The sequence below is a fragment of the Xenopus laevis genome, chromosome 4S, assembly GCF_017654675.1.
Source record: "Xenopus laevis strain J_2021 chromosome 4S, Xenopus_laevis_v10.1, whole genome shotgun sequence".
Taxonomy (NCBI): Eukaryota; Metazoa; Chordata; class Amphibia; order Anura; family Pipidae; genus Xenopus; species Xenopus laevis.
This window is the reverse complement of record NC_054378.1, coordinates 119,870,878-119,942,966: the sequence shown is the minus strand read 5'-3', so window position 1 is coordinate 119,942,966 and position 72,089 is coordinate 119,870,878. Positions and strand designations below refer to the sequence as shown.

Here is a 72,089-nt window from a genome sequence, read left to right as displayed (position 1 = left end):
AGAATGCTCGGGACGGGTCTTTCCGTAATTTGGATCTTCATACCTTAAGTCTACTAGAAAATAAACGTTAAATAAACCCAATAGACTGGTTTTGCTTCCAATAAGGATTGATTATATCTTAGTTTTGATCAAGTACAAACTACTGTTTTATTATTACACAGAAAAAGGAAATCATTTTTAACAATTTGAATTATTTGATTATACTGGAGTCTACGGGAGATGGCCTTTCTGTAATTCAGAGCTTTCTGGATAACAGATCCCAGATATTATATCCCAGTCGTTGCGAATTCTCTCTTTCTGAGCTGCACTGCTTCTCCCAGTTTGATACAAAATGCAAAGTCAAATAGTGTTACTGTTATAAGGTTTGTTTATTGTTCATTTATGAAACAGCTAAAACATCACACAACTATGAGTACATTCGAATTTGCAGCATTGATTGGTTACAACATGAGCGGCCTGCTTCTAAGAGCTTACAATTTAACATGACAGTGAAGGTACAATATTTATTCTTACATGTATCTGTGAATGCTACAATATGCTCTTACACTAGGCATTACCTGGCATATTTAGACATCTGACATTTATAAAATGATACAAATAAATACAAGTTCTGCTAAGGTATCTATATCAAGCGCAGTACTTTGGGTTCTTACGGCTTTCTAAATGGGACCCCAAAACCCCATTGGCTTGACAAAAAGGGGTTTAAATTGCAGTAAATGTCCCTGCATTAACCAAGAGCCACTGCACCAGGAATAATGCATTCCATTTTATACGAGAACGGTGAAAATTGCATAATTTTTTTTTTTATATACAACGGTGGTCCCTAGAAGAACAAAAATTGATGTTAGTATAAGACACATTGAAAGCAATATAAGAAAACGTTCAATTTTGCCCCAGCTCATAAAACTCAATGCTCTGAGCAGACGGAGACACAGCACCGAACACTCTCCCTCTAAAGCCCACAAATCCTACTGCCTTGAAGTTGCTGTAAAGTCGAAGTAATTTAAGATTATTGCGTGAGACCAAAGGGCAGATGAAGCTTTTTAGAACCTTCATTTCGACGCTTAAAGCTGCTCATTACAGGGGGTTAAATGAGTTTCTCCAAAGACAAGTACTTAAAGTAGTTTAAATCAATCTCTGGCACGTTCTGAGAGCCGATAACATTATTTAAACTATATTTAAGTAAAACTATAAAAGACTAAGTAGAAAAATAAAATAAAAAGCTGGGCTATGTGAGACCTTAAAAATATAATAAAGCACCTAGAACATCATTCTGTACAAATGAACCCAACAAATAAATTAGGAACTTCGACAAAACTGCATTTTGCAAGCAGCTTTGAGAATTTGTGCAAATGATATATATAAATTCAATCTAATACAGGTAAAGGACTTGTTATCCAGAATGCTCAGGACCTTTCTGTAATTTGGATCTTCGTACTTTAACTCTACTAAAACATCATGTAACCATTAAATAAACCCCATAGGCTGGTTTTGTTTCCAGTGAGGATTAATTATATCTTAGTTGGGATCAAGTACAAGGTACTGTTTTATTATTACAGAGATAAGGAAATCATTCCTAAAAAATAAAACAGAGTCTATGGGAGAAAGCCTTTCCGTAATTCGGAGATTTCTGGATAACAGGTTTCCGGATAACTTCTACCATACCTGTACAGTCTTCCCTAACAGACTAGATAGCAGTATAAAATACACACATTGCGGCCATAGATAAACCTTAATATAACCATTTAAGCAGAACAAATATAAGAACATATCATGTGGGTACTGAATGAATAACGTAGACCATTTTTATTGCATTGTTATATTTGGATAAAACATGCACTTTATTGAATAAAAGACTCCATTCTTTAGCATACACAATTTTAGAAGAGCCTTAAATATTTACAAAAACAGTTGGGAAAAAAACAAACTTGCTACCACAAAAAAAAAAATAGAGGAAATGGTCTAAAACTGATAATTTCACATAATGTTTACACATTCAAGGGGAAAAAAGGAGAAATGATCTGGAAGAACAAGAGAATTCACAAAAAAAAAATTTGTAAACAGGGGAAAAAAATAAACACAACAACAAATCCAGCTAAAGTTTAACAACTGGCCACTGATTTGCAAGCTTATACCTTTGTTAAAATCACCACTACAAGGACCCAAAACTTGCCCAGTGACTGGAGACTCACAATAAAGAGAGGGCAAGACTGCAATGGCAGGAGAATTATATAGTTTTTTTGTTTTTTTTTGGAGTGACAAACATCTCACGGTTGTATGAACTGCTACAATCCATGTTTAATAACTCCGTGAAACTGTGCTAGGAATTCTGCACCTTCTATTCCTCCCCAACAAAAGAGAAGCATTTGTAAAAGCCCATTTGTGCATAAGTGAGCTTGTGGGCTAGCTAGCCCCAGAGCCTGCACACAGCCTGTTCTTGACAAGCCTTTCTTTGATCTCCATGGCTCTCCATAATCTAGGCTGTCAAGGTTCACTCGTTGGAGGCTGTTTACATTACTTTCCCCCAAAAAAAAAGAGATTCTTCCCCCCCCCCTCGTTCTCTGACAATGACTAATCTAGAGCCTACAAAAAAGGAAGGAAAAGAAAGAACACTTCAACTGCCAGACATTAAACCTTCAATACTTTTATTTTCTGATTTACTTGGCAACCCACACATTTTACACAAGGACTGTTTTACTGAATGACTTGGATTTCTGCACCAAAGCAAGATTTAATATATATATATATTATAAATACAGTTAGAAAATTATAATTATACACACCTTGTCGAAGTCTGGAAGACTCAAGCGCAAAAACTAAACTTTTGATTATATTTTTCCTTCCATCTTTTAAAACCAGGATAAAGGCATTTATTCCCCAGCCTAGAAAGAAAAATATTCCATCACTCAGAATGTTATTGTTTGCGGGAGACTGAAAACTTCATTTAGTGGGACATGCATGTTCCAAAGGCAACATCATAAATGCCAGGTGTCTGTGGGCACCTTATCCAATGGTATTCAGACTTATTAAACTCTGCTCTGAAAGCACAAAGAAATAAACTAGAAGGCGTATTTGGACTCTTTGTGCTCTCTGATACAGTGTATCACTTATAATCGGACACAAAAGTATAATGTACTTTTTATTTACAAATATGAAATATTGAATATCAAATTTCATTGTCACAAAAATACTACTTCTATGCCAATATGATTAAAACACACATACTCAGATAGATAGAAAGATAAATAGATAGATAGATAGATAGATAGATAGATAGATAGATAGATAGATAGATAGATAGATAGATAGATAATAGATAGAGAGATAGATGATAGATAGAGAGATAGATGATAGATAGAGAGATAGATAATAGATAGAGAGATAGATAATAGATAGAGAGATAGATAATAGATGATAGATAATAGATGATAGATAGATAGATAGATAGATAGATAGATAGATAGATAGATAGATAGATAGATAGATAGATAGATAGATAGATAGATATGATAGATATGATAGATAGATAGATAGATAGATATGCAGAGTGTCATTTGAGAATTCATACAAAAGCTCGACATGTCAGATGGCTGAAAGCGTAACAATTTATCACTTAAAAATATTCCTACAGATGGTATTTGCAGAAAAAGCCTTGGAAATTGTTACAGCAGCAATTACAAGGGTAAAAAAAAAAAGCCTGTCAACTTTCGGGAGCATTTGGAAATAAAACTTTGCTCCAGATTTTACATTTTATTTGGGCAGCTTGAAGTGGCGACAGTAAGAAAAAAGAATTTTAGAAAACGTGTCTGATCTTGTCACGCCACGGAAAATTGTTTAATCTTAATTTACATGGCGTTATATGACAGCTAGTGCCTGGAAAGGCACACACAACTAAGTGGCGTATAAAATTTCCACCATAAGGAACGAGGGAGCCTGGAACCACAAATTCACATCCCACCCGTGCGGATTTAATTTAAGGGGAGACAGATTAAGGAAAGGAGGCGGGAAAAAAAGGGGAAGCGTTACAAACCTTTGATATACAGGATGAGCACAAACGGTACAAGATGAGGGTAAAAGTTTCCAGGCAGGGATGTGATGGTTACGGCTGCAAGGCAGGGAATCTCTGCACCGAGAAGAGTTAATTGGGAGTTCTGCATGGCATTAAAATAAAAAACATCTTGAATAGGTGCAGCTGTAAGGAAATATATTCCCTTTTTGTGCCTGATGGCAGAGATTAGTGCCGGAAGCTCTAGTAAATGTGCTCTCTTATTTGTTCCTGTAACTTTCTCCCACATGAAGCAGCACAGTGCAAGTCTCCCTAACAATCCCACACTCCCTATGGAAGGCAGCACAAAGGAGAAGATAGTAGCACGCTACTCTTTCAGGTATCCACATTAACTCCCAGTGTCAAGAACAGGTAAGGGACCCAGGACAGAATTCCAGCACACCGGTAACAGGGTTGCAGATGCCTGGCCTTGCAGGCGCCCCCGATAAGCGTCTAGGAATGGAAAGAGGGGTGGCTTGGTGCACAATGTTCCCTCACCAGACACACTGGGAATGACAGCTGGATGCAGAGTATTGCAGCGAGTATACTGAAGCAGAACAAGTGCCTACTACCCCCAGAAACTGCCACTTGCAAGGGTAGCTGGCAGCGGAGTAATCCAGAGCATGGGGTAGTTAAGAGGGTGATCGGTTTAGATTTTCCCAGTAACAGGACACAGTGGAAGGGCAGCTGGGTGTCTCGTAATCCAGTAACAGAGAATCAGACTGAGTGCTGCTTAAGTGGGGGACTAAGACGGCGGCACAGACAGCTGCAGGTACTTAGGAGTTTGGAGTAGCAGCACAATATACTACAACTAACACAGAGGCACCAGTCCCAGTCTCGCACAATATTCCATGATACATGTAAAGGGGCAGCTGGCAACAAGTTCATGGAAGAGTACGCCCTTTGCAAAGTATCCAAACAAGTTCTAAAAGTCGGGGTGGGTGCATGGCCCTGAACTTAAGAGGGCACAGCACAGAGACAGATTGGCTCTCAACATTCAGATTGTCTCTGAAACGACAGACATAAAGGTCCCTGTCCTGCTCACACAATACTCATGGAGTCATGGAATGCTGTGGATCATGGAATGCTGTGGGTCCGGCGCAAGACTTCTGCTCCATCACTAGGGGACTGCAGGACGGTGACAGCTGCTGACACTTGGGACCTGACAGTTGCAGAGCGGCACAACCCCCCCTCACTGGGGCAAGTAAGAGCCGTCAGTAGTCCAGTAAATCCAGACAGGACTCCCTATTACTTGCAGAACTCTCACACACTGACCCAAGACTCCCCAGTACTGACCTGTTACTTGCAAGATACTCCAGTCACAATACTCCAAGTAGTAGTGACATGTTACTCACAGGCTACTCCAGTAACAGGGGGCAAGTCTCACACTGACATGTTACTGCAACAAGGACACCCTGGGACATGTGACCCCCCAGCACCTCACTATCCCCAGGGCACAGCGCCCCCTGCCGGCACAGGAGACAAGAGAGAGAGGAGACAGGCGAGTCCTGTGAGGGGAAAGTGAGGGAGAGAGAAGAAGAGACAGAGAAATGGGACACGGACAGGAGGAGGCGAACACTCACCCGCTGGCGCCGCTCTCCTGTCTGTGTGTGTCTGTGTGTGTGTCTGTGTGTGTGTGACACTGTGTGTGTGAGAGAGTGTGTGTCACTGTGTGGGACTTTATTACAAGTATCCCGTGTCAGTGCAACACATGCGGATCCCAGCGAGTGCAGCCGCCACACAATAAATAACAATAGATTCCTCCGCGGCACCCCCCACAGCCCAGCTCCCTCAGGCACTCACACACCCCCTTGATATTTGTCCCCGGCTTTCGAGCAGGTTGTGCCAGCACTCCTCTGCCTTCTCTTTGTCTCTCTCCTTCCCACCTCCGCCTTTCTCCCCGCGGACTATTTTGTCTCTCCGTCTCCCACTTTGCAAGCGAGCGGCACACGCTGGTCCGGCGGAGGGAGATGTTGTTATTTTTTGCGGTGGTGAGTGCCTGACGTCACATCCACCTGCTGGGTAAACAACACACAGACAGGGAGAGAGAGACCCAAAGGGGAGAAGCAAGAGGCAGGGACAGGGCAGGGGCAGAATGAAGGGGAATGGCTGTAGGGAAGTGCAGGGAGGGCCTTTACTCTGGCCCACAGCATCACAGGGGCAGGAGTTCCAAGTACAAAGGAAATATTATGTAACAGTTATTATCTATGTACAGTTAGTTCTTCAGGGAGGTCAAACAACTCTGAGGTAGTTCAGCAATGGCCCTAATATCAGTAGGGAGTGATGTGGTGTAGTTAGGGTTGCCACCTGGCTGGTTTTGACCCGAACAGTTTGGTTTTTCAACTTTCTGTTCCTTCTTCAGCCTTGTTGAAACCCGAACGTTAATCTGGCCGAATGAAAACCAATTAAATAGCAAGATACTCGCCTTGACGTGGCTTGGTTATTATGAAGCACAGTTAATATCTTGTTATCAAAGAAACAGAAATAAGCAAATCAATCAAAAATAAGAAATAGTTTTTTCTAAAGGAGCACGGCTGTATTTCAGTGCTTTCTGGATAACTGATCTCTGTGAAATAGATCCCATACCTGTAGTTAAAGGTCTTACTCGTCGGGAAGAATTGATAGAGGTAGGGTTTCCAAGGGCTGTCCGTTCAAATCTTTCAGTCCCATTTAAAATATTGTGAAAACTGAACAGAAATCCATCCATTTGCATATAAGTGATGTAATAACCCTGACCGAGCATCATAACTCCACGACATCATTGTGTCTGCCTCTGATGTCATCATGCCCACCCCAAGATCACTGCTCCACCTACAATGCTTTCTGCCCCGCCCCCGTTGTTCAGGTTTAGCCACCGGCAAAGGTGGCAACCCTAGGTGTAGTGCCCTGGTCAGCAGTTCCAGGCTGTGGCTGTGTGCAGGTGCCTGTATATGTAATGCACAAGTGCCAGCTAATCAGGTCCGGACTGAGAATGAAAATAGGCCCTGGCATTTCAGGTACACAGAGGCCCAATCAGCTCACATAGAGGCCCAAACAGCCCCCATCAGCCCACTAAATAGTGACTTTCTATGGACCTTATAGCAGCCCCTCTGGCATTTGCCAGAACCCACAGATTGCCAGTCCGGGCCTGCAGCTAATAGTGGCACCTGGTGGGGCAGCAGCACATATAGATACACCACTGTTCCACAACAGCCGGGGGGCCTGCAGGTTGGGTTGCCACCTTTTCTGGAAAAAAATACCAGCCTTCCTATATATTTATCTTTTTTCCCTATTAATAACATTGGGATCAACCATCATTTTGTACCGGTCAGGCCTGTAAAACACTGACCAGGAGGCAACCCTACCTGCAGGCTGCCGTATCTAGTGGGCAGGCAGGTGGCACACCTCTGGGGGAAAGTCAATTAACTGCAGGTATTTTCTCTCAAGAGTTTCCCCAGCAGCTGATCAACTTCCAAGTGAGAATTACTGGGCAGGAAAAGGAGAAAGAACGTCAGTGGTTCTTATTCCTAAAGAGAAACAGCCATTTCTGGGCAAGAGGTTCTGCAGCATCTATCGCTGAGGGAAGGGTACCATGTTCATAAGGTCACAGCAACTGGCAGCTTTGCTTCTCAGTTTGCTTCTCTTATTTATAAGGACAACCATCACTGTCTGCTTTGTTTCCCAAGAAGTTCTGCAGCAGCGAACCCCCCCTTCTCTGATGTACATAACTGCTGTGGTTTAGCCGCAGAAGAGGTTCTGCAACAGTTCAGCACATGCTTTGATTTTAGTTTCTAGGTGGGGGTCATATGTATAAAATGGAACATTAAGGCTCGGGGATAGTGATGGGCAGGTTGATCTGAAACCCATGGGGACCTGCAGGTGTACTGCCACTTGGGCAGGTTCAGGTTGAAATTTAGGTGACCATTGCAAGTAAGGGTTGGTTGCAGGTCATATTGGGGAAGTAGCGTACAGAGTGAGAAGGTGCAGGTGCAGGTTGGGTGCTGGTCCAACAAAGGCAACATTTTGTGAGTTAGGGTCAGGTGTGAGTTGAGCTTTTCCAGACCCACCCATCACTACTAAAGGCACATGGGTTGGATAATCTGCTTTTACAAACTCAGGTGGAGAAAAGTGAATCAGGAAAAACTCAACCCACATCCGACCCGAACACACAAAATATTGCCATCGTAGGAGCCTTGCCCACCTGTACCTGTGTCTTCTCACTCTGTACACTACTTCTGTGTACTCCTCTGGTTCCAAGACAAGGAATCCTCAGGAGCAGAACAGGAGTGAGCTTTCCCAGTCTGACACACACACACCCAATCAGAACCCACACTGGTCATCAAAATTTGAACCCAAACTTCTGGTAAACTCGCATGTTTTATGTCAACCCACTCATCACTCAAGCGTTGCTCATGTATCTCCACTAACAGGCACAACATTGGCCTGTGTGCTGCTACACTGAGCAGATTTCAGTTTGAAAATACTTTTTGTGTTTTGCACCAAAATAAAACGCAGACAGAGTAAAGCGATCCCTTACTCCGTGTGTGTCTCTAGCCTAATTTGCTATTACTTCCCACGGGGGAAGAGTCATTTTTAGCTTTGCTTCCCAAGATGTTCTGCAGAAGATAGTCCCGTCCTGCAAATATATAATTGGTGTGGAAAACGTACGCAAGAGGTTCTGCAGCAGCCTGGTAGCATCACTGCACAGGTTGCGCTACTCTAAGCAGATTGTGATGCAAATACCTGCAGACGCTGGGCTCCATTCAGCCATTCTCTCTCTCTTTAATCCAACAGAATTTATTTCACTCCAAGAGTTGGGGTCGGCCCCGTTTTAATCCCATTAAATTGGCTATAAATGCAACTGTGTAAAGTAAGTCACTTGTCATTCTTGGCCTTGGACCTCACAGATGTCCCACCCGAAATTTGCCTGTAGTATCCAGATTAGGGGCAGAGGGGCACAGGCAGAGTTATAGTGGAAAAAGGGAAAAAATCCATCCCAGCCCCTCTAATGCATGTATGCATCTCCCACCCTTAGTCTCCATTAAATGCACCAATAAAAGAAGTTCGAGAGGTGAAAGTTCAGTCACAGGACAGCCCCCCCCCAGACCCAGTAAAGTGGATGAGAAGCAGCTGTAGCCAAAGGGATCGAGAGGATCCTCTTCAGACAGCCCTTTCCCTAATGCTCTACACTTTGTTTTGTAAATCAACAGATGGATTGGGCCGTTCCTGCCCTGACTGTATGACGTGAGCCCAACACGGGGACAGAACCACACACATATTTATTGTCTACAAGACCCATTCATGCCATACACATAGCTTTTTCTCAATTTCCGCCATTGCTAGACAGCAGCTTGTTTATATGAATTGTATTAGTACTTATCTGTTATCTACTGTGTATCCTGTGCTTGAATGGCTGCCCCCATGGGTACACAGCAGCTTGTTTATATAAACTATAGTAGTACTTATCTGTTATCTACTGTGTATCCTGTGCTTGAATAGCTGCCCCCATGGCTACACAGCAGCTTGTTTATATAAACTATAGTAGTACTTATCTGTTATCTACTGTGTATCCTGTGCTTGAATAGCTGCCCCCATGGCTACACAGCAGCTTGTTTATATAAACTATAGTAGTACTTATCTGTTATCTACTGTGTATCCTGTGCTTGAATAGCTGCCCCCATGGTTACACAGCAGCTTGTTTATATAGAAGTGGACATTGGTCTGGGCCCTGAGCTTCAAAACGCTTGGAGTTACCTTATTGTGCTTGTGTTTGAGCACCTAATTAGCTTCCCCAACCTTTTATGTATTTAAAATCCATTAACACATTTTGCACTGTACCTAGAAATTACCCAGTTGTAGGGCACCCGTTGTTCTTAATTCACTAATGAGTGTATGGTGCCTTTATCTATGTATTATCCCAGAGGCTCAATGATAATTTATATGGATATGTGGCTGCGTAACCATGGGGAAGTTTAAATGGGATACAATGGCTCTAGTATTTAAAGGACAAGGAGAGTGAGAGTCCTCTATAGGACTCTTATGGCTCTCTATAGGACTACACAACCTAGAATCTCTTATATAAAACAGGACATTAGTTGCCAAGAAAGACTTTATTGTGCTACTATCCCTTTAAGACCCCTACATTCAACCAAATTATAAGGCAGGGTGCAGCCCCCTAACTAGTGCTGTTAGTCTGTGACACAGTCCATGAGTCAGACTGGTAGATTGTTAAATGAAGCACAGTCATAAAGCATCAAAGGGAAACTAAACCAACAATTTGTGCAAAATAAAAATTGAGAATGGTGCGAAATAAGAACCAGTGCTGAGAATTGACCCTGGAACACATTTACTTTCATTGTTTAAGTTTTAGTTGCTCTTGAAATTCCTCCAAAATGAAAAAAAAGAAAAGCTTATTAGTGAAGATTCCCGGTCTGTGCTGCGACTTGAAAGCTTTAGGCAGCTGCGCAGCATCATCATCTGTAATTGTTTGTAATTCTGGGTGTAATTATCACTGACTCTACATAATTATAAGATGCTAGCCAGGCACAGCAAATAGATGCTACATGCACATATATATATATATATATATACATGAGAACAAGTGTTATTTCCAAACAATGGCGCCTGATTTATGTGCAGGATTGGGAGTACAGAAAGGCTTGACCTTACCCAGACACTTCCATGGGCTGAAGGAGAAGGGCTGGTTCTCTGCCCCAACCCAGTAATACTCTCAGGCATTCAGGACTGCCTTTAACTGTTAAACCCATGGATGGAGCTTGTAATTAATGAACCTACAGCATTCTAGCTGTAACTGATCTACATTTCCCAGCATGCCCCCCTATATATATTTATATATATACACCAGCAGTGGTCCCCAACCAGTGTCTCGTGAGCAACATGTGGCTCACCGACCCCTTGGCTGTTGCTCCCAATGGCCTTAAAGCAGGTGCTTATTTTTGAATTCCAGACTTGGAGGCAAATTTTGGCTGCATTAAAAACAGATGTACTGCCAAACAGAGCCTTGTGTAGTCTGCCAGTCCACATAGGGGCTACCAATAGCCAATCACCACCTTTATTTGACACCCAGGAACTATTTTCATGCTAGTGTTGCTCCCCAACTCTATATAAATTTGAATCTGGCTCACGGGTGAAAAAAGGTTGGGGATCCACTCTACAGGGTCCCAGTAAGCAGTTTTCATCAGCCCATGCATAGCCAGCCCTCAACTTTCCTCACACACTATCCCACAATTACAACCCAGTCCCTGATACTGTTGCCTTATTATACACATTACCCAACAGTTGGATCCCATTCACTGACATCCTTGTGCATTACTATACCCACTCCCCCACAGTTGCACGCTTTCCCTTTGCACCATCTTGCTTTACTATACAAACTAGGGATGCACTGAACCATGCTTTTCATGGTTCAGCCAAATCCCCAAATCCAGGGGCACGGATTTGGATGAATACCAAACGGAATCTGAACCCTTCTGCATGGCACATGGGTGGAAATACCCGATAGGGGGCGCAGTTCAGCGAGGCTCTTGGATACGGCCATATCCCAATAAAAATAGCTCGGATTCAGTCTTATCCGGAATTCGGTGGATCCCTTTATACATACTTTGCTTCCCTGACAATATCTTGCCTTACACACTATCTTACAATTACAATTCCTTATTCCGCAAACATCTTGCCTAATCACACACTATCCCATAGTTACAACCTCTTGTTTCTAAAATGATGAATATAAGCGGGTTATAGACCCAAAGATAAAGTAATTTTGGACCGTGTGTGGATCATCCCAACATTAGTCGTACCATGGCAATCGGTTGTTTAGTCGATAGGACAGATTAGAAGATTTCTGTTGGCTAATGCTAATATCTCTGCATGTATTGCCTATCTGACAATTTCAATGGGGACGACTGTCACTTCTATTTGTCAGACATCATTTTCGCACAATTGCTGTCATGGACAGAACATCGTCTTATTTATACTTTTACTACTTTATTTTAAATCTGAATGGTTAGTGGCAGGTCAGAAGATGGCGACTTCTGTTTGTCAGATACAAGGCTACTATCTTACATCTATGGCCAGTTTAACAGTGAAGTTACTTTCATTCTGCACATGATTGCTGTCTTTTGGGGGTGCCATACAAATTGGGGACCCCATGTTACCACCGCTTCTTTTAAACCCCTAGAGACAGCTCAGCCACCATCAATCATAATCTGCACCTTGTCAGTCCCTTGCTGTATGAATCAATATATGATGATAACTGGCAGTAAAAAGTATCCCACATAGATTTTTGGTTTAAAGTTATTGACCTACATTGGTGGGGGAGCAGCACCTCTAGTGGCCATTAACAGAACTGCTTTCTTTGAATTTCTTAGCTAAGACATAAATTAGAGCAGAGCCCTCGTATGAACAGACGTGTGAAAGAGACAGAGAAGGAATATTTCATAAGCAGCTGTTGTTTTCCTTTATAATTTCAGGGAAGTATGATGCCACATAATGTTGTATAGCTGGAATTTCTCTCTTTTTGCCAATATCCTTTTAAACAATGCAGTAGGGGCTGCCATATTGCTTAAGGTGGCCATACACGGGCCGATAAAAGCTGCCGACAGACCGAGTCGGCAGCTTATTGGCCCGTGTATGGGGCCCCCCGACAGGCCAAAAGTCGGCCAGATCTCGATCGGATGGGACTAAAAATCCCGTTGGATGGCGGCCGCATCTGTTCGTTGATGCGGTCCCGCGATCCGACCGCCCGTTCCCATTTATTAGGATCCGATCGTTGGGCCCTAGGGCCCACGATCGGATCAGCCCGATATTGCCCACCTTAAGGTCATGGAACAGGTTATACAGGTCATGGAACACTGAGGTAACTTCTAATATCCTCCTATTTTGCAACATGAGGAACTTTATTTATTATAATACACAAGTTTCAGTGAGTCATGTGACAAAACTGGCATCCCTAGTTACCGTTTATAACTGATGACATCCCTACTCACCGCTTATAACTGATGACATCAATACTCACTGTTTATATGGATATATCTAAAACATTGGGAGTTTGGATAAACCAAATTCAGGATTTGGACAAATCTCAGCACTTTCTGTAGCTTTCAGTATCAAGTAAATCCAAAGTGCCTGGTCACGGAAACCCCCAAATAAATCTTCGCCTAAGGAAAGAAAATGCAAATCTTTGCAGCTTTTCAATATAATTTCTAAAATGTGTTTTTAAAGTTATTATTTAATATAATCACCACTGAAAGCAGCATCCGTCTGGCCATTTCCTCATTACCAGCTGTGTTTCAATGTAACAGAATACAGGCTTCTTCATGGCTGCTTCTGTTACATTGTCTCAAAAGTCAGAGCCACCATGGAGGAGTATAGAAATGGTCACACAGACACTGCTCTCATTAGCAAATACATTTACACCTAACTTAAAAACCAATGGAAATGTGTAATATGTGTAAATTGGAAAGTTGCTCAGAATCACATTTCCTTTCATTGTGCAAAACTGTATTTTGCTTTTTCTTTCCCCTTTAATTTTTTGTGACCTTAAAACAGTGGGTAACTGAATGCAACAATTTAGTGATGTTATTTTGTCTGTTTGCTGTAAAACTGAAATGCTTCATGAAAATGTCATCAATGTGCCGCACTGTTTGGACTGTTTAAATGACTATTAAAAAAAAAAAAAAACATGGGCTAAACGTCCGAGTGTCCATTTGGTACAAATTAGCTGGGAATTTTACAGTTCATTCTTAACACTGTCACGTTGCTTTCTTGTCGAGCACATTTTAATTTCTCCATTAGTAATCAAGCAGAAGCTCAGCATATTTGTGGGGCTGCTGCTTTGCCGCGTTGAACTGAGGGCACATGGCGCCATCTATTGGCAAAATAGCAGAACGCTGATCAGTTATCTCGAGGGCAATTGTAGCTGACTCTCAGGCACATTTATAAAGCAGCAACATATTCTGCAATGCAGTACAATAGCAGGGTATATATCAACCATACAGATCCCATGCAAATAGTGATACAGAAGAGCTTACAATCTAACCAGGCTAATACAATTTAAATATCAGATAACTTACCTTTCTTGGGTGCATCCAAGGTGCTTTCATCCTCTTTGGTGCATGTCTGTGGGTAAGTGGTGCATTAGAAGTGCTGAAATGTTGCGCAGCAGAGGAAGCAAACACCCCAGGTGTGCCAGAGCAAGGTACAGTAAGTTCTCTAATAATAAAATTGCTCCTAAACTACAAAAAGGGACAGCCATTGCCTGGATTAACATTCAGGGGCCAATTCATTAACTTCGAGTGAAGGAATAGAAGAAAAAATACTTCGAATTTCAAAGTGTTTTTTTGGCTACTTCGACCATCGAAAGGGCTACTTCGACCTTCGACTTCGAATCGAAGGATTCAAACTAAAAGTCGTTTGACTATTCGACCATTCAATAGTCGAAGTACTGTCTCTTTAAGAAAAAACTTTGACCCCCTAGTTTGCCACCTAAAAGCTACCGAACCCAATGTTAGCCTATGGGGAAGGTCCCCATAGGCTTGGCTACGTTTTTTTGGTCGAAGTATAATCCTTCGATCGTTGGATTAAAATCCTTCGAATCGTTCGATTTGAAGGATTTAATCGTTCGGTCGAATTTAATCGTTCGGTCGAAGTCGAAGTATTTGCGCAAAATCCTTCGACTTCGATATTCGAAGTCGAAGGATTTTCATTCCCCAGGCGAATATCGAGGGTTAATTAACCCTCGATATTCGACCCTTGATGAATTTGCCCCTCAGTGTTGGACTGGGATGCCAGGGGCCCACCAGAAAACTGTAGACTGTGGGTCCACTTTCCAAACTATTATTCCTCCTCTCCTCACTCAACCTCTTTCATACAGTATCTACTTACTATATTATTTCCATTATTACAGGTTTACCCATAAAGAAATAGGGAATGACTATGAAATAGGCCAAATGTTTAGAAGTTTTCTTAAGTGGGCCAGTCTGACACTGTCAATATTGCACAAAGAGTAATAATATCAGTAGCCTTGAATTTTTTTCCCTTACTACCAGGGCCCACTGCACACCACCCCAAGCCTCTGGCCCCTTTAAATCTCTAATAAAGACCAAGAAGAAGGCTGATCTGGGAATCAGGCAGGGCAGGTGTGCTTTTTGAATATTTGTAGCTAACCCCTAACATTTGAGTTGCAGTCCAACAACAGCTGGGGAACTGAAGGTTTTTGATGTTTTAATATATGTACTGAGACTACTTAATAATTGTTACACAATATCATATGGAGTTTTTAATCTGCTTTTTGCCATGCAAAGGGTTCCTGCAGTGCTATGGGGCCCCAGGCGAATGCCCTCTCTGCAGAACCCTGACGGTATCTCTGTGTCCAGCTGGGTCCTGGGCCCTGAAGGAAAGGTTAAAATTAAGTAAGCTTTATCAGAAAGGTCTATATAAATACATCAGTAAACCCTCAAAGTAATGCTGCTCTGAGTCCACATTTCTTTTCTTCTATTGTGTACTCATGGGCTTCTGTATCAGACTTCCTGTTTTCAGCATAAAACTCCAGGGCAGGGCTTGAGCATGCTCAGTTTGCTCCTTCTCCTGCTGTAATCTGAGCCCAGAGCTATGAGTGAGAAGTGAGAGACTTAGGCAGGAAGTGATGTCACACCAAGCTAATATGGCAGCTGCTATCCTAAACAAATAGAAAGAGTTTCTTTATTCGGGTATGGTAAAACATTCTACTGAATAAATATAGGGTTATAGCTGCACTATTGTGGCTAATCTATTGGCAATAATCTACCTGAGCATCTTTCCTTCTTGTTCAAGCCAACAGCGGGAGCCTTGCAGCTGCACATTGCGCCAATGGCTTCAGGATCAAATGAATGAGCAGCATGAAGTGGCAAGTGTCACCCAGGAGAGATGTTTGAATTACACCGATATTAGGATCATGAGAAGGAGAATTTACCGTGTAATTACATTAAAAATGACTATATGTTTGATTTGCTCTGCTTAAGGAACATGGCAAGGGGAAGGAGAAGCGATACCTTATCATACGCGGCTCTGAAAATGCCATATAAAATCATGTTTCTATATAGCACCAGGGGGAAATACTTTATCTGTGTATGCTTTATACACACAGTATACGCTCACTAGCATAAATAATGCATTATGCTGTAAAGGACAACTTGTGCGCTTGTCTACTTGCCCAGGCGCTCAAGTGTCAGTGGATGATGTGAGTTTTTAAAAAAAGAAACATAAAGGGTTACATGGATACAACGGTAGATTAATGAGATGCGGGGTCTGTAGGTTACATGCACAGGCCCCCCCGTTCTAGGCTATTGCTGGGCCCGGATGCTTGCAGATCTAGGTGCACATGCACGTAAGCTCTCTACCCTGGGTTGAACAGAATATAGAAATAATTGTAAAAAGGTAGATGGGCCCCTGATAACATTGAACCCCTAGGCTAAAGCCAAAGGAAGCCAGTGCATTAATCCACCCCACTTGTAAGGAGCGCTTGCTGGTGCGTCCGTTCATGGAGGCGTCCTTTCCAAGATGGTGGCGCCCAGGGGGAACCACGTGGAGTTGAGATGCCAGCGGGTCAATCTGGACGCCAGCATCAAAACGTACAGCGTCAATGCGCAACATCAGTGCATGACTCATGACATCATCACGCACGGTTTGGTGTGAAAATTCACCTATAAAAGAACGCCATAGGATTTCAGCCATTACCTGATTATAGGTTCAACTCTGTTCCTGGGTGGGATTATTGTTATTTGAACTTCTGATCTTGACCTTTGCCTGTATCCCGACCAAGAAACTTTACTGCCTGAATTGACCTTTTGCCTGGATTGATGACTTTTCTTCTTCACTCCTTTTTGTACCACGCACTGTGTTTGTACCTACAAGCTTGCTCCTTGGTCTGCAACGGCAAACTGAGCCTTCGGGCCCTGACACCACTGTGGATTTATATAAATGAGTAATGTTCCCATCTCACCCGGCTATACCTACTCACACTGCACTCTTCCTGCAGTTTTTGTTTTCCGAAATTGCTAAGTTGCCTCACGAGGAAACTTCGGGCGACTTCGGAAAACGAAGTGCCGCATGTGCTTTAGCGCAGGCGACATCATTATATCGGACGGAAGACACGTGAAGGCAGTTCTGGGAGATTGTCGCCCAGAAGAAGAAGCAATCAGTAGCCAGGCTACTAAATCTCCCCGAATCTGCCCGTGTGTCACAAGCCTTAGAGTTTTCGAGTCTATTGAATTCATCCGAGTTTTAAAAATTAGATTTCTTAATAAATTTAGAATTTAGGGGAGTTTTTAAAAACTCATATGAATTAAAAATTCAACCTTTGATAAATGTGCCTCTAGGAGTCTGTTCTTGCAAGGCTAGCAGCACTGTGTATGTCATATACTGTATATATATATATATATATATGTATGTATGTGTATATATATATATATATATATATATATATATATATATATATATATATATATATATATATAAATCCCATCAGTATTATCATAAATTGTCTCCATTTGTTTTTATCACAGATCCAGTTGACATATCAGGCACCTCCATCCAACCTCTTAGTGCGGTCGGTGGCAACACAATGCACAGGCTCCTTTAACTGTCTGGCCGGCTCATCTGATACTATTGATCCGCTGCTGAAAGATCTGTCTTTTTCCTTTTGGGTTTTAAATCTTATCCAATTATCCCCAATGGAGCCAGTGGGTCTGGGGCTCTGCACGTAGTAATTCAAATGGGAAAAGAAAAGCACACGACAGAGTGAAACTCAGCACTGGAGTTAACATGCTCTGCACTCTGGCATGGACTATGTAACACACAATGAATATAATCAATTAATGGCACACTATCATCAAAAAAGGGAATGTTTCCCTGCTATTCCTTTCAGCAAAGGCTAATGGGAGTCACAGTAATACCCATAAGTCTTTGCTGGCACATCGCAACAAGGAAACATTCAGTTATGTGGTTGCAGGGAAAACTGTAATGAAATGGTTAAGCCTCCTTACTTTTTCTCACAAAGCAGCAGTACAGTCACACTTTTTGGCCAAGACAAGGCTTTTTACATAAAATGACTTTTCTTGTCCAAACTCCTTTGTTGTCCACATTTTTCTCAGCATCCCTTGCCATGTATCCACTCATATCCCTGGCATAACTCAGATGTCGAATATCCCATTTGCCTTTGGAACCTTCTCCCCAGTGTAGTATTCATGTGCTGAATACTGATTTGACTTCTCTGTACCAAACTGCCAACTGATTGTGATGTGTATGTGACAGTTATAGACTAGACAGATTGGATAATATTGCATGGGGTTCCCCAATAGCGGTGCATTGTGAAAGGCAATGGATCACCTTTTATTTATATTTTAGAATGTTGTAGAATGGCTAATTCTAAGCAACTTTTCAATTAGCATTCATTATTTCTTTTTTTACAGTTTTTTTTAAATTTTTTTGAGTTTTTCTTCTAAATCTTATCAACTTCACTGACCCCATCTAAAAACACCCCAAATGGTCTGTAAGGCTACACATTTATTGCTACTATTATTATTATTACTCATCTTTCTCTTTCCATACCTCCCAACTGTCCAGTTTTTAGAGGGACAGTCCCTCTTTTGACAGCTCAACCCGCAGTCCCTCATTTGTACTGGAAAGTCCCGTTTTTCTCTGCACTGAACAGCCAGAAAAAGCAACAATGTTTCTAACTTAATTGGCTTTTGACCAATTTTTTTGCCCAGAACAGCCACAGCTGCAGATAAGATACTTTTGTAACAATTTTGAGATAAGCAAAAAAATAATTGTAACAATATAACAGGTCTCTTGGGAAAAGTTAGACTCGCAGCTTAAAGGGCAATTTACATTTATTAGCAAAACTGTAATTGAAAAAAAAAACAGAAATATGTTCAAACTTTCATAACCTGCCAAATTTTGTAAAATTAACATGGTAATTAGGGGGTGTGGCCTCAAAAATGTGTGTAGTCAAAAATATTTGCTGCGCTACGTGCGCCAATTTTTTTCTCCCTCTTTTTATTTCCAAAATGTTGGGAGCTATGCTCTTTCTATTCAGACCTCCCCTATTCATATTCTAGTCTCTTATTCAAATCAGTGCATGGTTGCTAGGGTAATTAGGACCCCGAGCAACCAGATTACTGAAATTGCAGACTGGAAAGCTGCTGAATAAAAAACGAACTCAAAAACCATAAATAATAAAAAAAAAGTCTCAGAATATCACTTTCAATATCATACTAAAAGTTAATTTAAGTGGGTTACAGTGGGAAGTACAAACATCCGGCAACTTTACCCGCTTTCTCCGGCCCCGACGGCATTGATTTAATCACTCGGCACGTGTCGCCGGCCCAGATCTGAGCTGGAAGTCGCTTTTCCTTAAATATCTTAATTAATATCTAATTAAAGTGATGAAATGAAGCCAGTTGCCACCTACACAGAGCAAACACTAGAACTTGTTTCTTTCCAATGCTTACAAAAATATTGTTTGGCAGATTTTAATTAGTTGTGTGTATTTCTTTTATGTCTCACCGCTTGTGTTTTTCCCTTAGGTGGCGAAAAGCAATTGTACGAGTAATTAGGAGACAAGTCCTGAGCCATAGAATACATTTATGATTGTATTTGAAGCCATTATAACATAAGGACTCTGTCAGAGTCGGAACTAGGGGTAGGCGGAAGAGGGGGCGTGGGTATAGGATCCGTTATCCGGAAACCCGTTATCCAGAAAGCTCCGAAATTTAGGAATGGCCATCTCCCATAGACTCAATTTTAATCAAATAATTCAGATTTTTAAAATTGATTTCCTTTTTCTCTGTAATAATAAAACAGTAGCTGGTACTTGATCCCAACTAACATATAAATAATCCTTATAAGAGGCAAAACAATCCTATTGGGTTTGTTTAACGTTTAAATTAGTAGACCTAGGGCCTTGTTTATCAAAATCCAAATTTTTCCAGAGTATTTAAAGAAAAAAAGTCAGACCAAACTAGAATCCACAATTGGACTTTATTTATTATTAAAAAAAGCACAATTTAAATGGATCGGGGACAAGCAATAAAATTGAACGGAAATCCGAATTGTGAGATTTTTCCAGGATTTTTGTCTGAAAAGTCCGATTTTTGGCCTAATTTCAGTGCAGACCACATAAACTTTCAAATAGGATAGGGACCTCTCCCATTGATGTATATACAACCTCAGTAGGTCTGAGATGCCAGATTTTCGGATTCAGACTTTTCCATCCCTGGGGTATAATTAATCTCGAAAAATTCGAGTTTTTTTTTCCACTGAAAGTTTTTGGCATTTGGACTTTAATAAAAAAAAAAAACCCTTAATGTATTGAGTTCCAAATTAGGGAAATATCTCTTTTTCAGAAAACCCCAGGTCACCAGCATTCTGGATAACAGACATGGGAAACTGCTGTAGAATCAGCCATTTACCCACATATACAAGAACATCCAGGGAAGAAAATAAGGTCACCCCTAAATCTCAAACTAACTGTCAATTCGGCAAATAGCTATTCTTTCCAGATATCACTATAACTAATTGGGTTTCCCAAGGGGAGAGGCTTATTGTATTACAAAAGGGTACATAAGGCTAGCAGGATATTATAACCATTGCATTTAATTAACTGTTAATGTGCTGCTAACCCACTGACTTCCACTGTTGAATTAGAGGACTACTCACCCCCTTACATGAAGCCAGTGCCTAGTGCAAGTGCCATTTGTGCATGGTGATTTGCCTAAGCTTCCCTAAGCATTTGTTATTCATCATCTATGCTAGACATAGTTTCATGCCCTCTTTCAGTAAAGCGTAGGTCAATACCATCCAAATAGGGGTTCAGTTCTCTGATAGACAGCCTCTTGCAGGTTCGGACTGGGTTGTTTGGGGAGCCACCAGGGCTGCTATCCACACCTCCTCTGGGGCCCCTGCTGCCCACCCTTTCAAAGCTCACCCTCCCCCCCAGCTTATACTTTCTTTGCTGTGATCAGGGGAGGCAGGGATCAGGTCTGGGTCAGTGGGGCCCCCTAGGACCAGGGCCCACTGGGGTTTTTTCCTGTGCCCTGCCGGTCCAGTCTGGCCCTGGCTACTGTTGTTGAGGACCAAATAAACTAAGAAGGGTTTGGGGGATTTTATGGACAAACTTGTCACAGGGGGTCACCATCTTGGAAAGTTTCTGTGACACTCACATGCTCAGTGGGCTCTGATTGGCTGTTGAGAAGCTAAGCTTAGGGCTCGTCACTAATTATCCAGCAGAAAATGAGCTTCCCTGGCTGTAATATAAGCTGATGCTACAGGTTTGCTGATTATTAAATTCTGATGCTAATTGCACTGGTTTCTGTGTTGCCATGTAGTAATTATCTGTATTAATTACTAATCAGCCTTATATTGTGACATGTCTATTCTATGTGTACTGTATATTGTGAGTGGGTCCCTAAGCTCAGTAAGTGACAGCAGCACATGTGCAGTGAATCAGCAGAAAAGAAGATGGGGAGCTACTTGGGCATCTTTGGAGACACAGATCTTTACTGCTAAAGGGCAGTGGTTGACTTGGGCTGGTACAGAAGCACAAAACATAATGTGCAACATTTCTAGCTACTTCTTTAGTTAAGATTTAGTTCTCCTTTAAGTAGGATATAAAGGAGCTGGAGAGGTTGAAGAGATGTGCAACTAAACTGGTAAAATTAATTGTCATGATACAGGCCTGTAATAGTTAATAAAACAGGCCAAGGTATCATGAGAAATATTTCTGCCAGCATCTAAATCAGACACATAACAGGCCTCTTTTCACTATGGTCAGAGGGGTCAGAGCTGTAATGCCCTTCTCTAAGCCCTGGCTGATAAGAGCCATTCCATGGGGAGGGGGAAGCCCAAGGAGTGAGAACTTAAAGTTCCTAGCAAGACCCTCAAAGGTGAAGTAAAGGTTACATATAATGTATACTCCAATATATTTATCCTTACAGAACCCATACCTGTTGTACCAACAGCATAAAAAACTGATGATGGGTTCAAGGCAATTTCATCTTTCCAACGAGTCCAAACATGAGTAGGTTTGTTACTCTGTGTATTAGATGTGAATATCTGGGCTGGGGCAGGTCACACAGTATTGATGTTTAGTATCTATGGAATCCCTGAGAGAATTAATAACCAATGAATATAATATCATCTCTCTCCTATGTTCCAATAAGGAGTTATGGTCATTATATTCTTGGTCCAGTTCCTACTCACAGGAGGTCATAAAAACTTAATCTGTGTCCTGCTAGGCCACGCCCCCTTACATTCCTGAGGGAGGGGGGAGTGGGCAGTTACCTGATGCCCTGAAATCACTAATAAATAGTCAGCTCTTCTGACTAAACTTTGGATTTACTTTGGAGGACCAATTGCGATTGGAAGTTATCCCGTTTGTTTCCCCTTGCCTCCAGGACCAGGAATTCTATATCTTTGAAGTTAAGTATAGGTTTTCCATGTTTTCCCTTTTATTTTACAACTGTTTGTAATTGTATTATTGAATGTATGTCTCTTTTTGTAACATCTTTTTGTATTTTGCACTTTTATACCTTTTATAATATTAAAGAGAATTTAATAAGATTGTCTTTGGTGCTCTAAACGAACCTAGCCTGAAAGAGTTGAGGGACGCGCACATAGGACAGAGCTGCAGTTGCTGATCGCCGTTTCGCCTGTTTTCAAAATGTATTGAACAACATGGAGGCGATTTTTATTGGTGAATTTTTAAGCTAAACCCAAGGTAAATATGGAACATGTAGTAGGATATGGGTATTATTTGGAGGGTATAGTTTTGATTTTTTAAATAAAAAAAATTGGTGTTACTGGTCCTTTAACCCTTCATGCTGAAGTACTTGTTGAATCAGTAGGTGTATTGTGAATTATTACCTGTTAGAGAGAACAGGGGAATAGTCACATTAGGTTTCTATCGCCTGTGAATGATAGATGGTGGCAGCGAATGAGTTTTGTGGGTGTTGGTTGGTGTTTGGGGTGCTTTTGTGTTAGTCTAACCTGTGTGCAAGGTGGGTGAGAGACTGAGTGAGTGACCCCTGATAGCCACACCTAAAGTCACGTGCGGTTGGAAGTACCGTGTTCATGACATGAATGGAAGAATTAAATTATGAGGCTAATATAGTTGGGGTGTTTTGTCTGGAGAAAACACATTTGCAAGGGCACATGACATTAGGGACATTAGAGGGCATAATAGACAGTAGACCAAGAGGCCAACCTTGACTAGAAGTTTCCATTGAAGTAATGCAAATGGTTCTTTACAGTTAGGGCAGTGAGGTTGTGGAATGTTGTCCTGCAAGTGTGGTGATGGCAGATTCTAACAATGGAACTTTGGGGTAAGCAGAATTGTAAACACCTTTATAGAAACACAGGCCCACCATGCAACAGGAACATGAGTATAGATGTACTGTATCTGTTGATCAAGGGCCTCTCCACCCTCAGTACCAGTATATATTGTTTCCATACTCCCTATTCCTATGTGCCTGGTGCTGTGCTGTGCTCCTTCCGTACTAATACAAAGAATAAACCTTTATGATATTTGTGAGACTCATGGCTGCTGATGCAGAGCTGTTGTGGCATGCCGGAGCAAGGGTCGCATTCCATGACCTGCATTCTACTTGTTTAATTAAATAAATGAGGGATGGATTTGAAGGCTGGAGGCACAAGAGGAGAATCAAAGCTTTGTGCATATTGAATAAGAATCCGTTTTTATTACACAATTGTTATAAAAAATTAATTTCCTCAGATATAAGTCTTTGTGGAGCAGCTAACGACTCCATAGAAAGTGCTACAGAGGAAATCTAACTGTATAATCATTGCAAACAATAGATACCACTGTTATTAAAGATTGATAAAGTGTCAGCGAGATCCAGTGGGGCAGAACCAACGCCCCATAGTCAATGTCGCCAGAACCATTTAAACTATAGGTTACTAGGTGGCTGCAAAATAACTTTTATACAGGTATGGGACCTGTAATCCAGAATGCTCAGGACCTGGGGCTTTCCGGATAATGGATCTTTCCATATTTTGGATCTTCATACGTTAAAGGGGTTGTTCACCTTAAAATGATCTTTTAGTATGATGTAGAGCAGTGATCCCCAACCAGTAGCTCGCGAGCAACATGTTGCTCTCCAACCCCTTGGATGTTGCTCTCAGGGTCCTCAAAGCAGGTGTTTGGAAGCAAGTTTTAATTGCATAAAAACTAAGTATACTGACAAGTTGAGCATCTTGTAGGCTGCCAGTCCACATAGGGGCTACCAAATAGCCAATCATAAACTTTATTTAACACCCCAAGGGACTTTTTCATGCTTGCATTGCTCCCCAACTCTTTTTACATTTGAATGTGGCTCACAAGTAAAAAAGGTTGGGGACCCCTTGCAATTGGTTTTCATTTTTTATTACATTTGTGTTTTTTGAGTTATTTAGCTTTTTATTCAGCAGCTCTCCAGTTTGCAAATTCATCGGTCTGGTTGCTAGGGTCAAAATTACCCTGGCAACCGTGCGTTGATTTGAATAAGGGACTGGAATATGAATAGGAAAAGCCTGAATGGAAAGAGGAGTAATACAAAGTAGCAATTATAACAAATGTGTAGCCTTTCAGAGCATTTGTTTTTAGATGGGGTCAGTGACCCCCATTTGAAAGCTGGAAAGAGTCAGATGAAGAAGGCAAATTATTGAAAAACTAAATAAAAAAGGAAAAACTAAGGCCAATGGAAAAGTTGCTTAGAATTGGCCATTCTATAACATACTAAAAGTTATCATAAAGGTCAACCACCCCTTTAAGTTTACTAGAAAATCATATAAACCCAATAGGCTGGTTCTGCTTCCAATAAGGATTAATTATATCTTAGTTGGGATCAAGTACAAGTGACTGTTTTATTAACACAGAGAAAAGGGACATCGTATTTCAAAATTTGGATCATTTGATTATAATGCAGTCTATAGGAGATGGCGTTTCTGTAATTTGGAGTTTTCTGGATAATGGTTTTCCAGATAACGGATCCCATACCTGTATCAAGTATTAATGGTCTCCAGAGAAACCAGAACAACTGGAATGAAATAATTTATCCTTATTAGATACTGTCCCAGTGTTAAATCTGGACTCGGAATCCAACTGAACCCATTCCCAATTGAACCTCTTAATTTGCCCCACACTCTGAGAAACACTGATGTAAATAGAAGCGAATACAATATACAGTACATATGATATATAGAAACACTTTATATATTTTAAATAACCAACCAAGGTGGAAGGTTGTTGCTGGCTGCTGCAGGTCAACCAATGTTTAGCTCAATGTTACCACCCAAAAAATATCAGGTCACCCACAAATTTGGTATCTCTGTATAAAGGCTATGAGCAGAGTTGGCTGTCCCTGCTGTGCCAGGAAATACCCGTTTAGGTGGAGGGGGGCTGTGCTTTTTAAAAAAAACTTGTTAGCATTCAACGAAAAAAAAAAAAACACAAAGACAAATTAAATTTTGAAATCGGTAAGTCTTTATTAAGAAATAACTTACCGAAACTCCGCTTGCGCTCCTCTTCAGAAAAGGCGATAGGAGATAGCCAGGGAGGAGAAATCAAGCGTCGCACAATGGATCTGAAGAGGAGCGGAAACAGAGTTTCTGTAAGTTATTTCTTAATAGCGATTTCAAAGTTTAATTTGTCTTTGTGGTTTTTTTTTTTATTGTATATTAACAAATTTTTTTTTTTTTTAAATTTATGTTATTGGTCTGCTGGCTCTATGTATAGCCTATGACATTGTCTCGTATTTCTTGATCTCTAAGTCCCAATGTGATAAGAAGTACTGCAGCCAGCCACCCTTACAGACAATGGCAGCATAGGCATAAAATTTAGGGGTGAAGAAATTAATTATACATTCACCCTAAATACCTGACTATTTTTTCTTGGGTCCTTTAATTCCCAGGCCCCTTCTTCTAACCCAGTTATAATGAGTGAAGACTCACTGCTCATATAGACTTTATACTGTACATAGAGGCACATTTATCAAAGGTTGAATTTTCGAATTCATGTGAGTTTTTTTAAACTCCCATGAACTTGAAATTTCGACCAATCAAAACTTTTTCGTTTTGAAACTCGGGTGAATAGGATCGACCCAGAAACTCAAATTCGAATCGAATTAAATAAAAATGTCAGGAGGGCTGCAAACAACTCCAAATTGATCCCTGGACGTCTCCCATTGACTTAAACAGCAATTTGCCAGGTTTTAGGTGGTGAATAGTCGAATTTGAATTCTTAAAGGGCCAGAGTGTGATAAATCTCGAAAATCGAATTAGAATTTTTTTAAAAAATGGAATTGAATTTGGAAAACTCCCTAGTTGAATTTGACAGTTCTGACCATAAAAAAAAAAAATCGTAAATTCAACTTTCAAACTTGAATTTTCAATCCGACCCTTGATAAATCTGCCTCATAGTGTCCGTAGATTGGGCTGAAAAAGACACAAGTCTATCAAGATGAATCCCCACAATTCTCTGCAATTGATTTCATTCAACCTCCCGCAGTTCATTATTTCCCAGTCCCCCAGTGGCTGCTGGATATTAATAGTCTTTATTCTTTTAATTAATGGAACTATAAATCTAAAATACTCGTTAGAAGCAGCAGTAACAGAATGATAATATTTCATGATTGGGAAGGAGCACAAGTCCTGCTTTCCTGCTAACTGGAGATGTGCAGAGCCAATTCATCAATCCACATATAGAATCTGCTGCTCACTTATTGAATAGAGATCTAATAGACACTAATAGGGACTCCGAGCAAGGGGCCTAATTAACAGGACTGTCCATATGGCTGCTGGATACATCAATGCACTGTTGCACACGTTTATTCCTGCTCTTTGCAGCAAGGTATCACTCACATATTTGCTCACATACACTTTTGTAGGAGATTGAAGGTTGTTACTCTCTATAAAAGTTTTACCATGCCCCTTCTACTTGACTTAAAGGATAAGTAAACCTTTAAAATAAGTGAAAGTAAAATTGATGAGGGGACTATTCTAAGCACTTTTGCAATATACATTCATTATTTATTTATTTTTAATTCCAAGATATTAAGGGATACGTGTACTGTTAATATGAATGAATTGTGTTACAACAGCGCCACCTGCTGGTCATTTCCCCACCAGTCTGATCACCAAGTAGTCAAGGAAGTTGTCAGGAGAAAGGAAGAGGCTGCTCTGATGTTCTTCTGCTTAGGAAAGATTTGAGAAAGGTTTCTAATTTTATTCCTAAGCAGGAGAACATCAGAGCAGTCTCTTTCTTTCTCCTGACAACTTCTTCCTTGACTACTTGCTGGTCAGACTGGTTCGAAAATGACCAGCAGGTGGCGCTGTTGTAATAAAATTCATTCATATTAACAGTACATGCATCCTTTAATATCTCGGAATTAAAAATAAATAAATAATGAATGTAAATTTCAAAAGTGCTTAGAATAACCCCCTCATCGATTTTACATTCACTTATTTTAAAGGTTTACTTATCCTTTAAATGAACAGTAACATCGAAAAATAAAAGTAATAAAAATATAATGTAGTGTTGCCCTGCACTGGTAAAACCGATGTGTTTGCTTCAGAAACACTACTATAGTTTATATAAACAAGCTGCTGTGTAGCCATGGGGCAGCCATTCAAGCACAGGATACACAGTAGATAACAGATAAGTACTACTATAGTTTATATAAACAAGCTGTTGTGTAGCCATGGGGGCAACCATTCAAGCACAGGATACACAGTAGATAACAGATAAGTACTACTATAGTTTATATAAACAAGCTGCTGTGTAGCCATGGGGGCAGCCATTCAAGCACAGGGTACACAGTAGATAACAGATAAGTACTACTATAGTTTATATATACAAGCTGCTGTGTAACCATGGGGGCAGCCATTCAAAGGAGAAAAGGCTCAGGTTACACAGCAAATAGCAGATAAGCTCTGTAGAACATAATGTTATCTGTTATCCACTATTTAAACTGTGCCATCGATTTCTGCCATTGCTACTCAAGCAGCTTGTTTATATGAATTATAGTAATGTCTCTAAAGCAAACACATCCGTTTTACCAGTGCAGGGCAATAGTATATTATATTGTCATTTCATTAAAACACTTTAATTTTTTTGTGTTACTGTTCTTTTAAGCTTCCATTGTCTCCCAGGCTGGCTGGACCAAAAATAACTTCTAGTGATGCAAGGGGTGGTCTCCAAGCACAAGGGTCATGGTCCTGGTTGTCATGGGTTGCCTAGGACAGTTTTAAAAGTAACTTTCTTTACCATAGATAACGCCTGGAACTTTCTCATAGGCTGTACAGAGAAATACTTCAACCTTATGGGAGGATAGGTATCTCCTGTACTTATACAGTTCCTTGGGGAAACTTGAAGGTACAGTGGCCCTTTAACACTCAGTAGTGCCAATATCAATATAATTCCTGTGCTGCTCAACCCCATGATTGTGGTTGTTCTGCTCCAGGTACATTATCACGTGATCAGATAACACACGTTGCAGTGGAATAATATCTCACCACAGCACTATGGCAGCGCAAATGCACATCAGAGAGATATAGAGAGATGGATAGGGATAGACATCTCTATAAATACAAATAAAAATCAAAGTTAGGCTCAATAAGATGTTTCCTTGTATGTGTATTATGGAACGTGTATACTTGCAATGTATAAAGTCCATCTTTAATATTGGCATAAACAGGAGACATCGCTATTGGTTAATCAATACGGAGCAGGTGGAGTTATTAATATATAGAGAGGCCAAGTTATTATTTCGCAGTCAATATCAGTCTTCATTATCAAAAAACAGCGTTAAAAGAAGTGATCAACATTCTGCTTTATTGCCACTAGATGGCAGCATCTGCTGGGTTTTTTTTTTCACTTTCTTGTTCTTGGCAGGTATGAACTCCTGTAGTGTCTGTCTTACTAACTGGAGCTCGTTTATCAACACGGGGCACACTTTCTATCTGGGCATTATCCCATAGCAACCAATCAGCGATCAGGTTTTTTTTTGTTTAAAGGGATCCTGTCATCGGAAAACATGTTTTTTTCAAAACACATCAGTTAATAGTGCTACTCCAGCAGAATTCTGCACTGAAATCCATTTCTCAAAAAAGCAAACAGATTTTTTTATATTCAATTTTGAAATCTGACATGGGGCTAGACATTTTGTCAATTTCCCAGCTGCCCCTGGTCATGTGACTTTCTGGCAGGCTGCTGTTTTTCCTTCTCAATGTAACTGAATGTGTCTCAGTGGGACATGGATTTTTACTATTGAGTGTTGTTCTTAGATCTACTAGGCAGCTGTTATCTTGTGTTAGGTAGCTGTTATCTGGTTACCTTCCCATTGTTCTTTTGTTTGGCTGCTGGGGGGGAAAAAGGGAGGGGGCGATATCACTCTAACTTGCAGTACAGCAGTAAAGAGTGATTGAAGTTTATCAGAGCACAAGTCACATGATTTGGGGCAGCTGGGAAATTGACAAAATGTCTAGCCCCATGTCAGATTTCAAAATTGAATATAAAAAAATCTGTTTGCTCTTTTGAGAAATGGATTTCAGTGCAGAATTCTGCTGGAGCAGCACTATTAACTGATTCATTTTGAAAAAAAATTTTTTTTCCCATGACAGTATCCCTTTAAGCAAACTGCAGGTAGAACAATGTATCCCACTTGTGCTCAAGCACACGCGCGCTGTAATGGAGAGGGAGGGAAACGGAGGGGAGGAAAGCAGGGGAGAGTGACAGAGGAGGGAGGCAATGGCAGAGGGGAGGAAATCCTGACTAGGATTAGACAGAAGACCCTTGAGGTAGGGTTGCCACCTGTCTGGACAGCCCAGTATTTGGAATTTGTAAATTAGGAAATCCGGACAGGGCATTGAAAATAACCTCTGATGAAGTGCCAGAACGAGGCATGAAACGCGTCAGGGGATCACACATGTCATAGGAAGGGAAGTACAACCCCATGTCACTGTTTTTATTGTAGCCTGAAATAAAGCTTTGATCTTTTAAACTACAGCTGGCGGGACATCCTCCCTAATCAATTGTTTTGGAGTGTGTGTTTTGACTGGACTGGAGACCAGTTCGCGGAGGTGCCTTCAGCGGTGGGAGGTGTGCCCTATTTCAGGGAGAATACGAGATACTGGCATGTGGTGAGGCAGGAGGAGGACTGGGAATGCATTCAGGAGGGCCCACTGAACCCCTATTTTTCCTGGGTGCCTACATTAGTCACATGGTGTGTTTCTCTGCAGTAGGTGACTTCGGAGATGCTGTTTCAAGGGTTGTTCACCTTTAAGTTAACTTTTAATATGTTACAGAATGGACAATTCTAAACAACTTTTCAATGGGTCTTCAATATTTATTTTAGTTTTTTTTATATGCCTTTTTTCCAGCTCTCAAATGGGGGTCACTGACCCCATCTGAAAAAAAAACAAATTATCTGGAAAGCTACACATTTATTGACATTTTTACTTTTCATTACTCGTCTTTCTATTCAGGCCTCCCCTATTCATATTTCAGTCTCTTATTCAAATCATTGCATGGTATCTAGGGTAATTCGGAGCCTAGCAACAAGACTGCTGAAGCTGCAAACTGGAGAGCTGCTGAATAAAAAGTGAAATAACTCAAAAACCACAAATAATAAAAAATGAAAACCAATTGCACATTGTCTCAGAATATCCATCTCTACATCATACCAAAAGTTCACTCAATGGCGAGCATATATAAGCAGACATTCAAACTAAATGCACCATTTTTTGCTTTGGAGCAAAATGCTATTTAATACATTTCCACCACAGTGTTGCCCCTATATTAGAAGAATCCACTATACCCTCCAAAGTGGAGATACAGAATCATCCTGCCCATGTCCTCCTGGAGAAGCCAGAGAAGAAAGGGTTAATGCAAGAATCATTAGCCAAGTTGCTGCACAGATAAGATGACAGTACATGACGCCAGTTGCACATATTTATTATCTCAGGCATCATTCAGTCCCTCGGGCTCTGCAGCTGGAGTTTCAAGCAATGACAGGACACAGACCTGGCAGCCACTGATCGTTCTTTTCAAGGTGAAATAAATCTTCAGAATAATTCAAGGATACTGGAACTTGCAAGATTCATTATGAATCCAACCTTCAACCAGTTCCCCATGACAGTACAGAGTATAGTAATGGCTTGCATTAACGCACTATTGGCCAGAGCTTCTCAGTATTAGCTTTTGATTGGCTCTTTGTTTTATACATTCACTACATTGTACTGAAATTGCTGGAAGGGTTCGTAGCTGCTACACATGTATCACAATTAAATGAATCTAAAATTTCCTGCTTTGAACTAGACACCCCAGTGTTTGAAGGTGAGTCTGGTTCAAAACCTCCTGCCCAGTTTTTGTGGGTTGAAAAAGCTCCAAACAATGTGGCACATGATGTCATGTCAACCCCACTCTCAATGTCAACAACCTGCTCCCCAAAGCATCTTCAGCCTGCCCCCCCATGTCACTTACCTGCCCACTGATGCCACAGTAAGTTTGCCACCATTTATTTTGGAGAAAACGAGCAGGGCGGCAGGCCAGTGACATAGGGGGCGGACCAGTGATGTTGGGGGGCAAGATGGGCGACTTTGGGGGCAGGACTGATTACGTGGAGATTGGCTGATCGCCATGTCATTCACTTCTATGTTAACAATTAAAATGTTCTAATTAACAAAATTGGTAACAGAAGAGAAATGGGTGGGGACAGATAGGAGTGAAAGCTCCAAGGATGAAGCAACAGCTTTACTTGTTGACAGCCATGGAGAAGAAGAATGGGAGACAGTAATATTATATGGTCTAAAAATTAATTTTGAAAAGACCCTTTCTGTTTGTTGCAGCCAGGATTGTCCATTGATAAGAGATTCCACCTCTGGAGAGCAAGTGAACTCAATCACCGATTTTGGGCCTTGGTTAGACCTGTCCTTCAGGAAGTTTCTATATAAAGTGGAGGGTCCTAAGGCTGATAACTTGTATATGGGGCAAAGCACAGAGAATGGGTGAATTTTTCTGTGTTGATGTCTATCTCACATTATGATAAATGTACCCCTAAAGGTGACCCGCTATAATGTAGCGTAGCAGGCAGGATTCAAACCAAACTCAGGAGGAGCCAGAGAACACAGAGAAGGGTTGTCTATAAGGCCACACATAGATTTCCAAAAGTATGTTTGCTGAAGAGCTGCTGCAAGAGAGCTATGGAGAAACCTTCAATGCCTTGATAGGTCACAGTTTCTGAGGGGAAGCAGAGTGTTAAGCTGGCCATACACAAGCAGATTTAACCTGCTGATTGGGCCCCTTCAGTTTAAAGAGATACTGATATCAGAAATTAAACCATTTTTACATCTATCATAGTATAGGCTTTGTTTGCTACTTGTACTTTTGCCATAAATTATTTCCTCAAAGCTTTTACATTACCCTGACTCCCCGTGCTCGTCTATGAGGGGGCTGCCATATTTGTGTTGCAGGAATCCGATAGCATTAGTAACTCTAACTGACAGACTGAGATGGGACAGTCAGGCTGACAAAACTGTCAGGTTTAGGAACTTCAAGTGACAATTACTTACAAAAACAAACCTTTCAGCAAAAAACGATTAACATGGCCTATAGGCAGGGCCGGAACTAGGGGTCGGCCGAAGAGGCACGTGCCTAGGGCGCAAAGGTAAAGGGATGCCAGGCATGTACCTCTTCTGATGCCTTCCCCTAGTTCAGACCATTGCGCCCAGAAGATGTTGCTGCAGTTCCTTCCAAATGCGAGTGTGTGCACACATGCGCAATCGCACATCCTCTGCGTTTGCATCCCTTCGCATATGCGCACTCTCGCTTCCTCTACGCTTCCACTTTTCCGCTCATGTGCACTATCGTGTCCTCGCCGCTTGAGCTCTTCTGTGCATGCGCTAACAGTGAGGGGTGACGTAGTCTTGCGGGTTGCTTAGGGTGCCCTGCCAACTTGGCCCGGCACTGCCTATAGGCAACTTTTAATGTACATTCATATTTTAAAAAGTAGTTTTTTTAGTGTCAGTATCACTTTAAATTGGTGTCTTATCTGCCCACGTAAGGACCTAATCCCACTGGATGGGGCCCAGGTTGGCATGTTGATATGGTCCCAATGGGCCTACATAGCTGCCAATTATCATCCAATCTTTGGCCCAGGGATTAAACAACCAGATCTGTCTAATTTAGACAGAATTAGGCTTCCTGTGAGAATACCTGGTGGTCTAGTGGGGTGGCGGGGACGAGCTGTGCTCACACAGGAACACCCTCTGTCTCCTCTCCTGTGGGCCTATACTAACTATAGAGTTTAGTATCACAATAGCCTTTGATATTATGTCTGTCCAAGAAATCATCCAAGTCCCTCTTATAGTCATTAACTGAATCAGCATCAGAACATCACCCGGCAGTGCATTCCACAACCTCACTGTCCTGACTGTGAAGAACCCCCTACGTTGCTTCAAATGAAAGTTCTTTTCTTCTAGTCTAAAGGGGAGGCCTCTGGTACGGTGATCCTCTTTATGGGTAAAAAGGTCCCCTTGCCTGTCCCTGACCTCTGCAAGTCCTCTGCCTGCACCGACCTTCGCCTGTTACTGACTATTCTCTAGGATCCGGACTTTGTACTGCGTTACTGTTTGGTTTCCATCCCGGCCTGTGTCCTCATTTATGTCCCTACCTCCTGTTTCCATTCAACACTGTCTGATTGGTATGGACCTCAGCCGTCCCTAGACTAGACTTCCTGTTCCTCCTCAAACAAAATTTCCCCATGCATCAGTTACGAGGGATTATAAATTTTTTTATGAAGCTTTATCCTTTTAGTTTGTTAAATCTCTTTTTTTGCCTTTGGTTCGCTCACCGTTCAGATATGGTGGTCCGGGTGCAGTGTGCCCCGAACCCTGCTCCTGTTAGTGTCCCAAAAAGGGATTACACTTGCATCCAAAATGCCTGTACTTTCCACATATATATTAATACGGATAAGCTTACCCTTTCGGTAGTGTGACCCGGGTGCATCCGCCCCGAGTCCGTCACTAAGGAGACAATCAACTGTATCAAATACAAAAGTGTGGGATCGCACTTCCAGGGCCACGAATCGGTTGCATTAGTTTTTCAGTAAAATCACTTTTATTTGTACATCGTTAAAAAGAAGGATTAAATCAGTTTATGGTCTGACGCGTTTCGTATAAACATACTTCATCGGAGACCAGTCCAGTTCCTCCTGTCACGTTACAATTCCCTTGTTTGTCCAGAACTCTTGCCTTGCTTCTCCCACTCTAAGACCTGGCGGCATCTGAAGAAGATGTGTGAGCCGCAGCTAGAACTTTGGCATCTGTTCTGGGTTTTGAGGTACCATAATTTACGTTACCAAATTGGGCAAATAGTCGCTCATTTGGAGACCTTGCCCTAGAGAGCTGTAGTGTGATCTCATCAGCCCAATGGCAAGAGGAAGAACCTCTCAGAACTACTGGACTCCTGGTTCCTTGCCTCTTTACTTATACCCCCCACTGTCAAGTTGGTAATCTTAAACTCTGGAGGATTCCCACTTAAGCTCAGAGCAGAGACCTTCTTCTCCTGTAAAGTGAACATTCTCAATGATTAGAAAGACCATTGCTGACTATAGAATTTGAGGCCCGACGCCAATCTGCGTGAACTTTCTGTCCTTGGGCACAAGGGAAAAAGCCACAGCTCCCTGATATTCTGGCCTTGCACCAGCACTGACTGTTCATATTTTTGTCTCTGAACAAATGGGCTCATTTTCAGAAACAGATATTCTTCAGTAGAAATTCAGAACACACACATTGTGGAGTATTGATTCACATTGTAACACACAACACAATATCTCCCCATTACGGGACGGTATTTTCAGTGAGCCTGCGACCGATCCTCAACAAACCAAACAAACGAGTTGTGGTTTTCTGTTTCACAAACAAGGTGTGTGGGGGGATTAATCACCCAGGGAGCGATTACCAACATTAAAATAAAATGTATAAAGTCAATATAAATTCCGACCAACAAAGGGGCAACAAAAATATTCCGTGATGAAGCTGATAAATGTAACAAAGGGAAATTACTTTCGTGAATACAGGAGTTTGTGCTGTTTTATGTGAATGGCAAATAAAGCAGTGATGTGTTTTAAGCAACTAATAAATATTATTTGCAAAATGCCCTTGCACCAAGTCTTTCCTTGCCCAAAACATGTAGCGCAGGACATTCCTGCAATTAATACGCTATGATGTTATAAGACGTACAATGAACACGGGGGTTGCAGCCTGTTGAGGAGCACTGAAAAATATACCTGAATGAAAGGACAAGTCTATAAAAAGGCTGATATGGCTGGTTTCAGTGATGTAAGTTGCTTTTGCAGCAAAGTCGTTTTGCAAGGATTTTAGCAGAGTGTTTTCTGCCAATATCTTGTAAAGTCATGCACCTGGTATGTAAAAATATCCACTTATACCCTAAATGGGACTGCACTAGGCAAATCCATTATAGAAAAGGAACTTGGAGTCCTTGTAGATGATAAACTTGGCTGTAACAAGCAATGCCAGTCAGCAGCATCAAGGGCAAATAAGGTCTTGAGTTGTATTAAAAGGGGCAGAGATTCACGGGAGGAGGGGGTCATTCTTCCACTGTATAGAGCACTGGTAAGGCCCCATCTAGAATATGCCGTACAGTTTTGGTCTCCATCACTCAAACAGGACATTATTGTATTAGAGAGGGTACAGAGAAGGGCAACTAAGCTGGTAAAAGGTATTGAAAATCTTAGCTATGAGGAAAGACTGGCCAAATTGGGGATGTTCACGCTGGAGAAGAGGCGCTTAAGGGGTGATATGATGACTATGTATAAATATATAAGGGGATCATATAATAATCTCTCTAATGCTTTATTTACCAGTAGGTCTTTCCAGAAGACATAAGGACACCAATTCGGATTAGAAGAGGTTCCAGCTAAATATTGGGAAGGGGTTTGTTACAGTGAGAGCTGTGAAGATGTGGAATTGTCTCCCTGAATCAGTGGTACAGGCTGATACATTAGATAGGTATAAGAAGGGGTTGGATGGTGTTTAGCAAGTGAGGGAATACAGGGATATGGGAGATAGCTCATAGTACAAGTTGATCCAGGGACTGGAGGCCAGCAATAGCATTTTATATGAGAAAGCCCTAGAGAGAGTATGGACAAGTATAAATACAAACCTTGTTGCAGATACTTTACTCTATAACCAATTGTTTAATGTGGACAATGCTGTGATAGTCTTTGTATTTTTTCCTTCTCTGGCCAAGGGGGAAGCAACAGAGGCTCCTGTGGTGCAACTATTTTTGTAAAAAGAAGGGACAATATATTTATTGGTGCCTGCCCAGCAGCAAACTATTTGAGGGGCTCATCATTAGATCGGCTCCTTGTCTCTCCGATCACCTTTCCTGTATCATCTGGTGGTGTAATGGTTGATTTATATGGTTCTTCCTAGTAAATGTGTCTGCTGATTTGTAGACCAAATGGCCTGATGGTGCCCCTTAAAGGGCACAAATCATAACTAAAATCATTTCCTAAGTAAATACACTATGTGAAAGTTCAAGAAATCCAATTTTTCAAACAGTTACAATTGTTTGTATATAATGTAAATGATCAGCTCACTATTCCTTCTGCAAGATCTCCCCTATAGTTCTAACTGAGGCAGCCATCTTGGATTTCACTGGCTCCTCCTACCTATATCTTCCCAGCCAACTGCAGCTCTGAAATCTCGCACATGCTCAGTTGAAATTCCTTGTTGCTTATCAACCCTTCTAAGCTATTTTCAAATCAGCCAAACCTGTGTGTTAGCTGCTGTACAGTAGTGCTGCCACCTGCTCGAAGTTAGTGTGTGTGCCCTTCATTTGCATAATGACTTTACCAGCAGGGGACAAGATAGGGAAATCTCCTGATACTTCTAGTGGAGGAGTTTACTAAAACAAGGCATTCTGGGTAGAATACTCAAAGCAGTGTTACAATCTGAGCATGCTCCTGAAATTTGCATATTAGAGTCTCTGTTAGAGTCTCAATATGGCCTCCCTCAGTGAAAGAACCCATTTGACAAAGTAAGGGATTATTTTAAAACCTGCAGTTTTTTCAAAAAACTATATATGTAGTTTGATTAAACGTGTTTAGCTTGTACTGGTCAGATTGTTAATATGCGTTTGATTTTGGCTGTGATAGGTGCCCTTTAATGTGTGAAGGACCTACATTATATACAGGATTAGAGGGAAACGATCACCTTATATCATCTGGCCTCTTCCGTACAGGAATAATAGTTTGGTGGGGTTACAGGCCCATAAATCAGAATATCAGCTGACTCATGTTGTGCAGAGGAGCACATGCAAATTCAAGTTGAATCAACATTGTTCATTGTACCCAGAGCTAATATGCACTGGGAATAAAAACCAGATGGACTGTTAAAGTCTTCTGTAGTCTGTCAGTCCACATAGGGGCTACCAATAACCAATCACAGCCCTTATTCAGCAACACCCAGGAACATTTTTCATGTTTGTGTTGTTCCCCAACTTTTTTTTTTTTACACCTGAATGTTGCTCACAGATGAAAAAGCTTGGGGACCCCTGCTCTAAGGTCTTGGACACACGTGGATTTAGAGAGTGGTTCACGCTGCGTTTTTTTTGTTTTGCTTTAAAAAAAGCCGACCTATGCGTAGATATGTTAGTGGTTTAAGCTTAATGGCCCAATAACGCTAGCGTATAAGCGGCGGTCAGCACCACGGCACGGACTGTGCCGAAAACCACGTGTGTCCGTAGCCTAAGAAGGGTTGGCACAAGGAACACTGTAGTGTGGAAGTAGCAAGACCACAACCTTGTGCTGGATAATGTGGTTGTTAATACACTATATAGAACAGAGGTCTCTGGTTTTTGGGTAAAAGCACTGTTTATATTGAATAGCAGATCCTACCTTTGTGCATTACTAGGCAACAGATGTATGACATTGTATAGAAAGGGCACATTCGCTGTTAAAGAAGAAAATCTTTATTCACAATACAATGGATACATATAAGCAGTTTATAAATAGAGGAAAAGCATAAAATGGAGATAAATTAAGAGCTGATGACTGTTGAGGAATCTTGGTGGATCGGCCAAACCGGGGCTGCTACAGTAGGGGGCGTATGAGCCCCTGCCCACCGGAATAGATGGTTCAGTCCAATGAGAAAGAGGAGAAGAGAACTGAGGGCAAAGGGACCTCACTGGCAACTTCCAGAGGCTGCTAAATCTTTGGTTCTACGAGAATAAAACGGATCGATGGTTCTGGACACAAATAGACTCCGAGTAGGACAATGTACATGGATAATATTCACAGTAATTCTACATATAATCAGCATTGCTCCAATCTCAATATGGCTGCCCAGGGGTATCTATAGCAACAAGCGCTAAGAGCATGGCGTCCGAACGAATCGACCCACACAAACTTAATGTAGCTACAGATTTATATTCTATTCCATTTAACAAGAGCAAGTGAATCTCTGCCACATAATTATGTCTGATCAAACACAAGCTCCACGCTACGAGAGCCTGAAATTGAACATAGAGGCAGATTTATCAAAATGTCATATTAGAACTGGCCACAGAAAAACTCGCTCACTTTCTATTCATTCCTATGGGATGGTTAGATTCATATTTATCAGTGGAGCTCACCATTTGATAAATATGCTTTTAAAAACACCATAGGAAGGAATAGAAAGTGAGTGTTTTTCTGTGGCCAGTTCTAATCTCACATTTTGATAAATCCACCCCATAGTGTTTAGCGGTGTGGCAGCTCCTCCCAGCAGAATTCATCACAAAGAAAAGCAGAGGCACCAGCAGCGAGTTTATGTGCAGCTTTTGTGCATCCCTGACTGCCCACTAGGAGGCGCTACACAATGGACTGACACTTTGGATCAGAAAACATTCAGCAGCACTACCCTTTGCTCTTAAAGGAACAGTTCAGTTTAAAAATAAAACTGGGTAAACAGGCTGTGCAAAATAAAAAATGTTTCTAATATAGTTAGTTAGGCAAAAATGTAATGTATAAAGGCTGGAGTGACTGGATGTGTAACATAATAGCCAGAACACTACTTCCTGCTTTTCAGCTCTCTAACTCTGAGTTAGTCAGGGACTATAAGGGGGGCCACATGGGACATAACTGGTCAGTGAGTTTGCAATTGATCCTCAATATTCAGTTCAGATTCAAAAACTACTGATATGACCCATATGCCCCCCCCTCAAGTCACTGATTGGTCACTGCCCGGTAAACAATCAGTGGAAACCATGAGAGCTGAAAAGCAGGAAGTAGTGTTCTGGCTATTATGTTACACATCCAGTCACTCCAGCCTTTATACATTACATTTTTGGCTAACTAACTATATTAGAAACATTTTTTATTTTGCACAGCCTATCTATTTACCAGTTTTTATTTTTACACTGAACAATTCCTTTAAACCAATGAAATGGAGCGAAGAGCCCCCCGGATGTTGAACCAACACACCTAGCATTATAGAAACAGCTGAAAGATGTAGTTGTACATTAGGAGAGCTGGTGGTTCATCCCAGCCTTACACTCACCTTGTCCTGGTGATTAAAACTAAATAAAGTACATTATTGGGGGGAAACTTGTTCATGTGAGTGATAAGGGCAGTAGTGTTAACTCTCAGCAGCTTGTGGCTCTCAGTAGGCGATTCTGAGAGTTGAAGTTTAACAACTGGGCTGAACACACAGGCCCAACTTCTGCTCATAGACATACGTTTGTACCTATAAGTGTAATCAAGGCCAGGCTAGGATATCCCTCTGTGTTTTGAGTCGGACCAACAGATATAAATCCAGTAATAAAACGGGGACCTTTTACAACGACTTTCTTACTCTGTGGAGCTCATTTATAAGCACTGGGCAAATTTGCACGCAGGCAGTAACCCATAGCAACCAGTCATGAGCTTTTTTTCAGCCAGCTGCAGGTTGAACAGTGAAAGCAATCATCTGATTGGTTGCCATGGGTTACTGTCCAGGTGCAAATTTGCCCATTGTTTATGAATGAGCCCCGAATATAGTCCAGTGCAGGAGCAGGTCCTTGTTACATAGGAATACAGTGCAATGATGTGTGTGTCACTAAACTAGGTGTAAATCTCTGATGTACATTGATTATAATGATTGTGCAACTGGGAGGAGTCTGCACTGAAGTAACTGTCCCTAATCAGGGGGTATAGACTTAGGGTAGAACTGCACAGGCAATTTTACCTGCGATACCTTCCGTTCCCAGGCGCGATGTGACTAATCACAGGAGTCATGTTCGATGCGTCTAATCTAATGTAAGTAATACAAATGTCACATGTAGAAGCCGATTGCATCCGACAACTGTCAGATGAAGATGCAACATGCAACATTTGCATCTGACAGTCGCCTCGGATGTAATCAGCTTCTACGTGCGACATTTGTATTACTTACATTAGATTCGGCGCATCTGACGTGACGTCTGCGACTAGTCTCATCTAGGGATGCACCAAATCCACAATTTGGGATGTGGCCGAATCCCCCAATCCTTTGTGAAAGATTTAACCGAATACCGAACCCTAATTTGCATATACAAATTAGGGGCAGGAAAGGAAAAAAATTGTGAATTTTATTTTTACTTTTTTTGTGATGAAAAGTCACGTGATTTCCCTCCCAGCCCTAGAATTCTGTTCAGCCAGACACAAGGATTCTGCAGAATCCTGCTGAAAAAGGCAGTATCCCGAATTTGGTGTATCCCTAGTCTCATCGCTTCGGAATGGAAGGTATCGCAGGTAAAATCGCCCGTGGAGTTCTACCCTTACTGTCCATAAATAAAGCGTAAGCTATGAGGACACGGCTCAGGCGTGGGCAAGTTGTAGCCCTTCTTATATATGTGCACAGCCTGCTAGCGATTTGCAAGTGGGGGTTGCCATTGTGCTCTGTAGAGGAATCCTCCAAAATCCTCAATCTTAGGGGCATATTTATCAAAGAGTGAAGTTAGAGATCGCCATAGTCTGCTAGAGTGAAATTCCGCACTCTCCATTCATTTCTATGGGATTTTTTAAACAGTATTTATCAATCAATGATAAATACGCCTTTCAAAATCCCATAGAAATGAATGGAGAGTGCGGAATTTCACTCTAGCAGACTATGGCGATCTCTAACTTCACTCTTTGATAAATATACCCCTTAGAAAGGAGCGGCTGCAGAGTTGCACAATATGGCTGCTTTTTCACAAACTAAGAATCCCCTGCACACACTAAAGCTACGCCCTTCATATAATTCAAGTCTATTTAAAGGGAAACTAAAGGGAAGCCAAACCATGCTTATAAAGAGGGTACATGTTCCTTATCTTTTGGGGTTCTTGACAATCCTGTAGTTTGTACACAAGTGCAGCATGTGAAATACATAAATACAAACAGTCCCAGCATTCTTAGCAGTTGTCCTGGGAGAGGCAGCTACTGCGGATATATATCCAAACTCTCCCAAGGGACAGGAGAGACCTGCGGGGGTTAATAAGGCCTGAATGCAGCTTTATAGGGAGGTCAGAGATTTCTCTAGAGTCTGGGGGGGGGGTCCCTCTATCTCACAGCAGCGCAGCTATAATACACCCCCCGCATATACAGAGGCAGAAAAAGGTATTGAAAAGCTAAATACTGGTTGCACAGTATTCACTGAATATTTATATGAAGAAGTGGCAAAAGTAGTTTTTTTTTATATATTTTACATTAAATATTAGATTAAGTCAGGAAACATTTACACTTTGAGTACTAAATTGCCCATTCTGAAGTTGTTAAAAAAATATCTAAAAAAAATGACCAGTGTCGCTTTGCAAAAAGACATGTGCCTGGCCTTCCTCCGGTACAGACCGTTAACCCTTCAACCCGAGACGGGCCAGCAATACTCCAATACATTGCAGGATCCCTTCTGGAAGTGAAAGCGTTAAAAAGAAAGACAATTTTACTCGACAGCCGTTCCACTAATGTCTTGAGCGACCCCCTTCAAAGGCATGATGCTCTTCGTGGGCTGAAAAGAGAAAAAGAGGAGAGGGAATTAGTCAATGGCAAGTTCAAACAAAACATAAAGGAGCAGCAAAAACAACAATCAGTATTTGTGAGCAGAAAGTGTGACCAGGGGACCCTATTGCTTTATTACTCAATAATAGTAGTGTATATATATTGTAGTATATGGAATAGTAGTAGTATATGGTATAGTAGTAGTGCCCTAAATATTTGTTGCTAGCCCCCCTCGAAGGAATGGCTTGGAAGTCACCCTGTGATATGGACATGAAACATTGACAGGGAGGTCTGTGTCAGGCAGTCAGGGTGTTATTATTGGGCAAGAAGCCCATTTATATAATGTAGTGCCCCTTTGGCAGCGATCACCAATCAGGAGTAAGCACAGTTTACATCAGAAGCAGATTGGCTTCAACTCGCATGCTACTGGCTGCCAGAGCTGGGGAAAAAAAAAAAAAGATGGCAAGCTAACGGGTATGGTAGTTATTAAAGGAGAAGGAAAACCATTTTACACTTGGGGGTGCCAAATGTTAGGCACCCCCAAGTGAATGTATTTACTTACCTGAAACCCTGGGCCGGTGCTCCTATCAGCAGAAAACTGCACCAGCCCAGGGTTATACCAGTGAGCACCAGGGAGCGATTCTCTTCCGGCTTCTTCTTTCTTCTCGCGGCTGCACATGCGCAGTAGAGGGAAGTGTCGAAATTTAACAAAGGAGTAGATATTTTGTTCAACTGCACATGTGTCTGCTCCGGGAAATTTGAAGAAAGAAGAAGAAGCCGGAAGAAGATCCCTCCATGGTGCTCACTGGTATAACCCCGGCCAGTGCAGTTTTCTGCTGATAGGAGAAGGTAAGTAAATAGAATTACTTGGGGGTGCCAAGCAGAAAATGCCTCTCCTCATTTAATCACCATTGAGAACAGTGAGAGGCAGTAAGGATGCACCGAATCCACCATTCTGGATTCGTCCAAACCCTTCTGAAAAGATTTGGCTGAATACCAAGCTAAATCCTAACTTGCATATGCAAATTCGGGATGGGGAAAACATTTTTTTACTTCCTTGTTTTGTGACAAAAAGTCGCGCAATTTCCCTCCCCTGGTTTGAATATGCAAATTAGGATTCGGATTCAGTTCGGCCTGGCATAAGGATTCGGCCAAATCCAAATCCTGCTGAAAAAGGTCAAATCCCGAACCGAATCCTGGATCCAGTACATCCCTAGTAAGGAGTGAGCCCATTTGCCAACCCTTAAGGTGGCCATAGACGTAACAATTACGATCTTTCTTGGAAAATATATTTCCAAGAAAGATCGTTCGTTTCAATACACACGTGTACAGCTGAATCGTCACATATACAGGTAGATATACATATAGAAACAATAGAATTCTACCTGTATCTGACGATTCAGCACTAACAATGGCCAATGTTTGGGTCCCTTCAAAGGCACCCGATCAAAATTTTCCGTCCAGCACGATCGACCGATATCCAAGTCTTCTGCCGATATCGGTCGGCTCTTTATCCACCATACACGCAACGAATATCGGACGAAAATTTGTTTCGTACGATATTATCTGTGCGTCTATGGCCACCTTTAGACTTGGAGCCCATAACTGTATCTGATAAGCTGCTTGACCTGCCATCATGTTTGCCTTGGATTTCACTACATTGCTCTGGAGTACAAAATAGAGAAATTTAATTACTTACCGTAATTTCTATTTCCAAGTCACCTACCATGGCAGCACTCACCAACATGAGTATTCCCCGCCCCTCAGGTCACTGGACAGGAAAGGGTTAACTCCCAACCCTATAACATCCGCTCTGCACCGCCCCCACCTTGTCTATGTTTCTTAGCTTCAGAAGGGAGGGAAGTTGGTGAGTGCTGCCATGGTAGGTGACTTGGAAATAGAAATTACGGTAAGTAATTAAATTTCTCTATTTCCCAAGCCACCCATGGCAGCATATCACCAACATGAGAATTTCCAAAGCCAAAAGAAGGGAGGGACCACAACTGATGCTTAACATTTATTATGAATGCAATACAGCTTGCAAAACCTTTCTCCCAAATTTAGCCTCTTGGGAAAGAAAAACATTTAACTTATAATGCTTTATAAATGTATGCAAGGAGGACCATCTTGCAGCCTTGCAAATTACGTCTGGCGGCGCTCTGGCTTCCGCCGCCCAGGAAGCAGCCAATGCTCGAGTAGAGTGAGCCTTCAAGTCTCTAGGTACCTCTCTGCCTGTTTTGTGATAGGCGAACACTATGCATTCAACGATCCATCGACTGATAGTCGCTTTAGACGGGGCACAACCTCTTCTAGGACCCCTCGGAATGACAAACAGTCTTTCTGACTTCCTCCACGCCTGTGTACGGGTCAGATAATGAGATATTATTCGAACTAGGTCCAACGTATGCCACTGTTGTTCACGCACTGTTTTGGGATCTGGACAAAAGGAGGGCAAAGTTATCTCCAAATTCATATGAAATTGTGATACAACCTTCGGAAGAAATTCAAACGCTGGTCTCAAGACCACTTTATCTGGGAACACCACCGTATCAGGTTCCTTCGCTGAAAGAGAATGAATTTCCCCTACTCTGCAGGCTGAAGTGATCGCCACCAGAAATAAAGCTTTCAGAGTAACATGCCAATCTGAAGCCTTTTCCAACGGTTCAAAAGGAGCTGCCATTAAAACCTTTAAGACTAAAGGCAAATCCCATGGAGGTACCCCTAGTCGTCTTATTGGACACACTCTTTTAAGTGCATTAAACAGGCGAATGACCAACGGATCCTCCGCCCATGATCTTTCAGTTAATGCCGACAGTGCCGAAACTTGTCCTCTCAAAGTGCTGACACTAAGCCTTCTCTGGTACCCAGCAAAGAGAAACTGCACCAACTCTGACGCCCCAGGACATCTGGGATCAAATCCTTTATCTTCCGCAAATTTGACAAAACAAGACCAGACACGATAGTATTGACTTGACGTAGAGTGCTTTCTAGATTTCAACAGCAATTCTATCAGATCTTTGTTGAGGCCTATCCCTGATAACCTCTGCCTTTCAACTTCCACGCCCTCAGAGACAGGTGGAACACCTCCTGAAATGGAACTGGGCCCTGCATCAGCAGATCTTTCATAACTGGAAGTTTCATTGGAGGCTCCACTGACATCTGTCTTAGAAGTGGAAACCAGGGACGCCTGGGCCAGAATGGGACTACAGCAATCACCTGTGTCTCCTCTTTGTCTATTTTCTTCAATACCCTCCAAATTAATGGAAAGGGTGGAAAGACATACCCGAACATCCCTCTCCAGTTCTGATTTAGGGCATCTATTCCACTGGATATCCGGGACGGGTACCTTGAAAAGAACCTCTTGCACTTGTGGTTGTGATCCGAGGCCATGAGGTCTATCTCTGGATTGCCAAATCTCTTGGTAATGGTCTGGAACACAACGGGATTCAGGGACCATTCTCCTGGCTCCAAGGAATTTCTGCTTAGGAAATCCGCCTGCACATTCATTTTGCCTGGTACAAAAAAGGCTACTAAACCTCTTAGGTTTGATTCTGCCCATGACATGATAGTTGACAGCTCTTGTATCAACCGCGCACTCTTGGTGCCTCCTTGTCTGTGTACATATGCCACCGCCGTGGCATTGTCTGAACGGATTTTCACCCACCTGTGTGTTATCCTCTCCGAGAAGGCCAATAGAGCCATCCTTATTGCCCTCAACTCCAATACATTGGAAGGAAGATGAGAGACTTCCCACTGCCCTTGAGCTGACAGATCGTCTAACATGGCTCCCCAGCCTGTTTGAGAGGCGTCTGTTGTAATTGTGACGTAGTCTGGTTCTGTCAACGGCATTCCTCTGGTTAGATTTCTCGGGATCAACCACCAGTCTAGGCTCGCCATCACCTGACTTGGAATATGAAGAAGTCTCTTCAGATTTATGGGATTGGTCGACCCTGAACCCAGAAAAAATATTTGAAGGGGTCTCATGTGCCATCTTGCCCAACGTACCATCTGAATGGTGGAGGAAAATAGACCCAGAATTGACATGCAATCCTTGACGGACACTCTGGTGAGCTGTTGAAAGGATCTCACTCGGTCCATGATGTATGAGACCTTCTGATCTGGAAGAGACACTATTCCTTGAAGAGTGTCCAAGCTGGCTCCCAAGAAAATTATCTTCTGAGTTGGCACCAGATGACTCTTCTGCCAGTTTATCACCCAGCCGAAGAGTTGCAGAATTCCAATCGCTTTGTCTCTGTTTTTTACAGCTTCTTCTTCTGAGTTGGACACCAGAAGTATATCGTCCAGATAATGGAAGGCTGGGACCCCCTTCACTCTCAGTAAAGCTATTACTGTTACTAAGACCTTTGAAAAAGTCCTTGGAGACGTGGACAGGCCAAACGGAAGGCAAGTGAACTGCACGTGTTGTTCCTGAAACACAAACCGCAGGTATTTTCTGTGTGGACCGTACACTGGAACATGAAAGTACGCGTCTTTGAGATCCAGATTTACCAACCATGCTCGAGGCGGAATTGCTGCAATTATGGATGTCAGGGACTCCATCTTGAATTTTCTGCAACGTATGAATTGATTTAGTGGACGAAGATCCAGAACTGGTCTGAAGGCCCCTGAGGATTTTTTTACTAGAAAGAGTTTGGAGTAAAACCCTCTCCTTCGTTGCTCCCGGGGTACTGGTTCTACAGCACCGGTCTCTAGCAACTGATCCATATATTCTTGGACTATTTCCTTTGCACCTTGAACCTTCGGCACCAAAGAAACTCGATACACATCGTATCTTGGGATCCTGGAGAATTCGAGATGGTAACCTTCTCTTATAATCTCTAAAACCCAACGATCCCGAATATTCTCGGCCCAAACCTCCTTGAAGAGTGCTAGACGCGCTCCTACTGCACAGGTTTGAGCCGGCCTGATCTCATTGTGTTCTGTGTGAGGAGGAGCCGAACCCAGTTGCCTTTTTTGCCGGTTGTCGTGGCTCCCCTCTAGAAGATCTCCATGGAGACTGTCTGCCTTGAGACCTCCCAGGTCTGTACTGCCTTGAGTTACGAAAATTCCTATTCTTAGGTGATTCAGCTCTTGGCCCATGACGTCTGAATTTCCTCTCTTGTGGAAGAAAAACACTTTTCCCACCAGACACCTTTTTAATAATTGAATCCAGACTCTCACCGAACAATCTGTCTCCTTCGAAAGGCAACTGACACAAATTGGCTTTAGAGGCAGTGTCTGCTGACCAGGACTTCAGCCATAGTGCTCTCCTTGATGCTACTGAAAGAGCCATTGACCTCGCTGCCAACCTGACTAAATCGATGGAAGCTTCTGCCATGAAATCAGTAGCTATCTTTAGATCAGACAACATCTCTCGCAAGACTGATCTTTTGACATTTGAAGAAATGGCATCTTCTAGATTGTTTACCCAGATCTTCATCGCCCTAGAGGTTGAAGTTAGTGCAACAGCAGGCCTGCAAGATGCCCCGGCAGAGACAAACGCCTTCTTCAGATCCAATTCCATCCGCTTTTCCATCGGATCTCTAAACGCACCCGCATCGTCAACCGGAAGGGTAGTTTTCCGAGCCAATCGAACCACTGCCGCATCAACTTTAGGTGGATTATCCCACAACTTTGCATTAGGCTCATCCACAGGGTATTTCTTTGCAAATTTACCTTGAATAACCACTCTCTTTTCCGTCTTCTTCCACTCTGAGCTAATTAGCTCCTTAATTGAGCCATGAACCGGAAAGGTAGAGGAACGCTTTTTTACAGACGGAAACAACTTGTCTGCAGAAGAACTCTTTGGTGTCTCTTCCGTTAAGCTTAATGACTTCCTAACTGCCTTCACCAGACTCTCTACTGTGGAGGCATCAAAGGCAGACTCATCCTCAGAAAAAATTTCACCTTCTTCTGATAAATCCGACTGATCATCCGCCGGATCATAATATTCCTCTTCTGAAATGTCCGAAAGGGACTCATACAGCATTTCCCGAGACCTCTTAGGCCTCCTGCTTGAAGAGGATGCTTCCTGCACCCCCTGCACCACTGCTTGCTTAATTAGGGACACTAAGGCATCCAATTGGGGTGCTGTAGAAGTTTGAGGCTCAGCCGTTAAGGGTTGCTCCGCCACCGACTGCTTTCTTGCTTGTTGACTTTCCACCTTCTGTGCTTCAGTAGAGGCAGAGAGGCTAATAGGAAAGAAACAAGCACCATTAGCCTCCACTCTCCCCCCAACAATAACTCTGTTATCGTTTGCTTACCTAGAAACTTTTGGCTGCACTCCTCTCCCAGAGCCAGACTGATCCATGTTGTCTGTAACCTATGAGACAGGCAACAGTAAGCACTCTTGCGTCCAAAAATTGAGAATTTAAGTTCCTTCATGCTCACCAACACACCACGCTTCACTCCCAATTCCGTCGCGCGTCGTGACGTCAGACGCCGGCGCACGCGTCCGTCCAGAAATAACGCGCGACCGGAACTGACGCGCGACCAACATGACGCGCGACCGGAAATGACGCGTACATCCGGCCGGTGGAACGCAAGAACGCCTGGCTCTGGGAGGAAAATGACGTACTTCCTGCGTCTGTTAGAAGCGGTTTTCAGAGGATCCGCACTTCGCCACCAAACAACACGGCCAGTATTTAACTGTGGGCCTGATAGGTGGAATGTGACCCAGCCATTGGTCCTTCTCCACCGCGATCCCCTCCGGGGAGCATATGGGAGGCATCAGGGCAGAGAGAGAGCAGAGAGACCCTGGAAGCGGTAAGCTACACACGTGACCTGGACAGGAAAAAGACAAGGTGGGGGCGGTGCAGAGCGGATGTTATAGGGTTGGGAGTTAACCCTTTCCTGTCCAGTGACCTGAGGGGCGGGGAATACTCATGTTGGTGATATGCTGCCATGGGTGGCTTGGGAAATGTAGTTAATACTCCAGTCAGACAGACAGACTGGACTGGAGTAAGTGTAAAGTAGGTAATGCTGGGGAAGAAAATAAAATCACAACTGTTAATTAACATGAGCATTGTTCCTACGTGACACATGCCAACAACCAAATATTTGGTTCATCTCTACAGACACCGTTTAATAGAACAGCACAAGATTCTTATTATGGACTAATGCCAATAGCTTTAATGTGGCAAACGTGTAACATCATATGAAGGTCACACAGGCATATTCCATGCAGTGCAAGTACAGGCTGTATTCAGTGTCCCAGACTGGAACTCACGCCTCGATTGGAAGACGCCAGTTTGTTAGTCATCAGCTAGAGGCTAGAGGCCAGTACTAGGGAATAGCCATTCACGTGCCAACAAGCACAGGCTGACTCGGAAAACTGTGGCCATAATCACACAAGGAAGACTTACAATCACACACAAAGTCATGGACTGGGCACGGAGCATCAAACACTGTTTATGGAGGTCGCCATGTTTATTGCATAAAAATAAACAGTGTGTGACTGAAAGCATTTTTATTTGTCAACTAGGTTATTCAAAGAAATTGTGAGAGGAAGATTATAAGCAGTAGACAGTTAAACCCATAGCATAATGAACACAGAATAAAAGTAGAAGACAAAGGCTGCTGCTGTTGGGTGGTAGGGAAGAGTCTCTACTAATTTAAACAGAAAAAATATGAAGGAAATATGGATAAGAAGGATGGCGACAGCCTGGAAGGGTGAGGCAGTGAGTTGGCCAAGATTTCTAGATCCCATACCTGTACAAAAATGTTGAGTATTGTTTTTATCAGCCTCCAGACAAGTCAGAGAAAATGAGAGGTAGAAAAGATCTTTGTGGCCCAGTAATCTAGTGTAAGGCCAGAATGTACTTGACCTTTAAACAGGGTGGCCATTGGCATGCTAACAGAATGGCTGGAATAGTGAGATTTGTTGACCATGAAGCTGCCTTTAGTATAACAGAAATACGAGAGCTGAGAACAAAATATTTTACTTTTGTATCATTTGGTTTTTGAATTAAGACCAACTAAATAATATCTGTGACTATGCCGCATCACAACATACGAAATGTTAATTTTTAGGGCCAACCACGGACAAGTCTCCACAAGCAACACAGTAGGGATTTAAGGAAACCAATCAACCCGGCCAAGCAACATTCTTGTCCCAAACTATCTCCAGACGCCAAAGGCTTCTATAGTTTTACAGACAAATGGCTTATTGTTACCAACCAAGGAGCCAAATATCTTGAAATAAATGTGGTTATTGCCATCCCCTGGGCAACAATCCCAGCCATCCTGCACTTTAGTCTGTACCCCCCCTCCACGACTTCAAGCTACTCTTGTAACCCCAACATTTGGAACCCCATCAGCTAATGTAGGAAAATGTAAGAACAGGAGCAACAATTTAACAGGTTAACCATTTAAAAGCAATGTAACTGGTTATTAGGTTTAGTAGAGCCAAGGCAAACCCCCAATGGTTTGCGGGTGCTGTTCTCTGGGATTGGGGGTGCACAATCAATTGGTGAAGCATATAGGAATAATGGATCAGCACACTCCTTTTCCAATATCCAACTTTTTCCTTAGCCAACGTCTCGGTCCCACTTCTGCAATCATTTTCTAGTAATAGCACATTCCAGAGAACAGCACACCCAAACCATTTCACATAAAGAGAACATGTCTATTACTTTCTGTTCATAGGGGCCTAAATCCCTATTATATGGTCCTATATGTAAAACACAAAACCCAACTAACAGTCTGTGCTATAAAAGCACTTTGTTTACGGAGATGGAGAACAAACTTATCTAACGAGGACACTTACTTTTAGCCTGTACTAATAATTTATTAACAATATTGACAGGAAACCGCCCCCCTCATACAGTTAAAGGATCATTATCTGACTCTAAAGGTCCGATGTGAATGTGAAGAGCCTTCCAAAGACAACACAAGTGCATAAATTGGGAAAGGGGCACTAAACTGGATCAGTGCACTGGGTCGGAACTAGGGCTAAGCAGAAGAGGCACATGTCATCCCTCTGCCCCTCCCCCATCATCCCTCTGCCCCCAACTCCCGCTGGCATTGCACACATGTAATCGCACGTTAGTGAACTCCCGCTAACTCAGCATAACACTGGCCTATGAGAGATGGTGGCAAAAAAAAGATCCAATCCTCAAAAATAATCCACGAGAAAAGCGGCAATGTGGGAAGAGCAGGGATTAGGATTCTAGTTAATAAAGTGTAAATTGTGTGTAATGTGAAGGGGAAAAACCTAAAAACGTCCTTTTCGCGAAGCACAAGTTCATCTTTCAACAGAACAATTATCCTTTAATTAGAAAGCAGACGTTGCCACAAAACTATACAAAGTTACACCAGCCCTTCCTCAGTGTAGCGATATATATATATATATATATATATATATATATATATATATATATATATATATATATATATATATATATATATTATATATATATATATATATATATATATATATATATATATATATATATATATATATATATATATATATATATATATATATATATATATATATATATATATATATATATATATATAAAACAGGAAGACGCGTTTTGGAAAATGAGCAACAGGAAGGTGGCGTTACTTACGTTTATAAAATACAGCTTTGAAAGACGTGTTTGGCAGAAGTTCATATATTTTCTCTAGGACCGTTGCTTCAGCCACAACAGAGGCGTTCCCATTCCAGACCTGAACAATATCTTCCCGGTCACGAACACTCACACTGACACCGATCACTTCATCCTCTAACAAGAAATCGGCAGGTTAAGATTCGGCCAGATTACATGTTAAATACGGACACACATAGTGGCAAACATTGCTGGGACATTGGGGTTCACACCAGGCCGGATCCTACACAGGCTGATTGAACGATAAGCTGAAGGCAAAATATTCAGCAATATAAATGAAAGGCATGAACCCCCCAATGTGTTTTTATTCTGATTTCTGCATGTTGCCCCCAATATACCAGTCTCAATATTATAAGCTACAGGTTTATGAACTACACTGCCTGAAAGGGACGTACGGTGCCCATCAAAAATCATTACATTGAGCCACTCCTGGCTGTTTAGTCAACTGTCAGATTTTTCTGTTGCTGAAAAAAAAAAACCTTCATAAAAAAAAACCCTACCCTACATTGATCCCCCTTCCTCCTCCCCAGCCTAGCCGCTACCCCGGGCAAATGCCCCTAACTCTTTACTTACCCCTCTGTGCAGATTCAGCTGAATTCACGGGCGCCATCTTCTTCTCTTCGGTAATCTTCGGAATGAGACTCCGAATTATCTCAGAAACTAGCGATAATTGCAGAAGTGCCGCTCTCATTCCGAAGATTTCCTAAGCGGCTGAAGATGGCGCCCGTGAACTCGCCTGGACAGAATCTGCACAGAGGGGTAAGTAAAGAGTTCGGGGCATTTGCCGGGGTAGCAGCTAGGCTGGGGGAGGGGTCTGGGTTTTTTATTGAGGGTGTGTTTCTACTTTAAAAGATGGCACAGTTAACTTGATAACACAGAAGCTAGCTCTGAGATTGTTTTGTTTAACTAGATGCTTGAGGACTGTGGGGCAATAGTAGTATAAAGATCCAGTAGGCTGTTATCTGGAAACCCATTATCCAGAAATTTCTGAATTACGGGATGGCCTTCTCCCATAGACTCCAAATAGTACAAATTGTTATTTCTCTGTAATAATATAACAGTAGTTTGTATTTGATCCCAACCAAGATATAATTAATCCTTATTGGAGGCAAAACCAGCCTATTGGGTTTATTTAATGTTTACATGATTTTCTAGTAGACTTAAGGCATGAAGATCCAAATTACAGAGAGATCCATTACCTGGAAAACTCCAGGTCCCAAGCATTCTGGACAATGGGTCCCATACCTGTAGTATCTCCCGCATATTGGTGGCGCACACCAACAAAGGACAGAGCTCAGGGAAAGAAGGGGGGGGAGGAGGATGGCTTGACTGTTCATTTAAAAACAAATTATACCAAAATTAAGTAAAAAAATATTAGGCAAACGGTTTATTTTGTATGGAGAAATCACTTACCAGGTGCACAGCGATCTGTAAACTGCTCACCAATAGTAGCTAGCAATAATTCTTTCCAAACCAAAGACTGAAGGAAGTAACAAAAGAGAAAAGTAATAGCAGTTTTTAAGACAAAGTTATCAAATGGGATTGCACATATATTAATACTGTAGCTGTGGCAACAATGACTCAGTAGTGATCAGCGAAATTTTGCTACAGGATTCACCGAAAAAAAAAAAGGAAAGACACCAATAGATTCCAATGGTTGAAAAAAATTTGCGCACGTCAGAAGAAAAATTTCACCTATAAACTTCAATACATTTGGCAAATTTTTCACAAAGCAAATCGTGTCAGATTCGCCATCACTACTCATCAGCTGTAACCTGCCCACTAGATACTCCTCCTTCTTGGCTTCATAATAGAATTGAAATGAGATGGTCACCTTAAGGGCAGAGACGCACGCGAAGATTCGGGGAGATTTAGTTGCCCGGCGACAAATCACCTCAAACTGCCTTGCCGCCGGCGGGATTGCACTCTATGCACTTCATTTTCAGTAGTCGCCCGAAGTTTCCTCATGAGGCAACTTCGGAAAACGAAGCGCTCCAAGTGCCATCCCGCCAGTGATTTCGATTCTAGCCGGCAGCAAGGCAGTTTGGGGAGAGTAGTCGCCCGAAGAAGAGGCGATACGTTGCCGGGCGACTAAATCTCCCCGAATCTCCAACCATGGATGTTGCTCCCAGTAGCTTCAAAGCAGGTGATTATTTTTGAATCCCAGGCTTGGAGGTAGGTTTCGGTTGTGTAGAGGCTGGAGTGAATGGATTCCTAACCAAATATATTGGAAACTTTTTTAAATTTTCGCACAGCCTCTTTACCCCATTTTAAGTTTTAAATGAACTTGTCTGATGTCGGGAATGTTTAAAATCCCATGGGCGGATTTGTTCATTTAGTCTGGCCGATGGACAGACATGGGACAATTTAGTTGCATGAATAGGAAAAAGTAGAAACAAAAACCCAATAATTTATAAAGCATCAACATATTATATATTATACAGTGTTGTACAACAGAAGGGTGAATACAGGAAACATAAGTACGGATCAATAAAGGGGACCCTTCTCAACAGAACTCATTTACAATTTATATTCTTTATGTTTAAAGAGGTGAGTGACCCCCCCATAACCCAGTTGGCAGAGAATAAGGAATGGTCAAGCTCAATAGCCAAGGCTCCTGACTCCCTGATGGACAGAGGCAATGCCACATTATGAGCAAACATTGGCATCTTAATTTAACATCAATTACTACTAAAGAAAACTGATCAGGGACATTAACTTAGTGTTAAGTGTCCCTTAAAGGGGAAGTAAAGTCTAAAATAGAATAAGGCTAGAAATGCTGTATTTTGTATACTAAACAAACTTACTGCACCACAAGCCTAAACAAACAAATGATTTATACTTTATAAGTTGGCCACAAGGGGTCACCATCATGTAAATGTTATACATCTTTGCAAGACCAAGACTGTGCACATGCTCAGTGTGGTCTGGGCTGCTTAGGGATCATCATAAATTATCAAAACAGCACAAGCCAAATAATATCTGCCAGAAGCCGATACAGCAAAACTGATTAATAATCAGAATATGCATATTGCACTGGGTCCTGTGTTGTCATTTAATCTAATGTGGATTTTATAGTTTTGCTATTGTTTAATACAAACTTTCTCCAATCTGGCTCCATGATCTTTGTCCCTGCAGCTGGAGTTGGAAACAGTAAATGGGATGTAAAGGCAAAAATAAAATCCAATACAAATCTCTACACAGTCGCCGACTGCTCTACGAAACAAACAAAGCTGCTTGAGTTCTGCATGGCTGGGAAGTAAGGCGGGGGATCCCCCTGCTGTTCATAAGTATGATTGTTTCCCTGCAGAGCAGTTAGGGACCATCTGACAATTCCTATCCACAGCAGTAAATGAAGGGAGAATTTCACTGCATACAGTTTTTTTTTTATAAACATTTTGTAATTAAAGTATATTGGCGATAGGTTTCTTTTTCATTAAAGAAAGTAAAAATGGGATTTTATTTGTTTGCCTTTACACGCCCTTTAAAATGACAAGGAACCTGTTGAGGAAGATTGAGAGGTAAAAGACTTACAGAAGCTTCTTTAGGAACTTTCATCTTCCACACCCCTCCTTTAGCATTACTTTCTTCTTCCCTGCACCAATGACAATTGTGAGTTTGTATCCAGAGTCCAGTTAACAATCGTTTATAATAAGAGTAGAGATCCAACGAGAGAGAGAGAGAGAGAGAGAGAGAGAGAGAGCCAAAGCCTAAACCACATTAAGGAACTCACCAGAGAGGTTTTCTCTCGCCCCTCATTAAGTGGTAGCTCCATCTAACGGGGAGGTTTGTGACGAGAGGGATGTTATTGTACACACTCCAGAAACTCTGCAAAACAAACACTTCATTGAAATCCAAACTCATGTCAAATACACACAGAAGCAAAAATCTGAAACGGTCCCACTTTGCAAAATGCTGCCGGAGCAGAACTAGGGACTCGTGAAGATTCAATACAATCTACACATGCCTATAATAAAGCAGGGGAGTAAATGCTCCTCAGCCTGTTGAGCGGTAACTGCTTTAAGAAAAGTCAAATTCGGGATTTTCTGAACTGGAATATTTTTCACAAGCAGGCATTTTCCATTGCAGCCTACAGACAAGGGCGTATTTATCCTATATTTATCATATTGTATCAAGTAGTGATGTGCGGGTCGGCCGACTTCACACCCCCCTTTCCGGGTCGTGGGTGTGGGTTGAGGTCGGGCTAAGGTGGTGGGTTGGGAAAAGCCCACATCACTAGCATCAAGGGCAGCCCGAGTGCCCATATGGTAAAGCTACTTCATTGGATACTTCATTAAATGCGGATACTGAATACTTCTTTAAAACGGGTGACTGATGGGTGCTAGTGGGTAGTAATGACGCAACCTGGACGTGATGTCACTTCTGTGCATGCCCGTTATGTCCCTTTTGAAATGCGCATGTGCCAGTAGAATTGTATGCGTCTCTATGTTGTATATTGGTCAAACCTAATGGCACCCCCAAAATAAATATTTAAGCAACAGATACTTAATATGATATTAAGTGACATATTAAATAATCTTACCAAACTGGAATATATATTTAAGTAAATATTGCCCTTTAAATCTCTTGCCTTGAAAACCCATTTTGTGATGGTCTGTGTGCTGCCTATCACATGACCAGAAAGACAGAACTCTGTCTTTTAATTGGCTCATGTGACCTAACATGTATGGTTTGCGTGTTTGCACCGTGAATCGTACGATCACAGGGAGCGGCCATAATTTTTTGAAATGGCAATTTTCTATTTGTGATTACCCAATGGCACATACTACTAAAAGTAAATTATTATGAAAATGGTTTATTTACATGAAGCAGGGTTTTACATATGAGCTGTTTTATGCAATATAGAGACCTACATTGTTCGGGGGGTATAGTTTTCCTTTAATAGTGCTGCCCCAGCAGAATTCTGCACTAAAATCCATTTCTCAAGAGGAAACAGATTTTTTTAGATTTAATCTAACATGGGGCTAGACATATTGTCAGTTTCCCAGCTTCCCCCAGTCATGTGACTTGTGCTCTGATAAACTTCAGTCACTCATTACTGCAAGTTGGAGTGATATCACCCTCCTCCCTTTCCCTCCAGCAGCCTAACAACAGAACAATGGGAAGGTAACCAGATAGCAGCTCCCTAACACAAGGTAACAGCTGCCTGGTAGATTTAAGAACAACACTCAATAGTAAAATCCAGGTCCCACTGTGAAACATTGTTACATTGAGTAGGTGAAACAGCCTGCCAGAAAGCAGTTCCATCCTAAAGTGCTGGCTCTTTCTGAAATCACATGACCAGGCAAAATGAGATGAGATGCACCTACACACCAATATTACAACTAAAAAAAATACACTCGCTGGTTCAGGAATAAAATGTTATATTGTAGAGTGAATTATTTGGAGCGTAAACAGTGTAATTTAGAAATTAAGACTGTTAATTCCACATTTCACTTTTAATTGACGCCTTGTACCATTACGGACAATGTTTCCAGCTGGTGTTTTAAATAAAAGTCGCAAGTGCGGTCACGGGTGCCTTGTTGCGATTGTTCAGCCCTTACCTGTATAGTGTGTACAGTGTAGATCTTTTTCAGATTTGATTCACATTCTGCTGCTGTTGTTCCAGGTAATGATCTGCAATAGATTAAAAGATATTCTACAATGTTTTGCTTGCTAATCATAAGCGACTGTAAAGAGATGACAAAAATATTGGCCACTGGAGGGCACTGTAATAAACCAACAGTATTAGTTAATTGTAGGTGCAATAAGCCCAAAAACATGCCCCCATACAAGGCAAAACAATAGGGACAATGTAAAAGAATTCCCCTTGAAAAAGGCTTACAGCCGAAACATCAGGGTAATTCTCATTCTGTGGGAAGGGTATTTGTTTCCTTTTGTGGAGTATCTGTATTTAGGGGTGGTATGTATTCATGAAATATATATATCTATATATCTATATATCTATATATCTATATACCTATATATCTATATATCTATATACCTATATATCTATATATCTATATATCTATATATCTATATATCTATTTTTTTTTTTGCAATACAGGTGTGGGCCCAGTTATCCAGAATGCTCGGGACTTGGTGTTTTTTCCATACCTTAAGTCTACTAGAAAATCATATAAACATTAAATAAACCCAATAGGCTGGTTTTGCTTCCAATAAGGATTAATTATATCTTAGTTGGGATCAAGTACAAGCTACTGTTTTATTATTACACAGAAAAATTAAATCATTTTTACAATTCTGAATTATGAGTCTATGGGAGACAGCCTTTCCGTAATATGGAACTTTCTGGATAACTGGTTTCCGAAAAACTGATCCCATACCTGTACCACTTGGTCTGTATATTCAGTGTGCAAGCCCTTTCTATTAGATTGACACACACCAGGAGCTACTAAATAAGAGAATTAAGTCTGCCAGACTTTCTGGCCCGACATCTGTCTAAAAAAGAATTTTTAACACATGAAATTATAATGAGCACAAATACAGAGCAGCTCAGACACGTGTCACATAAGCCACAAACTCACAGAGTAACACTATCAGTATCATTGCCCTTCCCTAGTGAATTCTAAGTGCCGCCAACTACACTGCACATTTATAACTGCAATGTCATTGCATAATGAGACCCGGAAACTATATACACCCATATACACATGCCACCGCAGCAGGCTAAACCAGCACATTGCCATTCATTAATAAAAGGAAATTAACAACCACAAACCGAGCACCAATTTTGACTTGTGCAGCTTTAAAGGGGTTGTTCACCTCTAAATTAACGGTTATATCCCTCTACATAGTTACATAGTTAGTTACATAGTTAAATCGGGTTGAAAAAAGAAAGTCCATCAAGTTCAACCCCTCCAAATGAAAACCCAGCATCCATACATACACGCCTCCCTACTTTTAATTAAATTCTATATTCCCATACCTATACTAACTATAGAGTTTAGTATCACAATAGCCTTTGATATTATGTCTGTCCAAGAAATCATCCAAGTCCCTCTTATAGTCATTAACTGAATCAGCATCACAACATCACCCGGCACTGCATTCCACAACCTCACTGTCCTGACTGTGATGAACCCCCTACGTTGCTTCAAATGAAAGTTCTTTTCTTCTAGTCTAAAGGGGAGGCCTCTGGTACGGTGATCCTCTTTATGGGTAAAAAGGTCCCCTGCTATTTGTCTATAATGTCCTCTAATGTACTTGTAAAGTCTAATCATGTCCCCTCGCAAGCGCCTTTTTTCCAGAGAAAACAACCCCAACCTTGACAGTCTCCCCTCATAATTTAAGTCTTCCGTCCCTCTAACCAATTTAGTTGCACTTAGTCTCTGAACTCTCTCCAGCTCATTTATATCCCACTTAAGGACTGGAGTCCAAAACTGCCCCCATACTCCAGATGAGGCCTCACCAGGGACCTATAAAGAGGCAGAATTATGTTTTCATCCCTTGAGTTAATGCCCTTTTTTTATACAAGACAGAACTTTATTTGCTTTAGTAGCCACAGAATGACACTGCCCAGAATTAGACAACTTGTTATCTACAAAAACCCCAAGATCCTTCTCATTTAAGGAAACTCCCAACACACTGCCATTTAGTGTATAACTTGCATTTATATTATTTTTGCCAAAGTGCATAACCTGCATTTATCAACATTGAACCTCATTTTCCAGTTTGCTGCCCAGTTTTCCAGTTTAGACCAATCACTCTGCAAAGTGGCAGCATCCTGCATGGAACCTATAGTTCTGCACAATTTAGTATCATCTGCACAAATAGAAACAGTACTTTCAATGCCCCCCTCCAGGTCATTAATAAACAAGTTGAAAAGCAAGGGACCTAGTACAGAGCCCTGCGGTACTCCACTAACAACACTGGTCCAATTAGAAAATGTTCCATTTACCACCACTCTTTGTAGTCTATCTTTTAGCCAGTTCTCTATCCAGGTACAAATACTATGTTCCAGGCCAACATTCTTTAATTTAACCAGTAACCTTCTGTGTGGCACTGTATCAAATGCTTTAGCAAAGTCTAAGTAAATCACATCCACTGTCATCCCAGAAACGAGGTCTCTACTTACATTCTCATAAAAAGAAATTAAGTTAGTCTGGCAAGATCTATTACGCATAAAACCATGCTGGCACAAACTCATAGTATTATGATTTGCTATGAAGTCCAGTATCTTATCCTTTAACCCTTCGAAAAGCTTTCCTACCACTGACGTCAGACTAACTGGCCTATAGTTTTGAGGCTGAGAACGGGATCTTTTTTGAATAGAGGCACCACATTAGCAATTCGCCAGTCTCTCGGCACTATGCCATCATACTGAGACAATTTGCAATTGGTTTTCATTTTGTATTTGTGGTTTTTGACTTGTTTAACTTTTTATTCAGCGGCTCTCCAGTTTGCAATTTCATCTGAATTTCTGAATCTGGTTGATAGGGTCCAAATTCCCCTAGCAACCATGCATGGATTTGCATAAGACTGGAATATGAATAGGAGAGATCTGAATCGAAAGAGGAGTAATACAAAGTAGCAATAACCATAAATGTGTAGCCTTAAAGAGCAGTTTTTTTTATATGGGATCAGTAACCCCCTTTTAAAAGCTGGAAAACGTCTGATGAAGGAAATAAATTAAAATAACTAGAAAATAACTAAATGAAGACCAATTCAAAAGTTGGTTAGAATTAGCCAATCCATAACATACTAAAAGTTAACAAAGATGAACACCCCTTTAATGACAGAAGCACAAGGACCAAAGCCTACAATATTCGACTGTCCAGCAAGAGTCATTCCCCCCAACTGGCCTCAGGCTGGACACACAACCAAATACTCTCCTTCAAAGGAGACAACACCTAAAAGTGGAAGCCAAGTTTCTACATGGTGTCTTAGCCGAGATACAGTTGCAACTAGGGATGCAAAAAATCCAGGGTTCGGCCTTTTTCAGCAGGATTCGGATTCAGCTGAATCCTTCTGCCCAGATGAACCGAATGCTAATTTGCATATGCAAATTAGATGCAGGGAGGAAAAAAAATCACGTGACAAGGAAGTAAATTTTTTCCATTTCCCACCCCTTACTTATATATACAAATTAGGGTTTGGTTCAGTATTCGGCCAAATTTTTTGCAAAGGATTTGGGGGTTCAGCAGAATCCAAAATAGTGGATTCGGTGCATCCCTAGTTGCAAGGGATACAGAATCTCTAGAAAGCTTCAGAGAGACTTCAAATACCAGAATCCACCATTTACCAAAAGAACAAAGTAAGGGAGGGGTTGCGTTGCACTGTGAGCCTAAGGGGGTTGGGAAATGGCCCCTAATGCTGGCCATAGACGTTAAGATTTTTAAAAGATCTTTTTGTTATACGAGACCAAGCTTATCCTGAAACGATCGTTTAAATGTACGATTTGTCCGTCAACTAAAAAGACCATTTCAAGCGTTGTCATCTAGTTGAAGCCAGGAAAACTGCGGGGAGCTGCCTGCTTGGCCCTGCAAACATACAGCAGATACATTTCACTGTGAATGATGACAATTTTCTAGCCTGGCCGATCAATTTTCTGACCGATGTCGGACGAAAAATCGTTAGATGCATGATTGTTCGATTCCCACTAACTTCACGATAATTTGACGGATTTGTCAGATCACACAAGAATTGGTCGTTCAGGAGAGAGAAATCTCAACATCTATGGCCAGCTTAAAGGGCACCTGTTGGGTACAAATGCTATCCCCAACAAAAGTGAGGGCTAAGAGGCTACATTCCGGGATGTGGATAACAGTAGTTTTTAAAATAAAAAAAAAAAAGCCACTGCCAGCGATATGCTACCCACACCGGGAGGGAGATCCACAGCCGTGTCCAGTCACTTGCATGCGCATTATGAAAATGTGCCACAAATTGCTCGTTATGTGCATGCGAGTGACCAGATATGGCTGCTCGCAGTGGGATCTCCTTCTCGGTGTGGGAAGCGTATCGCTGGCGGTGGCTTTTTTTTAAAAACAAAAAAACAAAAACGAGTTATTCTAAACCAGAATGCGGCCTCTATTAGCCCTCACCTTTGGTTGGGGATAACATTTTTACCCAACAGGTGCCCTTTAAGTGTAAAAGAGACTATCATGGCTTGTTAGGTAAACTTTCTGTGCTGCATGAATACAAATCTGCCTGCTTATTTCAACAATTGTGTCAGGCCGTGTGCATTTGGCTGATTTTGCGTGAGAATGTCAAGTCTCTTGTTTCTTCGTGGAAACCAGCCACAATGTCCTGCTCCAGGGTCATAATTGTTCCAGGTGCAGGAAGGACAGGATTCTAATTCCATCATAGGGACTGGTTCTCGGCCTCAATGTTTCTGCAGTACAATTTTCAGCCCTGTCTTGGGGGCAGTACACCACTGTGTTCAACGGGAGTACAATGAATAGGGCTTGTGCGGAACAGTTTTTGTGATTAAAACAGGTAAAAAGTAAGGTTTTCAGCTAAACAGAGAGAAGCTACTCTATGTCTGGAGGCTGGAAATCTCTTTTTAGAGCACATTGATCCCACACCGTCCAAGAACAGCTTTATTAATTATTAAACTAACCTAGAAAATTTTTGGAGTGACTGGATGCGTAACAGAATAGCCAGAACACTACTTCCTGCTTTGCAGCTCTCTTGGTTTCCACTGATTGGTTGCCAGGCAGTAACCAATCAGTTTCTTGAGGGGGGGTCATATGAGACAACTATTGCTTTTGAATCTGAGCTGAATGCGGAGGATCAATTGCAAACTCACCAAACGATTATGTCCCATGTGGCCTCCCTTATAGTCACCGACTACTTCCTGCTTTTCAGCTCTCTAACTCTGAGTTAGTGTTCTGGCTATTATGCTACACATCCAGTCACTCCAGCCTTTATACATTACATTTTTGGCTAACCCAACTATGTTAGAAACATTTTTATGATTCTGCACAGTATCTATTGACCCAGTTTTTATTTTAAAAAGATTAAAGATAATGTTTTATACAGCACAGATATATTACATTAGTCCCTGCCCCAGTGGAGCTTATCTAAATTTATCTCAATAAAGGTTGGTGTGGGGGCCGACCATTCAGCTAGACATTCTTTGAACCATTAACATTAAATTACAGGAATCGAGTAATCTTAGCAGTAATATTTGGGCACATTACTGAAATGATCTGCCACTTGGTCTATACTGCTGCCTGTGCTGAAGGTGTTAGCAATAAGACACGTACTGGCACGTAGTGACGCCATACTTCTTTAGTTTACTGTACTGGCACGTCAATACGTCTATTGACATTTTCAGCCCTAAAGAAGTATGTGAGAGCGATGCATCACTACGTGCCAGTACGTGTCTATTGCTAACAACTTCAGCACACAGGCAGCAGTACAGACCAAGTGGCAGATCATTTCACTAATGTGCCCAAATATTATTGCTATGGGATTCCTGATCGCACTGTGCTGGGGGGCTGCATTATTATTAATTTCATGATGGAGGCTGAGGGCCGTGGTAAATTTGAAAACGGACCGCAATTGGCCCCCGGGCCGCATTTTGGACATGTCTGGTTTATATAAACAAGCTGCTGTGTAGCCATGGGGGTAGCCATTCAAGCACAGGATACACAGTAGATAACAGATAAGAGGTGTAGTATACAATGGGATTCTTCAAAATGTATTTGTTATCTACTGTGTATCCTGTGCTTGAATGGCTGCCCCCATGGCTACACAGCAGCTTGTTTATATAAACTATAGTAGTACTTATCTGTTATCTACTGTGTATCCTGTGCTTGTATGGCTGCCCCCATGGCTACACAGCAGCTTGTTTATATAAACTATAGTAGTACTTATCTGTTATCTACTGTGTATCCTGTGCTTGAATGGCTGCCCCCATGGCTACACAGCAGCTTGTTTATATAAACTATAGTAGTACTTATCTGTTATCTACTGTGTATCCTGTGCTTGAATGGCTGCCCCCATGAGTACATAGCAGCTTGTTTATATAAACTATAGTAGCCTTTTTGAAGCAAACACACCAGTTTTACCAGTGCAGGGCAACACAACATAACATTTGAATTAATTTTAAACATTTGTTGGTGTTACTGTTCCTTTAACAAATAGAACCAGTGACGTGACTATTAATACAATGCTGACACATTACCAGTCCTCTGCAGAGATTATATTCCTAACCAAACTAAGTTTAAAAGGTAGTTTCTCTACTACTCCCATGCAATAATGACTGGTTAATTGGCTTCTAAATAAATGAGGTCAGATAACCCAACTGGGACATGACAGGTCCATTCCTGAAGAAGAATGAAATGGTAGTGGTTGGATGGCTAGAGATACAGGGGGATTATGGTTGAGCATTAAACCAACCTCATTGCTTTGGTTGGTTACTGGGGGTCAGTCATTGAACATACAGCGACACTACGAGAGGAGGCAGATGCCTGAGAACATTTGGCACTATTTCACATGTCTCCAATTTTGGGAATAGACCATGCCCTAATTTGATTTCTAGGAAGATGAATAAGTTACACGTGGTTGAGATATTATAGGAGTAAACAGGTGTGGTACAAGCAACGTCTCACCCAAATTACTGTGTTTGTAGGAAACACAATTATAGCATTGCTACCAAAAATAGATCTGCTATAAAAAAAACACAAAGTAGACAAATTCGCACACATCACAAGTTGTTTATGATCATATTAAACACAACTCAGGGTAGAGAGAGTTAATAACCCAAGAGGTGCTGCTTGGAGTCTCTTCATAAAAGGGAGGATTGTTTAGCTTTATACCTTTTGCACTAGGCAACTAACTGCTCTGTATATCATCTATGAGGGTTAATCTTCTTCAGGGTCTTTGATAGTTCAATTATTTTGTTTTGTCTGTGGCACGTTGGCTCAATGGTTTACAGTTGAGCAAGGAGTCTCTATGGGTTTTTCCAAAACTCTAAAAACACAAGGGCAAGTCTCCCACTTCCTGATAAATTGGCCCACACTGTGTAAGAATTATGAACAAAGTTTATGAGTAAAGGTATTATAACTATAAAAGATAATAAATAAAAAGTTTTCCTGTTATACAGTTCTGACAATGTATTCGAGGTAGATATTCCAGATCTGTTAATTACCTGGCTTCTAGTTCAAGAGCGAATACTAAAATTTAGAGTGCTGCACGGAAGCAATTTTTGAGACCCGAAACCACAGCCTGGGACCCAAACGGAAATCCGCATATTTACCCACTTGGATCCACTACACGACCTGGTCCGCAAATGCCTTATCTGCAACCCAATCAACAACCGGCCTACCACCAATAAATAGCAAGTTGCAAACCAGAAGTGTCCAGAAGTTGGTAGAGATAGAAAAAAAGTTTTGTAACATTTTAAAGGAGTAAAATATAGACAATACAGTGGTGTGAAAAACTATTTGCCCCCTTCCTGATTTCTTATTCTTTTGCATGTTTGTCACACTTAAATGTTTCTGCTCATCAAAAACCGTTAACTATTAGTCAAAGATAACATAATTGAACACAAAATGCAGTTTTTAAATGAAGGTTTACGTTAAGGAAAAAAAAAAAACTCCAAAACTACATGGGCCTGTGTGAAAAAGTGATTGCCCCCCTTGTTAAAAAATAGCTTAACTGTGGTTTATCACACTTGAGTTCAATTTCAAAGGTTATAAAGCCATTTCTAAAGCTTTGGGACTCCAGCGAACCACAGTGAGAGCCATTATCCACAAATGGCAAAAACATGGAACAGTGGTGAACCTTCCCAGGAGTGGCCGGCCGACCAAAATTACCCCAAGAGCGCAGAGACAACTCATCCGAGAGGCCACAAAAGACCCCAGGACAACATCTAAAGAACTGCAGGCCTCACTTGCCTCAATTAAGGTCAGTGTTCACGACTCCACCATAAGAAAGAGACTGGGCAAAAACGGCCTGCATGGCAGATTTCCAAGGCGCAAACCACTTTTAAGCAAAAAGAACATTAAGGCTCGTCTCAATTTTGCTAAAAAACATCTCAATGATTGCCAAGACTTTTGGGAAAATACCTTGTGGACCGACGAGACAAAATGAATGTCCGGCCATCTGTTCATCAACTCAAGCTGAAGCGATCTTGGGTGCTGCAGCAGGACAATGACCCAAAACACACCAGCAAATCCACCTCTGAATGGCTGAAGAAAAACAAAATGAAGACTTTGGAGTGGCCTAGTCAAAGTCCTGACCTGAATCCTATTGAGATGTTGTGGCATGACCTTAAAAAGGCGGTTCATGCTAGAAAACCCTAAAATAAAGCTGAATTACAACAATTCTGCAAAGATGAGTGGGCCAAAATTCCTCCAGAGCGCTGTAAAAGACTCGTTGCAAGTTATCGCAAACGCTTGATTGCAGTTATTGCTGCTAAGGGTGGCCCAACCAGTTATTAGGTTCAGGGGGCAATTACTTTTTCACACAGGTTTGGATTTCTTTTCTCCCTAAATAAAAACCCTCATTTAAAAACTGCATTTTGTGTTTACTTGTGTTATCTTTGACTAATAGTTAAATGTGTTTGATGATCAGAAACATTTTGTGTGACAAACATGCAAAAGAATAAGAAATCAGGAAGGGGGCAAATAGTTTTTCACACCACTGTATAACAAGACAAGAAGTATAGATGATACCCGCACCTGAAAATCCTACCCTCATCCCGCAGGGTACCCGCTTTACTTGCGGTTAATCCGTGGGCACCAGACCAACTGCAGGACTCTACCACAAGTGCAGAATATAAATCTCTGAAAAGAGTGATGATAGTATATTGGAAAGTCAATTATAATTAAATGTTTGGGTGAAGGACCCCTTTAAAGTGGTTGATCACCTTCTAACAACTAGTTTTTTTCAGATAGAAAGTAATTGGAAAAAGTTATTTCTGTTGATCTATTTTCTATATGGCAGAGTTTTTCTAATATTGAAGTGTAGTGTGTAATTTTTCACCTTCTAAAGCAGCTCTGGGAGGGGGGGTCGCCGACCTTGTAAACTGTTCTAAGTTGATACATTTCTCATCTTTGTCCCTGCTGAGCAGAATCCCTGGGTTTCGTTACAGGCAGCTGTTTGATACAATAGTTGTATCAAAATTGATACAATAGTTGCGAATACTCCAGAGATGCTGCTGAGAAATGTATCAACTAGGGGGCAAATTTATCAAGGGTCGAATTTCGATTTGAAAAAACTTCGAAATTCGAATTCAAAAAGACCAACCGAAATTAAGTCGTTTTTTTTGGTCGAATAGGTCCGTTTTCAATCAAATAGGTCCGTATTCAGCTGAATTCGAATCCAACCCCCCCCCAAAAAAAAAAACTGATTTCTCAAAGTCCACCAATTGACTCCAAATAGGTTCTAGGAGGTCCCCCATAGGCTAAAACAGCAATTCGACAGGTACATGATAAATTTTGATATTATATTTTTTTTTCAAATTCGAATCGAATTTTGGACTATTCCCTAGTCGAAGTACACAAAATATAGCTCAAAAGTCGAATTCTTCTCATTCGAAAATTAACAAATTGTTAAAAGTATTGCAATGCCCTAAGGCTGATCTGTTACATTGACTTGTGCAGGGGTTTGTATATAGCTATGAATAGCAAGGGTTGGTGTTCGAGCCCCTGAGGGAGGGGATAAGCCAATGCTCAGGTAAACACAAGTAAAGCCTATGATTAAGTATAATTAAATTAAATATAATTGAATATTTGACACAGAGTGTGAAGTAACCAATCAGATGTATCCTATGATTATTTATCTTGCAGTAATCCCATCAAACTTGATGGTTGGTTATTGATTGGCTGCTACAGGTTAATAGACAGGCAGATCTAAGATGCCCTTTCGAATCTGTGGCTTATCTGCCCACATATGGGGGACTCTGACGGGGCTACTTAAAGGACCAGTAACATCAAATTTAAAAAAAAAAAAAAAGTGTTGAAATTAAACGTTGAAATCGCCAAGTCTTTATTAAGAAAACTTACCGAAACTCCGCTTGTGCTCTTCTTCAGAAAAGGCGATCCATTGTGCGGTGCTCAATTTCTCCTCCCTGCCTACCTTATAGGATATAGCCAGGGAGGAGAAATTGCCTTTTCTGAAGAGGAGCAGAAGCAGAGTTTCGGTAAGTTATTTCTTAATAAAGACTTTCAAGTTCAATTTGTCTTTTTTGTTGTATACCAACGAAATTTAAAAAGAAAAAAATAATTTACTGGTCCTTTAACAGATAACTGGCCAAAATTCAGCCAGACATTGATTGGGCAGGTTTGATTTTCATGCCAGATCGAGGACTGCACCAGCTTGACAGTTTGATCACACTTATGATACATATGAAACAGTTCCCGGTGTACCAAGATCCCTACAGCTTCTCACAGGCTGGGTCCTATGGAAATTGTTTGAAGGCTTTGTCCCTTTGTATGTAGCACTAAGCTGAAATCAATGTGCAGGACATAGAACAATAATGAAGAGATGAATAGAAGGAATGACAGTCAGTAGAAAGGCAAGAGTATGACTGCAATGGAAGTCAGACCTTTCTGCTGTAGGGGCCTGTTAATTTAGTTAATGAACTACAACTTCCAACATCCCTTAAATGTGTCATTGCTCCTAAACATACACTGAAACTGATGAAGTCAGTGCCCAGAAACAGATCTATTTGTACTGTTGGTCAGTATACGAACTTTGTAGTATGGTGATTGAGGCAATGTTATCTACAGGACCCTGCAATAAACCCGCTTTTTTCCCCGGAGTGCCGTCCGTCTTTGGTTGTGGATATTGTGTGGACAGTGGAGACGCTCTGGACAGAGCAACCGGACTTTTATGGGGGAACAGCCACGGGAGCGCGAGTTTTTGAGCGATGCCCTTTATTTCTTTTGTATACAAGACTATAGCTACCAAAGCCTATAGCTACAAAGTCTATACAAGTCTATAGCTACAAAGCCTATAGCTACAAAGTCTATACAAGTCTATAGCTACAAAGTCTATAGCTACAAAGTCTATAGCTACAAAGTCTATACAAGTCTATAGCTACAAAGTCTATACAAGTCTATAGCTACAAAGTCTATACAAGTCTATAGCTACAAAGTCTATACAAGTCTATAGCTACAAAGTCTATACAAGTCTATAGCTACAAAGTCTATACAAGTCTATAGCTACAAAGTCTATACAAGTCTATAGCTACAAAGTCTATAGCTATAAAGTGTATACAAGTCTATAGCTATAAAGTGTATACAAGTCTATAGCTATAAAGTGTATACAAGTCTATAGCTACAAAGTCTATACAAGTCTATAGCTACAAAGTCTATACAAGTCTATAGCTACAAAGTCTATACAAGTCTATAGCTACAAAGTCTATACAAGTCTATAGCTACAAAGTCTATAGCTATAAAGTGTATACAAGTCTATAGCTATAAAGTGTATACAAGTCTATAGCTATAAAGTGTATACAAGTCTATAGCTACAAAGTCTATACAAGTCTATAGCTACAAAGTCTATAGCTATAAAGTGTATACAAGTCTATAGCTATAAAGTGTATACAAGTCTATAGCTATAAAGTGTATACAAGTCTATAGATTTAAAGTGTATACAAGTCTATAGATTTAAAGTGTATACAAGTCTATAGATTTAAAGTGTATACAAGTCTATAGATATAAAGTGTATACAAGTCTATAGATATAAAGTGTATACAAGTCTATAGATATAAAGTGTATACAAGTCTATAGATATAAAGTGTATACAAGTCTATAGATAGAATTAGAGGAATTAGAGGAATTCCAGTAGAGACTCGAGTCTGACTCGGCCGAGGTCGCATTGGATGTGAGTCAATAAATGAAGAGTCACAACAAGTACCAGTCACTGAGCGGCACATTGTGAAGCCACTGAACTCGGGACATTAGTGAAACCCAGTGACTGAGATGAATGAGCAGTGACGGCCCCGGGTGTCTCTGTTTCAGTTGGAGTCACCGGGAGACAGACAGACATCGGGCCATTACTGAACAATCTCACAACTCGTTGTATCCCGGAAACCAGCGGCTCCATATCTGCTCCCCAAGCGCCTCCCGCCCGGCTCCTTCCCTCAGTACCTGTCCAGCCAGAAAGTCCAGGGAGAGTGGAGCGGGATTCCCTCGGTGTCTGGCTCCTGCGGCAGGCCCAGCTCTCCGATGTCCTGGTGGTTAAGGTGCAGCTGCTCGTCGGGCTCAGGCTGGAGACGCCGGTCAGCAGGAGCCGCGGGAAGCGCCATCTTCCTGCGGACGCAACGCTGCAACTCCGCCCCCGACATAGCCGTCACCACCGCGTCCGATGACGAACTCAGCGCACGTCACTCGCCTCTATAGCAACAAGCGAAAGTCGCAAAGAGCTCCTCTCGCCTCCTTATTGGCCACTGCTGCTGACGTCACCTGACGGAAGCTCAGTCTGGGCTGCCTGCGCAGTTGTCATAGGGATTGTATTGTGTTACTGCAGCTCCCAGCATCCCTAGCGGGTGGGCGGAGCTTGTCTAGGCTTTGCATTATCCGTCTAATTATGATGTATTAGTATTAGTAATGATCAGAATGAATTTTTAAAGACTGTTTTGTTTTTCTGTGGGACTTTAGTTGAAACCTCTGGCTTAAAGTATAAACGAACTTTTAGTATGAGGTAGAGTGATATTCTGAGACAATCTGCAATTGGTCTTTGCTTTTTATTTTCCGCACTTATTGAATTGTTCAGCTTTTTGTTCAGCGCTCTCCAGTTAACCATTTTAGTCTGGTTGCTAGGGTCATATAGCCCGAGCAACCAAGCCGTGATTTGAATGAGAGACTGGAATATGAATAGGAGAGGGACCAAACTGAACCAGAAGTGAGAAAAAGTAGCAATAACAATATGATTGTAGTCGCACGGAGCTATTGTTTTCGTTTGCCGGGGTCAGTGACCCCCTCCCCTTTAGAAAGACAGAAAGAGTCAAAAGAAAAAGGCAAATCATGAAAAAACTGTAGGAAATAAATAATGAAGACCGATTGAAAAGTTGCTAAGAATCAGCCATTCTATAACATACTGTAGCAAATGGTGAGTAGGGTTGCCACCTTTTAAAACTATGCTTACCGGCTGGTGGTGGGGGCGGGAGCAAATGGGCGGGCCGTGACGTAAAAGGGGATGGGGCGTGACGTAGAAAGGGGGGTGATGTGACGTAAGGGGCGTGCCTAAACGCGCACTTGGCCTGAAGACAGAAAAAAAAGGTAGATTTTGAGCGGATTGGGAGCGGCCGAGGGCTTTTGTAAGGAGTATTACAAATTTACCGGCTGCTACATTGCCAGTAAATTTGAAATACTGGCCCAGGCCTTGGCAGGTGTTTTACCGGCTAGGCCGGTAAAATACAGGCTGGGTGGCAACCCTAATGGTGAGCCAACTCTTTAATCCAAACAGCCTGGACTCAGTTACTAAGGCATACCTCCCAACATTTTGGAAATGTTGGCGCGTGTAGGGCGGCAAATTTTTTTGACCATGCCCAATTTTGTTTTCGTAGGTTAAAAAAGTTTGAACATATATCTGTGGTTTTTTTTTCAGTTATTACAGTTTTGCTAATGAAGGCGAATTGCCCTTTAAGCTGCTAGTCTAATGTCTCCCAAGGGACCTGTTATCTTATATTGTTACAATTACTTATTTGCTTATCTCGAAATTGTAACAAAAGTATCTTATCTGCAGCTGTGGCTGTTCAGGGCTCTCTGACTAATTAAGTTAGAAACGTTGTTTCTTTTACTGGCTGTTCAGTGCAGAGAAAAACAGGACTTTTTATTACAAACGAGGGACTGCGGGTTGAGCTGTCAAAAGAGGGACTGTCCCTCTAAAAATGGGACAGTTGGGAGGGGATATACAAAACTGTTGTAACCCTGACCATATATATATATATATATATATATATATATATATATATATATAAATATCTTCTCTTTTGGTGAGGTCTCTAAACAACAAGCTCTCTCCCCACATGCTCAGCTTGCTGATATTGGGCAGATCCAATCATACGGCCCTCTTTGGCCAATCAGAGTACAATGAAGAGAAGCCCATTTAGGCCCCATACATAGACCAATAAGCTGAATATTCAGTCCGGAAGCACCTAATCAGCAGCTTTTATCGACCCATGTATGGTCACCAGAGCCGCCATTAGAAATCACGGGGCCACGTACAATACATTTTTCAGGGCCCCCTGGCTCCGACCCCTACCCTGACACCCAAGCCCCACCCCATATCCCGCCCACTCCACATCACAGTTAAAAGACCCCCTGGCCCCGCCCCCACCCTGACACCCAAGCCCCACCCCATATCCCGCCCACTCCACATCACAGTTAAAAGACCACACAGACATCAGCACTAAAATGTAACCCCCCCACACACACAAGTTATAAAAAGCTATTGATGGTCAGGGCCCCCTTATAA

General features: G+C 41.6%; 2 protein-coding genes across 13 annotated transcripts in view; both read right to left on the bottom strand.

Annotated features, from left to right (window-relative positions):
* Positions 1-6,063, bottom strand: part of foxp1.S (forkhead box P1 S homeolog) — a 629,350-nt gene extending 623,287 nt beyond the window's left edge. For 4 of the 12 annotated variants that reach the window (XM_041591414.1, XM_018259726.2, XM_018259724.2 and 1 more), the window contains exons 1-2: positions 4,031-5,334; positions 2,784-2,882 (exon numbers count right to left, since the gene is read on the bottom strand). The gene's annotated coding sequence lies outside the window, so the exon portion shown is untranslated. The other 8 variants (XM_018259715.2, XM_018259717.2, XM_018259716.2 and 5 more) reach the window with 8 other exon arrangements.
* A 34,635-nt stretch (positions 6,064-40,698) lies between these two features.
* eif4e3.S (eukaryotic translation initiation factor 4E family member 3 S homeolog) lies at positions 40,699-70,003 on the bottom strand. The gene is given in 7 exon segments (NM_001091890.1): positions 40,699-42,085; positions 51,651-51,806; positions 53,103-53,169; positions 55,224-55,284; positions 55,423-55,517; positions 57,254-57,326; positions 69,761-70,003. Coding segments are annotated over 7 exon segments (657 nt in total). The 5' UTR covers positions 69,919-70,003; the 3' UTR covers positions 40,699-42,038.
* Between the last annotated feature and the right edge of the window lie 2,086 nt (positions 70,004-72,089).